The following is a 61,343-nucleotide window of genomic DNA, read 5'->3' on the forward strand; positions in this document are numbered from 1 at the left end:
AGTTGGTTTTACCTTTTGCAATTAAGTTCTTATATTGTTTTAAATTGACCCACTTAAAATTTCCAGAGGGCAAAGGTCGACACATGGCCCAACCGTAGAGGTTATTGACATCTAAGTACATAATGTATTTACTATCTAATTTGGGGTAAAAATCTTTCCTATATTTATTGTTTGCTTTGCTGTAACGATTAGCTATATACCTTATTCCCCCTCTCAGTCCCTTTTCTATAAAATATACATATCAATATCAGATATCAATTCAGATTTATTTCAGTCTTTTTTAACATTGCATCTCAAGCTAAACCAGGACTAATAAAATAATGACAAGGGTCAATTTTATAATATTCCAAACACAGTTTTCTAAAAATTTTCAAAAGCATCAGCTAAAAGTAATACGTCAGCTTTTAAATATAGATCATGGTATTCTCCCATTGTTTTTTATTTCAGATTTGTTCAAAATGTTTTAGCATGCTAATGTTCTTTGTCAGATATGTGTGTTGTGTTTAAAATAAAATAAAATTCTTCTTTAGGAGGTCATTTTGTTTCTTTGATTTTTTTTAATGAATCCATGTAATCATATGGATAAACACTTTTTGTTTTTAATAATTCAATGTTATGGTTACTAAATTTTTGAGATGTGTACTTAAATTCTTAAATATTTTTTTATTAAGTTATCCAATGATTGAGACATAAATTGAAATATATCTATAAAAATCGAATCACCTACAATAAATGCTATGTATCTTTCCATATTGTTAGGAATAACATTAATTCCTTTTTTAAAATTTTCCTATTTGTTGCGTAATAAAATGATCGTAATAACCTCTTAAATTATGACAAAATAACAGGAATTTTGTGTGTTAGTCTAAAACAAATATTACATTTTGAATGAGCACTTCCTCTATTTTTTCTGTTATATGACATTGATCTCGTACTTGAATTTCAATTTTCTTATATTATTTTCCACAAATATAGCAAGAGGTTTGTTTTCTAAATAAAGCTTCATCTTTTTTAGACATATTCAAATCTTTTTTAAAGTTTTCATTATGTATTTTCTTACAATATTCCTCTTCCTCAAGGATTTTACCAACAAACTTATAAACTGCATTAGGACCTTTGTAAACTTGTGCTGGTTTAGTATATTTATCGTCATAACAACAAACAATCTTATAACCGTTACCGCAGTCTACATGTTTTTTATCTGGATGAGTCCATGACTCTTTAGAAGATGGTAAAATAATACATATTTTTTCTAGTTATTGATTAAAAATCAGCATAATTTACAAAAAGTGTCATTAATTGTTTGTGATAATTTTTAAAATGTACTATACTTCCCTTTGGTGGCATTTTTATAGCTTGAACACCATTAATAGCTAAACAATTTGGAATACAGATCAGCTCACGCGGAAAACCCATTCTACTCAATCTTCGGAGGATGGCCAAAACGAGTACCAAGGCTCCGACTCGAAGTTTCTTCGAGTCAGCCATTTTCCGTCAAGGAATTTCGCTGTCTGACTCCGAGGATTTATGCGAAGTCACACGAAGGAAGTCCTCGAAGTGACTCACGATAAAACCCCAATTAGCGGAATACACAGATACATTTGTATATTGGTTTCTTTTGTTTCCGAGTTGCTTGACGGAATTCTTTCGAGTGACTCCGAGACGAATAATTAATTACCTATATAAATTTAAATGAGCCTTTGAGTAACTCCGAGGACAGATTTCAGATTACTCTGAACAGGGTGGTTATATTTTACATAGTGATACGCGAAATAACACAATATTTGTAAATAAAAATAATACTGAAGTATTTTGTATCTTACTTTAAGATAAACCAAATTTTTCTGTTTACTTATGATATTTTATTACTTTTTTAGTGGATACGGCAGTAGTATTTTTATATCCTATTTATAATTCCTTCCAAATGAATAAAAGAAAGACCACTTTCATGATGAAAATTAATCATTTCTCCTATAATTTTCATTAATTGATAAAAGTCACTTTTCTTTCACGGTCATTATCTCAACGTTTATCTAGTATCATAATATTATAGTTTATAATTTAGTCCATTATTTCTAAATGCACTGTCAGAAACTATTTCAATACTATATTTAACAAATCACTAGATTCTTTCTTTAACGGCATTTGTCTGAAATTCTGTTTACTTTTAATTTACGTTTCTAGCGGGCGTAATTTTAAAGTTTATCTAGTTATAAAGTATTCATAATGTAGTCCATTTTATGACTTTATTTCCAAATTAAATTCGCAAAGTCAAATATTATTTCTATACCATCATGCAACAAAGCAGTTTCCTTTAACGGCGCTCATTTGGAAATTTGTTTAATTATATATGATTGATAATTTATTCCGTTCTACATAAATTTACTTCTAAGTCTAATTCGCATGTATTTCAATATCATACTAAACAATTTACTTTTAGTTGGTGTTATTTGAAAGTTTATCTAGTTATAAATTATTTTTAATTAAGTGCATAAATTATAAATAATTTCACGATTTTTTCCTAAATTTAATTCGCAAAGTCAGAAGTTATTTAAATATCAAAATTTAACAAATCACTTTCCTTTGACGGCGGTGATTTCAAAGTTTGTTTAATTTCGTATGATTAATAATTTAGTTTATTATATTAAATAAATATACTTCTTTATCTAATTCGCATGGTCAGAAACTATTTCAATATCAAAATTCACAACAGTTTCATACATTCAAATAAAAAAGACAGAAAAAAGCTACTTATGTAAAAACAATCCGTAAGGAAATACTGCCTCGAAGTTTCGTCAAATCATCTCGCGGCACTCGAAATGACCGATTTATTTTTTATTTCAGACTTGGAGTCGCGCGGAGTTGCCATAAAATACCGGAAATCATTAAAGTGTTACCTGTATATTTCGACTCGGAGTTCTGTCAAGTAATTTCTCGGAGTGACTCGACAGAATTCCGCTAAAGTAACAAAACTATAACAGTTGGTATTCCGAGTCAGAATTAGGGCGTGAGCTGATCTGTATGTTCATTTAATATTCTTTGATGAGAAATAATCCGTAAACATTATTTTCAGAAATGGAATTTATTTGCATGTTTTGTTTTGTTACACATTAATCTACTAAAGTCATTTATCCAGTCACAATGTGTTATTTCGTCATTATTATATAACAACATGTCACAATGTTCTTTGTATTGATTTTTTGATAAGTATAATGGATAAACATTATTATATTCATAACCAAATACATTAAATGAAATATCATTCTGTGTTTCTATTTTAGGTATTTGATTTATTGTAACAGGAAATTTTATTCATTTATAATTGAGTTTTTCTATATGCTTTTTGTAATTTGAAATTCCTTGAGGGTATTTATGCCCCCGAAGGGAGGCGTATTAGTTTTCAACTGTCCGTCTGTTCGTTCGTTAGTTCCTTCGTCACGACGTTAACTTTTTGCATGAAGGCACTTTACCTGTGAACCACTGCATCCAGGACCTTTAAACTTCGCATGCTGATATTACTTATTGAGTACACTACTCCTACTGACTTTGGGGTCACCAGGTCAAAGGTCAAGGTCACAGGAACCAACGTTAACTTTTTGCATGAAGGCACTTTATATGCGAATCTCTTCACCCAGGACCTTCAAGCTGCACATGCTGATAGTACGTGCTGAGTACACCACTCCAACTGATTTTGGGGTCACAAGGTCAAAGGTCAAGGTCACAGGGGCCAATGTTAACTTTTTGTATGAAGGCACTTTACTCGCGAACCACTTCGCCCAGGACCTTAAAAATTTACATGCTGATAGTATTTTATAAGTACACCAACCCTACTGACTTTGGGGTCACCAGGTCAAAGGTCAAGCTTACAGTGGCCAACGTAAACCTTTTGCATGAAGGCACTTTACATGCGAACCACTTCACCCAGGACCTTCAAATTTCACATGCTGAAGGTACTTATTGAGTACACCACCCCGACTGACTTTGGGGTCACCAGATCAAAGGTGCTGCGGGGGCATTTGTCACCATTAGTGACAGCTCTTGTTTTTTAACAGAAAATTTGTAAACTAAATGACACCATCTAAAACATTCATTATCATAATTCATTATATTTATCAATCCTTTCATTGAATTCTGTAATGTTTATTATTTCAAATTCACTTATGATAATTAAAGCCTTTCATTGAAAACAAGCTGATTTATATATTGTATCTGTTTGACTAATTTTTGCAAAAGTTATTTTTAAAACAACATTTATTTTTATACCTTTTATGTTAGAACGTTCAGATTTAAGTATTTCGTAAGAGTCTTTTATGATTAAATATAGCTGAAGTTTTGGATCTTGTCTATATGTAATTTAGATTTCAAATTTCTTAATTATATTGATTTAAAGACATCTAAATTTCTTTCGCAAGCATCTATATATTATATTTAGAAACAAATCGTTCAGCAAAAAATATAAAAAATTAAAATAAAAAATTAAAAGGATGTTAAATATTTAAATTTATATCTTTTTTCATTATTTTTTGATATTCCACTTTGTACTCGTTTTTTCCTTTACAGCACATTTTCATTAACCCAAAATTAATATCATGGCCTTGAAATGCTGCGTAAGTGCTTCTATAAGTTTTTCCATCACTAGTAACACAATCGGTTGCAATAACTTTTAAGTATTGTTTCGATGATTGTTTGGTCTAGAGCAATCACATCGTCTTTTAGTATCTGAGGGAATATTACTTTTATCTTTTGTTATTAAACAACTACAATCCCATTCAAATAAATCTATATTCTTTTCTTAAAGGTAAGGATCTATAACATTTTGCAATTTATCACTCACATGTTTGTTTTTATATTCCTCGCTAACTATTTGAACAAGTTTTGATTTTATAACGTTTCTTCTTTTTAGTACTTTTTATATGAATTTTTGTCTTCATTATCATTTATCCTAAATTGCTAGATAATTCTAAAGTGCTAGATAATTTTGACATAATCATTTTATCTACCTTTCTATTTACCATTTATATAATATATTTATAGAAAAAATCTTTAAAAACACATGTAAAAATAAATATATTTAATACAACTCTTCTTCTTTAATATTTCTATATCCGTTAAGTTTAAATTCCTTTATACGCATTTCAAGAGGTATTGAATAGCTTTTTTTTCTTTCTGCATTTCTAACAGTATTGTAAACATATCTTCAATAACCTTTTCGCATCTTCTTTATTTACTTTTCCGATCCGTGTTTTGTTATTAGTTGTTTTATTTTATGTTGATGTAATTTTAAAATAGTTTTCTTGTCTTCAACTTTTACTTTATTAATAAGTATAGTAATTACTGTCGGAAAAGCGCCAGCAGCTACTTCAAATATAGGAATAGCAGGAAAAGTGCTAATGCAACCGAGCAACCAAAATACCTGCTGTAATTTGTAGTCCTGTATTTTCTCTTCCACATAATTGATAACTTTTTCTGTAAGCAGCAGCAAGTTTAGTCAAGTGAATAACAAATTGATCTATTGTTTCTATTCCGTTAGAAATTAGATTTTCACTCATTTATATAATATATTTAAAAAGAATCTTCCAGTTCACTAAATGGTAGCCAGCTATAAAATGTTTCACTATAACCTTTCCACTTTACTAAATCTTGTTTTTTCTTACCGTCCCGTCTAATAACTTTTTCTATTCTAAACACCACTTGCTTAATAGGTAAAAGTTCTTGCTTATAAAATGAACCCTGAATTATTTCATTATTCAATTCTTTAATAGTATAGGTTCTGGGATATATATTATGAATTTTATCAATTATAAATATTTCCTCTGTCCAGTTTGGTGTATATCCTTTTTCAAAATATCGTTTAAGTTTGCTTAAGCGAACCCGATCACCAATTTTAAATTTTGGTTTACTCTTTGGTATCTTTAAATTACCATATAAATTAAAGTAAACAGTACCTTTATTTAAGGTCTTACTGCCTTCAGTCGGTGTCATTTTTATAGTAGAATGTTTTCTTTTGTTATATTTGTCAACCATATCCTGCAAATTGTCTAAATAAGTGTAAGTATTATTAACTGTAAAATATTTCCACATTATTCGTTTAAGTGTCCTATTAAATCGATTACTACAGCTTTTCCGTCATTAAATTATGATACATTTAATCTTATTTTTATTCAAAAATGATTCAAACTTTTTATTATAAAATTCCTTTTCTTCATTTATCCATAAATTTGTAGGTGTTCTATCTTCAGAAATTATTTCATCAAATGCTTCAGTAGCAGATTCTCCAGTTGTATTCTTTAATGGAATAACACAAGCATATTTGCTGATTATATCAGTAACGGTTAATAAGTACTTCACACCTTTATTTTATTTAGAAAAAGCTTGCATATCAACTTAATCAGCAGACCAAGTGTCATCAATATCATTTACTATCACTCTTCGTTTAAAAAAATGTGTTTAATTGGTTGATATAATTCTTCTTTTACATCACTGTCGTAGCAAGGTGGCAAGAGTTATGGTCTATATATACTGCGCTTAGTCCATTAACAGGAGGTCCATTATCCTCAAGATTTCCTGGCCTGCAATAATTGTAACCTGGAAGTGTAAAAAATTTCTTAGGTAATAAAGGTAACATTGCTTTATGAATACCAACTGCTTCCCCAGGCTGAGCGTGAAGCTCATAAGGAGCTGAAGCTCCGGTACGTTTCACAAAGTATGTTTTTATATTACGGCAGGATGCACACTGAGCTCTTAACATAAATCTACCGTTTTTTTGTTGTAATATATTGAGGATTTATACTATCAGTAAATTTCCTTTCTTTTACACAATAAATCTGTTTTTGACTCATTTATATAATATGTATTTAAAACTGTTTGTATTCTTTTTTCATCGAGTAAGCTAAAGGTTTCATAGTAATTTGTTAAATGTGTGTATGTGTGTGTGTTTTTTTTTTTGCCAGCAGTGTTCAGTTTAAGTTAAAGGTAAGGTTCAAAATGAGGTTAAACTTTTTTCGCTCCATCATAATATAAACTATTTTCATGAGTTTCAAATCTAAACTGTGGACTCTAGAGTGTTTACAAGATTGTCTTTTATCTGGCCTTCTAACCTAGTTTTTGATCCCACACAACCTAGTTTCAAACATTATCTATAAAAGTAAAGAAAAATATTCTGACCATGTTTTATAAAGACTGGGTCACTAATTCGGCCTCTAGGGTGTTAACATGTTTTTCGTTTTATTTGACCGGGTGACTTAGTTTCTGACCCAGATTTTAACTTGACCTAGATGCCATCAAGACAATTTTTCGGACAGATTCTTCAAACTTAATCATGGATTGTTTACAAGATTTTCTTTTGATCTTGCCTACTGACCTCGTTTTTACGCCTCATGTCCTAGTTTCAAATTTGACCTATAGATCATTTTAATTAACATTCTGACTAAATTTCATAAAGGTTGAAATATAACTGTGGCCTCTAGAATGTAAACAAGCTTTTCCTTTAATTTGACCAGGTGACCTAGTTTTTGACCCCTCATGACAAAGATTCAAAACTGACCTAGAGTTCATCAAGCCAAACGTTCTGGCCAATTTGCATGAGTTTCAAACTTAAACTGTGGACTTAAACTGTGGACTTTAGAGTGTTAACAATTCTTCGTTTGATCTGACCTACTGACCTAGTTTTTGACCACATCTGACCCAGTTGACCTAGAGATTATCAAGAAAAATATTATGATTTGGTCATAAATGTGCCCTCTAGAAAGTTAACAAGGCAAACGTTTACGGACGACACACGACGACGTAAGCCGGACAATGACCGGTCACAATAATAACAATTATAAGCAATAATACTATGAAATGTTCAGATGATAACAATGCTACATTGTATTCCATCAGATTTCCTCAATCCTAAAAATTTTGCAACCGTTTGGCATGGGATAATTGCGAAATGTCAAGACTCTTAAAATTCCAGCAAAGGAGCAAAATAACATTGCAGATCTGCTGTCACTGATCACAAATACAAAACAATTAAAAACATCTCAAGGACACACCACAGGAAGGAGAAGGAGAGTATTAACCTCCACTCCAAAGAAACGCTAAAATCAGTAACTAGTAATGAACTGTGCAATAAATGCACAAACAATATGAATGTAGAGCTACCAGTTCTAAAGAATATGTTTTACTTTTTTGAAAGGTCATGAATAACCTCAAATACTGCTACAAGTGTATACTAGGATGCCAGCGTATTTGTCTATAGTGTTAAGCTATTAAACATGTAAATAAAACATATCTAACAGAAAGTCTACATAAAGTCAAACCTGTGAACAAAGACCACTCTTCGGAACAAGCAAAAGTTTGTTCACAGGTGGTCTTTATTCGGGGGGAGGGTCACATCTCAGTTAGCCATTATCATGCTGATAAAAAGTATTTTTACAGCTTCTTGCTTTCTTTATGTTCTATGTATTAATTCGGCCGGTGCAAACTCTCAATCAAGCAGTAATTATTATGTTTGCTATAATGCGAAAGTCATGACACTTCGGCGGATTTCAAATATTTTCATGCCGGAACGGTCCAGATTAGTCGTTATTGGGGAGCAAATATGACCCTTGGGAATGAATAAGACCGGTGGCTGATCGCGGTTGCCAGGTGGTCGCTATTCACGGCCTTTTTATGAGCATTGTTCTACGGGGGTGAACAGAGACCGGTCGTTTTCGACAGGTTGTCGCTATTCAAGGGTGGTCGCTAGCACAAGTTTAACTGTAAATAAATAAACATGAAATGCAATAGCAATTCACTATCAAATGCAGATTAGCGTGTGCATCCATTAACTCTTAATATTGTATTTGTATACACAGTTTCTTTACATATTTGTTTTCATGTTTTTCAGTAGACTACTTTATATACTTGTCTGGGTAAAACGTATTGCTATTGTTTCTAAGTATTTCTTTTGGAAATGGCCTACGAAGTACATATTACATGTGTATATTTTGAATTATATAGCAATTTTTTAGCTTGATGTAATACTACTGTACTCCCTTGAAACAAACCGGATGAAATGAATTAACCGAACTATAAATTTTGAAAGATTGGTGCCGTTTCCAGACTTTTACTCAAAAGTTTTGAACCTGGGTTCACCAAATCATGACTGTGGCGATGGACTTTAACGTTTCAACAATTAACTGCTAACTTCATTCTTTTAAATGTATTTCACTGCTATTTGTTTCATACATTAAATAATGCAAGCGTATTATTTGTAACTCAGAAAAAAAACAACAGTTGATTTGAGCTACAAGTAATTTCACCATCGGCATATACAGTCATATCTAAAGGTTATTTTTTTTTCTTTTTAAATGAACGTTTTATAACTATGGTTAAAAAACATGTTCAATTCAGATTTCAAGACGATTCCAGTTTCTAAACTTCAAATACAACGGGCCCTTAAAAATAGTCCCTTGTCGATTTTATCCTGTCAAAAATTACCCTTCATGTCGGACTGAATAACACACTGGTCGGATCGTTCGCCTGTCAAACGAGGTGCGGGTCCAGAGGGGGGTGGGGGGTGTAGGGGAGAGGGGTCCGGACCCCCTCTGGAAAATCCTTTGAAAACGAAAGAAGACCAGATGGAAAAAATATTTAAAAAAAAAAAAACAGATAAAATTAGGATCGCATTCAAAGTATATGCGGCGCTGTTACATACGACTCCGACATAATTCCTATTTATATTAATTATCTAAAAGAAACTAAGAATTTTACCTACGAGAAAACTTGATTTTATCATTTTTCCAAATTTAACAGGTTAGTCCATACGACACTGAAGATAAGGGGTATATTGTATATATAATTGCAGTGAAAAGGTGTTCTTAAATGCTCATAATTAGAATGACCCAGAATGCAGGAAATGAAGCGCTAAATTTCAAAATTTTCCGGGAGGGGGGTCGGACCCCTCTGAGAAAATTGGCTGGATCCGCGCATGGAGCGATCATAGGTTTGGTGATCACTCTATCTGTGATTAATACTTTTCAATGGGAGTGGGGGTTGTAAGTTACTGTGGAAAAAAGTGCTAATAAAAATAAGATGTTGACGAAAAACAAAAACAAACAACAAAACATCTTTATTCCCGCCCAATTCTGACTTTTAAGTTTGTTGAAATATGCACATTTTAACGGCATGAAATTAACGCCAGATGCTCAGATTGTACGGACATGAAGTAAATAAAGTCTTGCAATTATGTAAAGGATAACCATTAATTGTGTTGAGTTTACACCATTTCTCAACAATCTTCCAATTATGTAGGCAGTCTGCTTACACAACCTGTCTTTACAACTTCTAACCAATAGGCACTGTCCGTAAGAAATAGACAACTTTTCCCTTCGTGGAGCGCTGTCGCAAGTCGAGCTCGAACAAACATCTCAGGATTCCGAGAAAAGTTGTATTCAACTAGTTTTTCGTCCTAAACAAAATACGGAAAAACTTAATAATGCAACTAATGTCTGTCCCATCCCATGATCGGTTAACATCAACTTAGATTCACGGTGACAAAACTGGTGCAGCTATCGGTAAAGTAAGTAGTGTTAATTAAACTACAAAAAAGTCACCCTCGAGAATTTCAAAGATTTTTCTCTAAGTTCTCGAATTGCTAAATGAATGCCACATATATTTTTCCAACGGCAGCTCACTGTGGCGCATTCTCTCAAAAGGAGGAGAACATGAAAGTTCACGTGAATTACTTGGGGAGCAACTCAAAATGGATTTAAAAATAAATAATTGTCGTTTTGTACTGAAATACCCTAAAAGATCGACAGGTTGAACAGTTAGTATATTCAAAACGAATTTCAAATGCAAGGAAAACAAATTTACTCACATGCAACTTGCAAATTCCAAGTTAACTAAGCAGTGTGCATGCTGTATCCCGAAGTCCGATTTACAAATTAATCACTTTCCCATTTAATTTTCCACTGTCCAATCGGAATACAACTTCATTTTTGTTCTATGTCGAACAACAACACCCAGTCAGTGGCACTCTAGATAATATTCAGACACCAGTTACACCATACATATGAAATAATGCGTTAAACAAAAAGTATTCCAGGGCGCCGCCATATTGTTTATGTACAAGAAGCGACGCGACGTCATTTAGCATTACGTTCTGAGGAGAAAAATACGAAAATAAAGATATCAACTTCAATTTTTTTTTTTTGGAAAAATGAAAAAAGTGCCTAGAGATATGGACCTGCACTATATAAAAACATATTTTAGGGCATCATAACGCTAATCATAACTTTAAAAATGATGTTAACCAGATTGGTGGGACAGAATTTAGACGCTAAATGAAGGCTGCAACTAAATGTTACAAACAAAAAATTGTCGAAACTTGCTTGAAAACGCGGGATATTATTTTCAGAAAAATTAAAATATTCTATGCTCAGGAAAACGAGCAGTAAAATGTTTGATAAGAAGCGTCTTTTTTCATTACTCTTTTTGTGTGTAAGACACATTCGGGTATACATGTGTTACAATAAAATTCGGAAAGAAATTGGAAAATTGCTTACATAATTTAAACACGTTTAAACTGAAATGTATGTTGTTGTAATCTTGTTTGTGATTAACCTTTTCCCTTAAATACAAACATTCTATTCCAATGAACACAGTCTGCGTGTGAAAAAGTGGGTAGGGGAAAACCTTTAGCTCATTTAACATAAAGATAAATTGAAGTGATAATTTTAGTTTGAAAAAAAAAAAACATCTTACTAAAGGCATTATTTGTTCACACTACTTTTACAGTTATTTCATAGAACGATTCTGTGCATGATTTTGGCATTCAGTAAACATTCCGTGAATAGTCGGAGTACATATTCAAAAATTACATCACCGTGTAGATTTAAACGGGCTTGTTATATCAAATAAAAAAATGACGCACCGGAACTAAATTAATCGCCTAAAATAGGCAGTCACAGTTTTTTCGAGACTAAGCTAAACTGTCAGTTTTCGACGCTATTAGCGTACAATTGTGCATTTGACCATTTCAATAATTGCACATCAGGCGGAGATCAGTTTTTGCTATTATTCAAATATGCTATTAGGGATGCAACTTGTTTTTGAAATTTCCGCCCATTACACATTTTTGATCTTAAGCTCTTTTAATAGAATTGCTCGGAGCTGACTATCAGTGAATAGAATAATTGAGCGCACTGTCTTACAGACAGGTCTAGTTACTGGCGTAATTTGTGTTTTACGGATCCATCATAGACTACAGATATTGTAACTCAAGGAATTTCTTAGATTTTGTCGAATTTCTTTGTTGAATTTCAGTGATTTTGTTGATTCTAACTTTTACTTTTACAAAATCTTTTTTTTTTTGGAATATATCTCAAATGCGAATGATCTTGATCAGCTTAAAGTTAACATAAAAATATCATATTAGATAAACATGAATTGTTTTACTAGAAAACCTGTCAGATTTGTCCTGTACGCCAAACAAACATTCATTTTTATAATTAATATGCATTTAATTCTTTAAACTTTTCAAACTATGGTAATACTAGACTAAGTATATACATAACATTTAAATGGGAGTCATTTAGTTTGTTTAATAAACTAAGCATATTATGATCTATAGAGGTCAAATCTCACAGGTCACTGCGGAGAGATGCAATACTCCTGCAGGGTAGTTTAGGTAGTTTATATTATTTTGTTTGATTGCATCATTGAACTAAAAAATGTTGTTGCTTTTTCTTCCGTGATATATTAAAGTTAATTAATAAGTGTAGTACAGAAATACTTTCTGTATTACTATTGAAATGTTTTAATGAAGAAAAATCATATTGACCAAAAATGAAATATCCTGTGGGAATTATAACTATTGCATTGTATTGGTATGAAGAAGTAAATAACATTTTCAGAGACTTTCTCTTATGATTTAATGCTGTCTTGCAGCGATAAGTTTGAACTGGAAGCAAGTTGAGAAATTGTTCAAAAATGACATGCCATAGATACTGGGGTCATGTCCATGGTATAGTTACAAGCAAGAATTGCTGAGTTGTTAGTTACTTGATACCTGGTACATGTTGAGTTTCTCTGGCATAAAAGGTAGCAGCCATTACTGAAGTATATGTGTAAAATAAAAGTAACTGTACTTTAAGCAATATTTTCTGGACTCAATATATACTGTGTTGTCAGAACAAAACATAACTGTTATTCTCAATAAGGAAAAAGGAATGGCATGTTCCCAGTAAAACTGATTCAGACTGGTTCATGGAAACCTCGTCTTATTTGTTCGAAGACAAAACATCAGTTGGAAAATGTAGTGTTTAAAAAGTACATATCGTTACAGTTTAAAATCAAGTAGATATATTCAAAAATATTTCTAAGACTAAGGCTTAAAATATATTTTTGTAAGCAACACGTTGGAGTAGGGAGTAGGCCTAATACTTACATAAAATTGAAAGAAATACAAATATGTCAATAGATGTATATTCGTTAAATGCATACGAAATGTAGCAGAAATTATTTTTTGACTTATGATAAATGATTGCAAAATAAAATCACTTGAAGTAAACTTGTAAACAGGAACGCAAAGATCAATATTTGCAGTTAGGTGCAGTATAATTGTTCATTTACTATATAATAGGCACTTGTTAAAATTACACTATTACTAAGATAGGATATGTAATAGAAAATTTGCATTTGTTGGAATAAGTCCATTTTGTGTTATAGTGGTCAAATAGAGTGGTCAAGGTTGATATGTAAACGCATGGTTGATTTCAATTATACAGGGTCGACTATAAGTTTAATTACGATTTGATGTTTTTCTGTGCAGTTTTTATTGAAAATTATCTTAAACTCTCAAATAAAACATATGTTCTGCTAAACTATATATTAAATGTATATCAAATGTGTTATTACTTAATCCTAGATCATTACTAAATTAAATAAATACTCAAAAAGGTTTTTAAAAAATTAACCCTTGCTAATTTAATCTTGTTATTTTTTCTTTTAATGATCGAATCTCAAAGAGTTATTCATTGCATGTGCATTGGAGACATATTAAACTACAAGATTTAATTAATTTTTTGCCCTTGTGCGCCTACTCTTTGAAATATTGAGGACCAAATACTCAGAAATCATACGATGTCCTTTCTGTACGGACAGTATTTTCTGAGTAAAGACAAAGTAACACAATGAAAATAATGATAAATATATTTCTTATCGGCTATTTTTTCTTTTTTGTCGACTACAACAATGCAACTTCACTTAACATCTGAACATTCTTTTCCTCTGTTTTTTTTTTCTGACAAAGTTTGACAAAAGTCAATAAAAACAACCTGTTCTATAATGACTAATTAAGGTAAATAAAAATAATGATGACAAATTTCTTTCAGCTCATCAGCTCATGTAATTGCAATAACGTAAACCAAAAAAAAAAAAAAAAAAAAAAAGTTTAAAACTGTGTGCAACCTTGTGCTGAGCGCTCTGCGGCAAATATTATTTTATGTGGCATAAAACAATTTTGCTCTCAAACCTTTTCATAATAAGTTCTTATCCTGCATTAAATGCTACAACGCCAGTGTGCATTAGAAATATAAATGTTTCCGCAAAATATACACAAATATTGCGGTAAAAATTGTGTGCGCAGTTAGCGGCGCAATGATAATCCTTGAAAAAAGATTAAAAAGATGCAAAGCTAATCATCTTTTCGTTGTATATTCATTTTACAGCGTCCGAGATCACGCAACTATGTATGTAAGACTTAGGACCCCAAGGCAGGGCCTCTTTTCTCCCCAGGGTAATAATTTGAAAAATGTTTGTAGAGGATCACTAGGCAAGACATACCAAAAATCAAAGGCCTAGTTAAGGCAAGTAGAGTTTAAAGTTTTTTTCTTATACAATTCTATGTAAAACTTGGGATCCCCTTGGTCGACCTTTTTTCAACTCAGGGGAATAATTTGAATAATCCTGGTAGAGCACCACTAGACTACTAAATATCAAAAGCCTAGGCCTTGCAGTTTCAGACAAGAATATTATAATTTAGAAGTTGTTTCTTTTTCATATACAGTGGAACCTGTCTAATCTGAAACTCTCTAACCCGAAAACTCTCTAAACCGAACAAATTATTTAGTCTCATTTTTTTTCTTATACATTCTCTTTTGTAAAAATAGCCCTATAATCCGAAACCCTTTTACTCCGAAAACAGAACAAACATTTGAGAATTTTATATCTAATTACATTGACATTTACCCTTCTAATCCGAACCTTAGTCATTTTTTCTGATGTAAATCTTACTCACTTTTGACATTTTGAGTCTGTTAACATTTTTAGCTACAATGTTTTCCTCTATATAAAAACGTGTCAACAAAATACGCCCCAATACTCGAATTTCAAAGTCATGTCAGATTTTTGCTTTGTATATGCATGTAATCAGCACAGTTGTGAAAGAAGCAAGTACAAGTAATTAGTTGGAACAGAAATTTGTAAGAGTAGACATACGTGCAACAGGTATTGCCAATGTAAATTAATAGACCCTAATAAATATATTTATCCTATACCTTCCTCACATATTTTCTTTGCGATTTGTCCATTTAAAGCTACAAATTGATTCACTGCAAGTGGTACAAAATCGGATCGTAACAATATTGAACTAGCAAAATATTCTCCTTTTAGGCGAGTGTTTTTTTTTTTATATATATTTCGTTTTACAGGAGCGCCGGTACTAACTTCCCAGAAATTGAAATAAAAATTAAGGTCAAATTCCTGGATTTTATTTTATTTCTTCCGCCGATTCATCCGGCTCTGGCCAAAATGAAATAAAATAGACCACAAATGAAATCGCCGGACACGCAGAATAGTATTTCATGCGAGTATTTCTTGACACTATCGTGTAATTTCGTGTAATTTTTGTTGGCGTTTCATCAAAAGTTTAGCGCTGTGCGACCTAATGAAGCGCCTAAATGATACTGATTTATCAAGGGAAGTTACTCTTTTACCGGTGTCTATGTAAACAAAATGCGAGATCTAGACTGTTTTCTATATAAAAGTTAACAAAATACAGTGAATGATTCAGGTAATTGGCGATTTTTTTCGGAGATGAATTTACACATCAAAAAGAAGAAAACTATTACATTAGCGGGGGGAATGGGGCCGATTTTTGCCCTATATTTTGATAAAGAAAACGCTGATTGTTCGGGGTTTTTTTGAGAAGAAAAACAAGGTCTGAGCTTGTCAAAGTCACATTGATGAAGATGTGACTACGACTCTTTCATATGTGATATTCTCGATCAAGAGATAGACAGAAATAATTGGCACACTTGCATTCTTGTGTTGGCTCGACATGCTGAAGTCAGAATAATTCGATGTTCGATTGTTTGATATTTGTGACGAGCAATCTTAATGTAAAAACTTTGAAGGACCAAAATAATGGAAGTTCAATGAAAGTACATAGTCATGTAAAGTTATTGGTTTTATATGGCGTGTAAACACGTTGGTCGTGTACAGAACATACAAAGGTTTGAAACACCAGAAAATTTGAAATTTTGGATATTATTCAAAAATGTTAAGATAGATGAATGAGGAATTAAATCCCCTTTCCATACATGTAAGTTATATTTTAATGTATGGCCAATTCGTGAAATAATCAGCATTTAAACCTGTAGCATGAAAAGCGCCGATAGCGATGGAAATTTCATCGAAAGTTGTTTCAGCTATTTTGATCATTCGAGGTTTTGACGCGAGTGAGGATATTGCCCATATGAAAAGATATCTCAATATTTCCTAGGATCGCGTCAAAATAGACCAGACATGCTGTTATAAGCAGTTCAGGAACATGGACTTGTTAGTATTTATTTTAGCGATTTGAAATTCGCGTGCAAACGGAAGTTGAAAAATATGGTATGCTGCCTCGAACACTTTTCTATCTCTTCTTTTAAAAACTTCAGTGATTTCTTTCGTCCCTTATTGTTTTGTTCACAAGTGAGACTCCCAAAATGAATTTTGCCCCACTTTTTTACCTTTATACACAGACTACACACATATGACAAGTCCAAAACTGACTGCAAGAAGTAAATTGCATACAAGCTTTCTACAATATTTTTTTTTTCTGGGATGTATTGTTTCTTTTCTACACACAATTTTTTTAATACTCGAGGTCAGAATTGTACAAAACCACAATCTTCTTCATTCAAGTATTCTTTTCTCAAAAGGGTCATTTTCATGTGTGCAATATGCTTATCTAGGTAGTCCTAAGTGTTGAAAATAAGAATACCATCGGATGTTTGAAAATATTTTAAAATATCCAAAATGAAAGTGAACAATAAACTACTAGCATTTTGCATTAGGCTATTTTCTGATATAATATCTATCTTCCAATTAAAACCCCTCCTGGAACCCCAGACATTTCATACTTCAGAAATGCTTATTACTGTAGGTCTGTAGACAAATTTTATATTTTATACGAATTCTTCAACTATTGCTTATAATTAAAAGCCCAAAACTATGTTGTTCATGCTATCATCATAAAGAATATTTAGAGACTTTACTCTCAAAAGAATACTAAAGTTTTGAGGAGAGGCTTGTCTTTCGAAAGAAAACTTCGGTTGTGAACTGTGTTTAAACACTTGAATGAATTGATGGTTGATGGGCCTTTTTGTTTTCATTTTAGAAGAGACCCCTCACACTTTACACAGGCTTTGGGCTGTCCTATAAGAGACTGGTAGCATGATTGGCAATGCCTTACTGGCACTTTCAAATTTCTAAAATGCTTCATTTATCATAGTGAGAATGCTAACCTTGTATTTCATGCAAGTATTTGAAGTAATTTAACTTTATACGCTGTGTATCCCCAGAAAAAGTCATATTGCTAAAATACACACAGCTATTGTTAAAAGCAAGTGAAAAGTTTAGATCAAGCAAGCACACCGAACAACCAGAAATGCTACTCACCTACATTGTACTTAAAGTAGGTTGTTTAGTCTCTGTAATAAATGGACACTGAAATTCGCTTTGCAGGTAACCACCTTGATTTCTGATTAAAATGTGGTATTTTTTTTCTAACAGAAACAGATTTGTTAACCAGTATGAATTTCAGTGACCAGAAAAGAAGGTTTCTCACTAGGAACCATTAAAATACTGTTACTCTTACTGTCAAACTATTAAGGTAGTAATAATTTAACATGTTAAGTTGCAAGAAGTTACTGCTTTGGTACATATAATTACATTATAAGATGCATTTTTTTGTAAAACAATGAGTACAAACAACTTTAAAAAATGTTCCGTAAATAAAAAAGATAGAAACAAATTTCTATTTCATTTTTATTTTTTATCGACTCCTCAATTTTCCAGCTTTTATTTTTATTTTCATTTCCTCCTCGTACTGCTCTTTTTTTTTTTAAAAAAAAAAAAAAGAACAATCCTGTAAAACAAAAAATAAAAACCTATCTTCTTGGAATGTAGGACTGGTGAAAAAAATGTTTATAAGTGATATTGAGAAGTTGAATTAACATAAAATTTACATTACACTAAAACAATCTACATGTTGCTTATAGTTTAATTATTCTCTAATAGTCTGTTCACAAAAAGATGAATCTATACATTATGTCTAACAAATTGCATAATTTTACGTTCTAAAATAGAAACCTTCCTAATCCGAAAACCCCTCTAATTCGAACTTACTTTCTGGTCCGAGCATGTTCGGATTAGATAGGTTCCACTGTATAGGTATGTGTAAAACAAGGCAATGCTACATACCAAATCCCAAAGGCCTAGGTCTTGTGGCTTCAGACAATAATATCTTTTAAGTGTTTGTTATATATAAGTCTGTGTAAAAGTTAAGAGCCCCAGGGCGGGGCCTCATTTTTATCCCGGGATTATAATTTGAACAAATTTCAAAGAGCATCATTAAAATGATGTCACATGCCAAATATTTAGTCTGTACCCCTTGTGGTTTTGGACAAAAAGACTCTCTTTTTTCTCATTTCGGTTGCCATGGCAACCTGAATTCTGTGTGGAATTCAATTGTTTGAAGAAACATCCAAGCCAAGAGTGTCATCAACTTCCACCAAACGGTTTCAGAGGAGATGATGTTTAAAACAAAGTGTGGACGGACGACATAGGCGGACGGACGGACGGACGTTGGACACCGGACAGTGAGCTTTCATAATAGCTCACCCCGAGCACTTTGTGCTAAGGTGAAAAAAAAAAGAACACTAAAACACATTTCAAAGTTTATGTTATAAACGATGCTATTTATAAGATAATTATTGAAGTGAAAAGTTATACTGTTGACTGCTTGACCGGCATACAGATATTTTAATACAAATGCCTACGAATCCCGCTGAGGAGGGTTGACATTTTTTATGCTGGAATACAGGAGGATGACATATTACAGTTCTGGTGCGTCTTAAGCTGATACTATGAGCTAAACATAAATCAATTATAAACATCAATCAGTTATCTATATAAATGTTGAAAGTATCCAATGAATAATAAAAAAATCTTAAGTGATTGTTCTTCAATGACATAAGAATAATATGATATTACAATAGTACCAACTCGTGTTAAACAGAGTAGCACAAATAGACATGCACCACTTTTTAAAGTTTATTCATTATGTCCCGCTTTCTTAATGAATGTAGAAATAGTAAGGGAGTCAAAGCCGTACTGTTGATCCAACAAATCTTGGAGCTTGGTCATCTGTCTGCGGGCATCCCTGTGTTTGGAATAGAATTGTAGTTTTCTGCAAAAAAAAACAAAAAAAAAACTAGAAAGTAGCAGTATGAGCTAAACCATTGCCGATGTGATTGTTATTCTTAAACTGAGTCGTATTGTAAACAGTCCTCCACCGTTGGACACCAGAGGGACTATGAGACTGTCCATCTGTCCGCCCGTACGAGCTAACATTTGCATACCTGTATGAAAAGTAGGTAACTGTACTTTTTCTTTGATGTCATTCATTCCGTAAGATTTTACGCGACTATTTTAAGTGGCTAGAAGAACAATACAGAACACAAAACAATAGCCAATTAATACCGATATGTAAAAAACGTCCGTCCGTCTAGATCCTTCCTATAACTATTCAAGCTAGGTTCATAAAACCTGGTTTGAAAATAGAGGGTAGTATGTAGATTATGCACATACATGTCACATGCTTGTAAGATAAATGTCATAGTCACTATTGATGGACAGGTAAAACGTGTTTTGCTCAATAACTTTTATATTCATTGATGGATTATCTTTGTGCTACACAAAAACGTTCTCCATGATGAAACAATGTGTATACGCATGATCTATGCTTGTCGGTTAAAGGTCGAGATCACTGTTCAAGGTCAAGAAAAAAAATGTCTGCACCATTACTTTTAATTGCATTGAAGGGAAGGACTTTTTAGTACTTACACAGAAATGTTCCCAATGATTAGGCTGTGTGTCACGCAAGAGGCCCATGGTAGACGCCTAAAAGTCAAGGTCACTTTTGAAGGTCAAGCATTTTTCACTGGGTACTTATTCACCCTTACATTGAAATCAATGGTCACATTTTTCACAGATCTTTTGAAATATTGGTTCTCGAGTTATCTTCCATTTTAATTTTAGAAAACGCACTTCAAACTAAAGAGCATTTAGTGATACAATATGCTCCGTCTTTGAGCTCAAGCATAAACGTGAATGGCAAGAAAAGCATCGTTTTTTTTTCCTGTGTTAGGCTGGTTTAATAAGCAGTTCCTATACCCAAGTATCGTTGATAATTTTTCGGAGGAAGTCATTAAAGTTGAACGTATGTATGTTTACAATGTATGATCAAGATCTATTAACATGTCAGTCTTTTAAGCTTTAACCTACGAGCATCTCAAAGCCTAGATCAAGTTAATATATAGAATCATTGGTCCTAACTTCAATTAATATAAATATATTCACTATGGTACTTTTCTCTTTTACGAAATATTTTGTGACGGATTTTTCGGCGTGTAACAAGTATTTACAATAAAGCATAGGCATCTAATGAAATATATATATATATATATATATATATATATATATATATATGATTGAAAATGCGTATATCGTTCAGACCATACAAAGTATATGTACTGTTAACTGTACATTAGTGTAGCATAATATACTTCCGCGTTTTAATCACTTTTAAATATAATACAGATTATGAACAATATGCTTCAGTAAGGTTTAAATAATAATAACAAACATACTCAAGATCTTGGTATTTAAAGCATAGATGTTTATTAAGAATATTTGTATTCTAAATAAGAGCACATTAAACACAGGCATCTGAATCCTTTACAAATTAGTTATTTCGTTTTAAAAATTTAAAAGGCTCACTTTATTTGAAAACCACATCATATTTCTTTTCTAACAAAGTAGTTTTCTTAGAACGAATTATAATAACTACCTTTCTGGACATTGCCCATTTTCCGAACAAAGCTATTAAAAGCATTCTCAGAGTTAATGCTGCCTTTGTAATTGCAAGCGTAAATCTTTTTGAAAGTATTTCTAGCAATAAATCCAAAGTCTACAATGATTCCAAGTTTTTTAAATTCAGTGATAATTCTCCATGTCGGCGTCGATGGTTTGTATCTGGTATCGGTGATAACATGCATGCAGATAACGACCGTTCGTCCGCACAACTCAGCTGAAATATTTATTTTAAAACAAAACAAGTAATTTAGCATTTTGTTTAGTGTCTATTGTAGTTTGCTCATAACACAAGTTGTATACATGTATATTGATTTATTACTGTCATCTGGAATGCTCCATTTTAATACATACATGTACATACATATCTGTAGATTGTGGAATGATTACTAAATACATTTATCTAAATCAAAATATGCAAATCAATATATGTACCTGTATGCAGATGTTTTAATACCGAGCGAATATCCTCTTCTGCTCTCCCTGTTTGTCGTCTGCACAACAAAGCTACTGGATAATTTTCTACACATTCTTCAGATGTGTTGACAAACATCGTTTTGATTCTACTGTCAACAAATAGTCGAAAAGCGTCTGTGAACTGATTTGTGATATTCACATTTTCTGTATCAAGTAGGTAGATTTTATTCTGTAAAATGTAAATCATGTGAAATATAAATCTTAGATTTCTGAGACATAGTCATCATTATCGCTTGATTATATTTGAATAATTGTGTTGACACCAAATTTTGTCATGTCAAAATTTACAAAATGCATTAAGTTACTTCTAACAACCACAATCGCCACAGAAAGATGACAGTGTTGATAATAATAAAAGGTATTATCCGGAACTTACAACCCGCATGTTGTCAGCTACAGACAAACTACTGAATAGAAACTTGTATCTGCCAGTTATGACATTATAAGTTTGCAACTTTTGTGCTGTTGAATACAGATATCATGAAGTAAAAATGTCACAGGTTACAGTTACGAGATACTTATGTCTATGATTTATACAAGGTTCGTTAACCTTATGGCAAATATCACTAGTTTCAAAACGCATTAATTTTACAATATAACTGGACACAGTTTCGATTAGAAATCAAGCGCAGCGGTTCTAACTTGATGGCAATCACAACTGTTAGTATTTACACGCATAATTAACGTTGATTTAGCAATATAACTAGGAACATTTTCGGTTAGAAATCAAGAGCAGCGGTTCTAACTTTATGGCAATCAGTATTAAAACGTTGATCTTGCAATATAGGTAAAGGTAAAGGTCTTGTTCATTATAGTGTTAACCCTATTGAAAGGGCCAGCCAATTTGGCTTATGAGACATCTTTATTGTGCGTACCAATTACCTCCCAACTCCTTCCACTATGCCAGGCGCCAGGCGGGTAGAAGTCGGTAACCATTAATTTAACTAGCTCGCGGCTCACGAACCGGCCTTTTCGGAATGAGTCCCATGACAAACATCCCCCGGACGAACGCTCTCCATGGGGCTCAAACCTTCGACCTCCCGATTCTGAGGCGGACGCCTTAACCACTGGGCCACGGTGACCGGTTAATATATGAAAAAAACAGTTTCGGTTTGAATATATGTAGAAACAGTTTCTGTTTGAAATTAAGAGCGGCGGTTCTAATTTCAGTGTAAATTTAGGGAAAACTGAAACTTTTGATCAAATTGGTACTGTTTGTTTAGAAGTTTATTAAGGTAACTGCTTTAATCTGTGCTGTAGTAGATCTATAAACAGTGTAAACTTATTTGCTATTTTTAGAACAGTAAGTTACCTAGGATCTCTGTTATTTTTGTCACAAACTGACATACGAGCCTCATTGTATCTGTAGCTTAAATGCAGGTATTGCATCATCTTTTTTGTAAATTTTTGAGTTATTGAGGTTAATATCTCATTTTACGCATAAAGTACCTCTCATGTTTTTCTGTATTTCATAACTTAAATTTCCATGTAAATTTTATTAAATTCTGTTCAGTAATAAGAGTTGATATTTTATTAACTTCAGTAATTCATGTTTTTATTCCAAAACCACTATCACGGGCCTTAAATTGTCAAATTTTAATCCGCGCCAAAGTAGTCAGATTTCCCGGCTATAACGTGATTCCCGTGGAAATGCAAATAGTCCGAGTACATGCATATGTCGTGAGTCCCACGAAATTTAATATTTGACGGGACATTACCCTACAAAAGACTTGACTAGATATACCTAGTGCACACCACTTTCGACATTAGACGAATTTACGTCAAATTAATTTTTTTTTTGGTAGAAATTTATGCTAGATCGAGGTAAGAAATTTATTTGTTAGATTTTTGTATATTTTTTTTGAATTAGGATTTTTATTTAGTATACCTTTGTTCGTTCTACAGGATTTTGCAACATTTACTTTTTGGCATCATATTAGCTAGTTTCGGTATGTCAGGATTATTTATTAAATTTTTCAGGCTTTTGTAAATTTTTTCGAAGGAGGAATCTAAAATGTTTCGTTTGTATCAGCTGTAAGATTTGTACTGAAATTTGTGTAACATGATAATTGTAAACTTCTCTTTGTCATAAACATATGTGAAACATTTCGTTGTTAACTATGGAACACCGATACTGCATTGCATTGTAATGTATAAATCTATGTGGCATGTCTAGTACCGTGTATGTAATATGTTATTGTAATTTGAAATTACTGTGTGCTAGTCTATAGCATATCAAAACAGTGTCCGTTTTGTTGAATAGAAATTGGTATTATATGCATGCTAGTTTTTGTAAAGCGTTTATTTCGCATTGCATTGTGTTAATTTGTAGTTGTAAATAATAGCTGTAGTTTATCATTTCCTTATCTATATTTTTTATCATAAACTTTTCATATCTTTTCAATACTTTAACTTTAGACTTTTAAGTAATTAATTTTAGAAATAATGGAAGTAATAAGAGACGTAATTTAATCGCGTGATGTATGAACTTTGTAGCACATATATTTTGTCTTAGTACCATATATTATCTATGGGAGTCTACGGAGGTATGGTGTACCCAACGGAGCAATTTATGCCCTTACTTATTTGTTTTGCTATGGTGCTTACTATTTGTTATATATTTTAACTTCTTCCACCAGATGTTTTTTACCAGGTGATGTCAAGATGCAGAAGTACAATACCCGAGGTTATTTGATCTTCACTCGCGCGGGTGTGATTTTCCCAACGCAGATTTTTCGTCCTGTGGTTGAAACTGCCTCGGTTGCCTAGTGGTAGAGCGTCCGCTTCGAGTGCGGAAGGTCGTGGGTTCGATCCCCGGCCGCGTCATACCAAAGACGCAAAAAAGTACTAGTAGCTTCCTCGCTTGGCGGATAGTGCTAGGACTGGTCAGCCCGGTGTTAGTATAATGTGACTGAGTGGGGTATCATGCCACGTGTCTACGGCGTGATATTCCAGTGAGGCAGCACTATAAAGTTGGGCATTGTGCTCACTGCTACAAGTAGTCACCGACGTTTATATGACTGAAAAATTGTTGAAAAAGACGTTAAACCCGAACACACACACACTCGTCCTGTGGTTGTGCCTTAACTCGCAAAGACGATGACTTTTGTGATCCACTGAAGTCAGGTCAGGAATGCAATCACCGACCATCATAGAAAACCAAAACAGAGTCAACGTTTCACAGTTTAGAGGGACATGACTTGAAAAATGTTGTTTAGTTCTGTTCTACTTAAAGTTCAAAGTTAACGGAAACATCTGTGTCACGGAACTGTCAGTGTTAGGACTTTATACTTGTTAAAAAGAGATACTGAGCACAGATATTTTTTCTTTCTTTCTTACAATAGTTTTTTTTTCACTTTTCATTTATTCATTGTAAATAATCATTTTCTGTAAATAAATTTGTAAATATTGTAATGGGTGTTGATTTGTTCTGATAGTTATTGTCCCCGGTACGTTCATCCTGTAACAAATGGTGTCAGAAGTGGGGTGGTCGACCAGACACAGTAGCTATTCGAACATTATTAACACTCATTAAACTGCAGCAATAATTTGTAAAGATTCCTCTTGTTTTGTTCTATTTTTGTTACACATATAATAGTGTTATTCATTGTTTTCAGAGTGACGACTAACCTCAGATAAGACAGGACAGATCCATAGCTTCAGCCAACCAGTTTTAGTGGTCACACACTGATAGACAGATGCATGCGACACTTAGATTCTGGGGTGAGTTCGTTCCTATTTTTTTTTGGGTCACTCTATGATTAAGCCACCATATATCTGTACGGAGAGTGACCGCCCTTGACAAGGAGAGTTATTCTACTCTTACTCAGTCTTGTGAGTTGACCTACTTCTCCCAGTGATCCTATTATGTTCTAGTGTACTGTATACATACTAGATACAGTAAATTAATTTGTGTGTGTTAGAAAGCTTGTGTGCATATATATTAACATAACTGTTATGTTTTAAAGCTACACAGTTGTGTTATACCTACACTTCATCACAGGATAATGAATTTTTGTTTTATTTGTTACACTAAAGTGATAACACTAGTTACAGTTGATTATTACTTGATAAGGCTAGAATATTGTTACAGCCTACTGTCACAGTACATTGCATAGTGTATTCTTATTTTAGTGAGGACGTTTTGTATAGTATATACGTAGAGTATAGTATTTTGTTTTGGCTTCAGTGGTAACTGTAGAGCCTTAGTGTTAACTAGTGTAGTCTAGTATTCCCTCAAGATTGTTTAACTAGTGTTTCAGGTTGTTATAGTAGCTGTTGTACTGTAGTGTTGTAGAGTGTTAATATAGTTTAATTATTCAAACATGTGTAGTGTAGTGCAGTTAACGAAGGTAAGGCAGGAGTTAGGTTATGAAGGAGAGGAGTTACGTAACTTTGTTAAGGAAGAGCAGGGTAGGGAATGTGAGGAAAGACATGGTAGATTAGAAACAGAGAAAGAAAGATAGATAGATAGATCGATAGATCGATCGATCGATCGATCGATCGATATATAGATAGATAGATAGATAGGACACAGAGAAATTACGAGTATAAGCTGAGAAATATAGGTTAGAATTAGAAACCAGGTTGCAGAAAGAAAACATAGAATATGAACGACAAAGTAGTTTAAAGGCAGAAAAGGACAAATTAGAGTTAGAAGCTAGACTACAGAAGGAAAAGATAGAGTATGAACGTGAGTTAGACTTACATAAGTTATACGAACGTAAGTTAGAACAGGATAAGTTAGAGTATGAAAAGGAGACGTTAGGAAGTTAGAAACAGAGAAGGAGGAAGCAGAAAGTAGGAAATTAGAGACCGAGCATCAGTTTAAGAGAGTCTTAGAAATGATGAGTAAGAAAAAGGTAACGGTTAAGATGTCTCCCTTTGATGAGAAAATTGATTCCATGGATGCGTACTTGAATGTGTACGAAACGTACGCTGTTGCGCAGGATTAGGATAAAGGGATATGATCACTAAACTTAGCTTTCCTTCTGAAAGGGTTTTGATAGGCTTCCATTAGAAGAGGATGGATATGATAAACTGAAAGCCGCTTTGTTACGTCAGTTCAAACTCACTGACGATGGCTATAAGAAAATGTTTAGAACTGAAAGGCTCCGTGATATCTTTGTGATTTTAGCTAGAATAAGTAGAGATTTAGATGGTTGGCTTAGGTTAAGTAAGGTAGAGAAAACTTACGAAGGGTTGTTAGATTTTATGTTTAGGGATCAATTCTTAGATGTATGTAAGAGAAAACTGTATCTGAATTGAGTAGTAAGAGGTTAGTTAAAGCTAGGGATGTAGCAGAATATGCGGATTTGTTTGCAAAGACTCTTTGAGGTTCCAAGTATGTCGTGAATTGAACCAATAAGGACCGAAGCCATAAAACATATGAAATACCTCAGAGACAGTTTCCTAGTAATCGTAATGCAGACAATAGTAATAGATGTAGTAGTAATGGTGCAAATAGAGGTAGAGGTTATCGACCTTTTGGTCTACTCAAGTGTACAAATTGTGGTCGTGCAGGGCATAGCTCATATTACTGTAGAAGTGGAAAGTACGGTAATAGTGCTAATGCAGCAGCAGAAGTAGAGGTAGAGCAGGAAAGTAGTAAATGGGAGAATTGAGACAGTAAGGAAAATAGAAATAGAGGTAGAGGTCGTGACCGAATTAGGAGTAGAGATAGAGGAAGAAATAGAGATATAGATAAGAGTAAGTCTAGCAGGTCCGAGAGTGGAAAAAGTATTATAGAACTCAGGGATGTTGAGGAGCTAGGTATGCTTAGTGTAAGTTCATGTCCTACAAAACCCGATACTTGTAATGGCAGGAATATAATCGCTATGCGAGGTACAGGTTGTACATGTGTTATAGTGAAACGTGACTTAATTGAAGCTAGTCAGTTTGTAGAGAAAACCCGTAGATGTAAGTACATAGATGGGAGTGAAAACAGGCTAGATGTAGCTAGAGTAAATATCGATTGTCCGTATTTCAAAGGTACAGTAGATGCGTTGGTTGTAGATAATCCTACCATCGATGTTATAATTGGTAATGTAGATGGAGCTGTAGAACCGAAGTTTAATAGCTTAGCATCAGCAGTAGAAACTAGGGCCCAAGCCAAGTTAAAGAAGCAAGTAAAGCTGAAAGTTCCGTCTGTGACTTTAGATATATCTAGAGAGGAATTCTTAGAAAAGAACTTTTCATTTGTGTAGGAGAAAGGCTAAGACAGATACGATTAAGCAGTGTAGAGGTAGGGGCTCAATTAGGTTTGAGATTAGGAATAAATTGTTATATAGAGAGTATACCGCCCAGAATTTAGACAAAGGTAGACAGGTAGTTGTATCTAAAAGTCTTAGAGAAACTATGCTGCAAGATGCACATGATTCCTTACTGTCAGGTCATTTAGGAGTAAGGAAATCTAGTGATAGGGTATTAGGTGAATTTTACTGGCCAGGAGTAATGGCAGAGGTTAGGAGGTATTGTCAGTCATGTAGTATATGTCAACCTAATATAGCTAAGAGTAAGCAAAGTTCCGTTAGGAAAAATGCCTTTGATTGATACTCCGTTTAAGAGAGTTGCTGTCGACATTGTTGGTCCGATCGAACCTATACTCAAAAGTAAATAAAGTGTGCACGCAGGGTTTCATCACGTAATGTAGATTACGGTGTCCGAAACAATTTGTTTTGTCTCAAAGTCTCAATGTTTGGTACCAAATTTTAGTGAAGTTCATTGCCAATTTGACTGGTTTCGATTATTTTCAAAATATTTACATTTATAGGAATGTTTTGCTATTCAAAGCCAACAGGACTGGTGTCAGAAACGGAAGTTGTAAATCTCTTTCTTGCTTGTCAGATAATAAAAAAAAACTGTTTCTCAAACATTATTTTGTTTAAATATCGTGTGTGACAACCTTTACTATTTATTCAAGCATTGATATTTCAGCGCTAAGGTCTTGCGTAATAGTATAATAACGTAACAAGCAATTTTTTTCTTTGAGTAGCAGTTGTCATCCAAAATCTACTGGATCTATGGTGTACAGCAATTCGACAGGTTTGCTGAAATGGCTAGTGCAAAACAATTATGGCATCACTTTGTCAACCAAACGTTGTGCTGACGTAAAAAACGTTGTGACCTCATTGAAACATTGTTAATGCTGAATTTCTTGGCATTTTATTACTGCACAAATTTGAAATCTAATGTGTTTTTCATTTCACCAAAGGTATAAGAAAACTGACAAAAACACTTTTTATGGACATTTACATTTCCTAATACATGAGAGAGCCATATTTTAACCAGTTGACTCATTCAGTAGTGTCTTATTTTCGTTTACTGATGATTTTGATGTTATTAATTATATTATACGTGCGAGCGGATGAATTTTCTTTCTCAAGATGAAAAAGGTGATTCAATCAAATTGATGTAGAAACATGAATTTGTCAAACAGAAAGACAACTTATGAGTAAAATATTTGCATGATTTAAACTGACAACTGTTGACTATAGATTGAAGGGTTCGGCAGTTGGCAATCATACAACACATTTGTATTTAGGCAAAGATGTTTCAAATTCTTATAGAGTCATTCCATTTATAAGTATAACTTTTAGATATTTTAATGGAAATGAATATGCACTCCTGTTTACCTGTTTACACTACAATTGTGCCCATATACAAAAGCCGTATGAAACATATTGCTCTTAAGTATATCTTTTATGAATAAATTTTTGATTGTCAAGCACTTCTTTTCAAATTTATATTTAACGTTTATATATATGTAACGAAGGTCACATAAATGGTTATGTTATATAACGTATACATTTATGTTAAAATTATTATCCATGCTGTTTTGAACAAATACCAAACGTATGTTTTCTAGGTCTGAACTAGACAGTACCTGACATCTCGGACTCACTTTAATATACACTTCAGACATGCAAAATTTATTATCCGTCTGGAATAGGTTAAAGAGATTCAGAAAGAAATATGTGTTTAATGCATTACTATATTATCAATTATTTAAAACATGAGCATGTAGATGTTTAACGTATAACATGTACTAATTAAAAGAAAGAACCATCTTACGACTTTATTTTTCAAATCTATCTCGTACAGAGAGATATGCTGAGGTGATTATAAACAGCCTTCTCACACCGAGAGAATACAGCTTTATGATATTAAATCATAGTTATCATGACATGAACGTTGCATTAAAATTATACAGAGATGATAATTACACTCAATGTCAAATGGAAGATAATATATAGTTACCGTGCGTAGACAATTCCTGCTGCAACATCTGCTTGCGCAGTAACAGCACCACCATACGATCCAACGAACAAAAGACCTCATATTTGATATTACACACCAGCACATTTTGCAAACTGTATAGACAGTCATAAGTGTATGAAATTAAAAAAAAATGTAAGAGTAACACGATTGTTCCATGTATAATGTTCGTTTAATGTTTATTTTAGATTGTGTACACCGATATGATACACCTCAGACAATTTAACCTTACCTCAAATATAACGAATGAAACGTTACGAAGAGTATGAATGACATGTTAACACTCATTTCAAACGCGCTATTGGATGATTACATTTTTGTATACGCCCTCTACAATGTAAAATGACATTCAAATAATATGATTGATCCTGACGTTAAAACTTGCTTTAAAATATGCACAGGCCTTAAATCATTTTCCGAAATTAAAGACATAATGAAAAACGAGCTTTACTTTGCATGTAAGATCTCCGCTTTTCAAAGTTTCGGGTGAAAAAAAGGACTACTTTTGACATTCAACATGGGAAACGAGTGTTCAAGAGGTAAGGAAATAATATTGAAATTAATTATAATTACCTAATCAAAAGTGACAGTACTGCATCTCAAGTAAATGTTTGTTCCGTATGTCTCTTATATCATAATAAAGTATGTACATGTATAAGAAATAGCACTTCAGATAACGGAAAACAGCGAAGTGTCATCGCCTAATACTCCATGGCAGATCTGATGTTAATAAAATATGTTTCTCCTCGCAGTCATAAAAGGTTTATTCCGGTACGTTAATATTCACTACACTAATATAAATATCATATACATTGTAGCTGATAGCTGTTGTGGTTGATTATTACAGCATCGAGTTTTTTAAAACGACGACGTCGACGTAATCGACGACGTAATCGAATTATCAAAAGTTGTTTAATTTTTTTGTCACTATGTTCAAGAGAACAATTTCTCTTTTTTGACATTTCAGACCAATGGCGCATTCCTCATTCCAAACTTGCATGGACACCTCAGGTATTAGTTTTGTCAGTTTTTCTGCATATTTAAACTTTTTCGAGAAACAATACTTAAGACAAGAAAACGCTTTGTCAGATATCCAACTGTTTAACTTATATCCGTACTGGCCACGAAACAATTCTAATGATGATAGAAATTATCACTGCGGGAAATGGTTCCGTATACGGGAGTGTACGCATTCCGTATACTCCTAATATACGGGCGTATACGGAAACATTTTTCCTGCATATGGAACATTCCATCCCGTATTCCTTAATTGGACATTCATGTTTTTTTCACATGGATCCGTTCATTCATACTTAGCATAAATACGTTTCAACAGTTTATGTCAGTATTCAAAGTTAGGGATTGTCAAGGTCCAAAAGTATGTTTAAGGCGTAGGTTTTGATCATACTTTCAGGAAAGATACCTTTTATATGATATTCGTATATTAGACATATACGGGACCGTATACTCCCGTATATGCACAAATTTTAAGTTAGCGAGTTTAACGAGTCGTGATCATCATTGATATTCATATGCTTTACAACGTCCCGACATTTCCCGGAATAAGTCAAATAATACAATGTTTTAAATTGATAGCATACACCTTATGATATTCAGCTTCAACTCCTTTAGATTGTAACTACCATATCAAATCATAGTACCATTAATATTTTAAACTAAATTGCTTTTTGTGATATTCAAATCCTAATATCTGTCAAAGTTCTGTACTGTTTTAGAAATATATTCCTTAGCGAAAATTAAAGTTAAAATTATACGTTGTTTACATCGTCAATTTATCGGTATGTCATATGTTGATAATCTTAAAATTATAACTAACATATACGTTCCAACCTTCACTTCTCTGATCACATTATTTTGCGGTTAGGAGAATTCTTCATTGGCACGCTTGTATAAAAACCGCGTAAAGGATAAAAAAGTTGCTGTCATCAGACCGAATTTCGGCGAATTTCACCCTCTCACATACTTGTCTGACAAAGACAAATGACACTTTGGACTGTACTAAGTTATTTACTGTTAAGATCTTCCTTTTCCGTTTTGTTCAACTATTTCCTTGAATTGAATTTTTGTTTTAAATATCATTCTGACAGCAAAAACAGCAAACAGAAAATTCTTTTATTCAGAAAGCCAATTAAATCTTAAAAGTAAAGATAACTACAAAACAAACACAAAACAAATTTTATTCCCCTGCGGTTATCCGTCATATCGTCATTTTTGGGGACCGGCAGCATGTTTATTCCTCTCTTTGACTTATCATCCTTTAATTCACAGATATGACATCATTAGGTTATGCTTAGGTAGAAAGTTATTAGTATTCTAACATAAGAAGAATTTGTATTCCATATACCAATACTTCACTTCCTCGTTTCTACTATAGTAAAGAGACAATGTACTAAGACAAGTACATGTTTTCTCCCGCTTCAATTTTTACACGTTTCAAATAGAAAAACTAACATAATAACTCAAAAAAATATTCATTCTTGCCTCAAATAAAGCCAAGCTTTCGTTATATCTTTCCAGCCTTAACAGATTACAAGGAAACACCTTTCTTCGGCCTCTTGGATTGAACTTGAAATCGTTACAAAAAGATAATAAACTTAAATATTCATTGCAATATCGTGTTTCTGTTTTGAATTCGTGAGGTATCTACAACTGATGCTGAATTGAGGCTTTTAGGTACGAGGTCGAAAGTTCATAAAAAGTAGTCATTTGTTTAATTTTAGTTCAAGACCACTCTCAGCAATGAAATTAATAGGATACCAATTCATGGTACTACTAAACCATGCATTCTGTTGGCTGCTCCAGTGTCGGCTGGAAAATCGTCATTAGTCAATACATTTTTCAGTGCTGAGTTGAACAGATTGATACGGAAGGCAGACAGTGGAGCAGATACACGAAGTGTTACAACCGATGTAAATATCATTGACACAATTATCTTGCTGAAAAAAAATAAGTGAAAACTTAAATTTCTGACCTTTATTTCTGTGTCTTTTCAAGAAATTACCTATAAATGTTCCTTCTTTATAGAAACGGCTTACCCTGAAAGCACTGATTTTTACGTAATTTTCAGCAATTTCATTTTTAGATTAGAGAGTAAAATAACGCATAGATTAATTTAGGTTTGCAACATTCGATATGCTGATTTAATATATATTTGGCTAGTAAACTTACGTGGTCAGAGGCGGTACCTATGACTAAAGATGAATGCAAGTAATATTTACACATAAACCTTCCGAGATTCTCTACCTTTATATTTAAATTCATGCGTTATGATAGTGTAGCAGAGCGGGGAAGATATCGATTATGCGATACCATGGGAATTCTGGCTGATGACCTCACAGGCCTTCATGAAACGGATGTGTCCCTTTTGTTGAGAGGACATATAAAGGCAGGCTATAAGGTAATAGATAAAACAAAAAGAATCGTACTTTAAGCAATGAGTTATAGTATCTGCTAAATAATATTTTGACATTGTGCAGTCCTTGTGCTAAATGAAACTTGATTTCTTTCAACACACCGGTCAATGCTAATATACAGATGCATCACATTCAGCATCATATATCCTTTATGTTGTTTTTGGTTTAATCTTAAATTGTTGGCAAGCTTAATTACATAAAAGGCGGTACCTATGACTAAAGATCAATGTTAGTAATATTTATTCATTTTACTGATACATTAATATAAACACTCCAAATGATTTAAAAATGAAAGCGCCGCCTATGAAATATTGTTTTTAATAACATCATTCTCTAGATATGAAAGAAAATGCAACGCATTTGTTGTAAGGCATTATTGAAATCAGGCTATAAATAAACAAAATAAGTAAACTTATCGATATTGAAATAATAAATAAAAACTGTGAAAATATCCTTTTGGTTAGTAGCAATGGTCGGAAGGAATCTAATAAATAATCACAGTAATGTAGCCATTTGTATTTCTTACACAAGTTGAATAAAAACAATAAAAAGATAGGCTCTGACAATTGAGTCCGCGCATGAGAGGTAGTGAAATGTGCAACATGGATAATGTTACAAAACTGTATATGTGGTTTAGATATTTGATAGGTATTATACATGTATATGTATCTCATTTGTAATACAAAGTCACAACCTTTCTCTCTAAGTTCATGAATCTATACTTTAATATTCTGTTTCTCATCAGCTCTAATGATAAAGTACGTAAGATTAGTTAAGCAAATTATATCTTAATGGTATCATTCGCATCATTTTGGCGAATATTTCAAATCACTTAAATAATATAAATATTGTAAACATTTTTCAACTGGATCAGAAACAATATCCGTTTGACCGAAAAGACCAATAAAAGGTTTCGGAACTAGTTAAAAAAGCAAAATCTGTTTTAAAAATGTTATGTTCCAGTTCAAAGAGGATTCGCCTATATCAGAAGAAGATGAGCATTATATCAAAGATCCAAGTGATCTGGAGAAATCACATTGCTTGGCTATTGTTATCCCGTGTACTCAAGTAGAAAATATATCGACTGCCTATAAGGATAAGATTGTAAAAGCAATTCGGGCTGCCCGAAGAGAAAGTAAGTTATTGCTGGCATTATGGTTCTCGCATGAACTCGAATAAGATGTTGTATTGAAAGATAAGTGTTTAGCTTTTAAATTAAAATATCAGCATCAGAGAAAAACTACAGTTTGACACAATCTGTAATTAGAGTCAACTAAACAAGGACAACAGTTGTTCCATTACTAGTATTTTACTATCATTTGTTCTGTTTTCAATGTAAATCCAGTAAACATAATTTATGGATGATCTTGTTTTAATTTTTACTCATTTTAATCTTTTACTAGTATATTTTCATGTACATGTATGTATGTGTATGTATGTGTTCTTTATGTTTTTGTAAAGCACTTTTGAACGTACATATTTTGTATGAAAAGAGTGCTATATATATAACAAAAGTAATAACTAAATTAAATGTAAATTAAATTTTCTTCTTTAGCCTGAATACGACAATATCGTCGGTGTTTAACTTTCCAACACAACGCCTCAAACAAAATAAATTTACAAATGACGCCGTCACCCAGTATCACGGTGTATACCCATATCGAGTCCCTCTGTGGAAAATGAGAAAACGGACCCCTCTCTGTTCGCGCACAGGACACTCTCTGTGCTAAACAATGAACTCCAACGTCATTCAGCTCGGAAAATATAAATGCTTCGTCCTAAACACATTTTTGAGCATAAAAACATATGGTCCGCGGAATGACGTAGCTATATACTATTGCTTTTTATCGTTACATCGTTACATTTGTTTTATCAGTTGACACAAGTCCAAACAAAGATGTAATGTAGACGGAGGGTACTGGCTTGGATGAACATCGTGCGATGTTGATGAAACTGAAATACGATTTTCTTAAATATAGCAAATACTGGTACCTTAGATGTGAAGTCGTTGATCACATCTTACTTGTAAACACACTTTTTGTGGATATTTTCGTCATGTTTCCGTAAAAACGCCCTACTTTCGATTTCGTTGATGCACGGGATCCCTCTCAGTCGGTGCAATTTTGCCTCACAGGATCTGTCTTGACTCTCTGCACCCGGCACGAAATTTTCTATCGGCACCGGCACCCTCAACTTCAGTGTTAGGATTTTGAGATGGTATTCTTATTGCAACATCTGTTTCTAAGGGTATAGATCATGGTGTTTTTACTTCTCTTAATATGCTTTTAAATTAAAAAGAAATCAGTAGTTTTACATAACATTCATATTTAAATTTTATTATCAATATTACTGTTACCTGCTGAAGAGCATAAGTGCCAGGTGTATGTCATTTATTTAATCGAAATTTCTAGTTACTAACACGATACTTCGAGTTGTTATGTTGAAAGTTACTATGCTGAGATTTCGAGTTACTATCTCGAAATTGCGAGTTACTTATCCTGAAATTTCGAGTTACTAACTAATTGTGTATGTTGATGTATAGGTCCTGGAGAAGATTAGGTACCTAGTGTCGTCATTGTGTAGCCCTACAGGGTCATATAGCAGCGTTTGTTCATAGAAAATATCTCTATTTAAACAATGTTTCTTCATTTATTGATTTTGTTGGGTGTAACGTCGCACCGACACAGGCGACATTTCAGCTTTTATGTTGGATGAAGACCTCAGGTGTCAAAACCATGCTTAAGTCTTGTAGGTTTCCGACCAAGTTTGAGCCCTTATGCCAATAAAAAACACACATACCTAAATGAAAGTGTAATTAAGAGTCTAACCAAGATTTGGTACCTTGACATACCTTGATTTTGAGGAGAGGTCATAGAAGGTGACCGGGCAATATTCACAATTACAATATTTCACTATTTTGACCATGTCTGGAAGGTTTTCGACGTAGATCGAGCCCCTAACACATGAATATATATTATACATGTAAATGACGGTATATATCCTGGATACAGTTTGAATTCCGGAGTAGATTTAGATGCTATAATAGGTCATACATTGATGTATTGTAGTTTATGTTCAAGTCCCTACATGTTCGGTACAATGTATGGCTGTGTATATAGACGATTCCACTTTTAAGAGTCGTCCATTACATTTTTTGCCTTTGACTGACTGACGGACGTTCAAATTTTGCAAAAAAAAACTCAAAACTTTGAGTTAAAAATAATAATAATGATAAACAATCGCACCTGGCACTAATGCTCTTCCGTATATGTCTTAGTGATACACAAATAAATTTTTAACCCGAATTTGTATAATTTGATTTGATACAAAGAGGGCCATACATGCATAGCTAGTCTGGAAAGGTTCATCGGCATTGACGCCTGACTTTCATATCGGATGTGTGGCGTAATTGAATATGTGTCGTGGCATTAACTTTTTTATTAAGTTCAGAATTGTCAGTCTTATTCAGACTATTGAAAAAATAAAGTATAGTGCAGTTACATTACATTGTATGTGTATGTAATAAAATGGTTATCATCTTTGCATCGAAAAATATGCGCTCGATCGTTCTTTAGCGGAAGAATATTGCGCTCCTAAAGTCGTACTATCTATTTCCGCTGCAAAACTTTGCATAGCTAATAACCTATAATTATTGTTTGGCTTACGAACACCATTTTATAACTCTACTATCGAAGTTAAATTAAGAGGGCACCTATACCGATAGAAAAATAATTGTGTCCGAGAGGGTTCCCGTGCCGTGTGTAGAGAGTCAAGAGGGATCCTGTGAGGCAAAACTGAGCGTACTGAGAGGGATCCCGTGCATTAACGAAATCGAAAGAAGAGAGTTTTAAGGAAATTTGATGAACATATTAACATATTGTGTATTTTCAAATAAGATAGGATCAACGGCTTCACATCTAAGGTACTAGGTATTTGCTATATTCAAGGAAAGTCGTATATAAATTCCATAAACATCGCACGATGTTCATCCAAGCCAGTACCTCCGGCTATATTCCATCTTCGTTTGGACTTGTGTCAACAGTTGAAACAAGGAAACAATAAAAAGCAATGGTATATAGCCACGCCATTCCTTGGGCCATATGTTTTTATGCACAAAAATGTGTTCAGGACGAAAAAGTTAATTTTCCGAGCTGCCTGACGTTGGAGTTCATTGTATAACACAAAGAGCGTCCTTTGTGCGAACAGGTCCGTTTCCTCATTTTCTACAGAGAGGGATCCGATATGGGTATACACCGTGAATAGTTAATGTTCATGTAAATTCCTAACATTATTGACGTTAGAGGTTGCATGGTAACTTAAATAAACTTTAAAAGCGAGTATATATAATAATTTACATATCTTTCTTATTTCTAGATATCCCTGGTGTGATCGTTTTGACAATGATTGATAGGCTTTGTACGCATGTGATGGAAAGTGTAGATAAGGTCTTCACCTGTAGTCACATTAAAGATGTTGTCAAGATGGCAAAAGAGACATTTGGTGTTCCGGAAATGTATATCTTTCCCCTGATGAATTACTCGTCACAGTTGATAAAGGATGACTGCACTGATATCATAGCTTTGTTAACTTTGAAAAAGATTTTGGAGTTCACGTCGGACCACATTGAGGGACCAGAACAACAGTGAACCCGATTGCTATTGTGCTTTTTTGAACAATAACGGTTGTTAAAGGGTAGCGGGTTAAATATTTTAAATGTATGACAAAGCATCTTATATACTACAAAGAATATCCTACTATAAAGTTTATGTGTTTTGCAGCAGCACAGTATATTTCGATCAGCGCCAGAAATATTAGTATTGACCGACAATTACCTGTACCCAAGGTTGCGAATCACATCATACTGCACTGCTTAGCAGGCGATGGCTGTTTTACTTAACAAACTATAAGTGTTGGCCGTGTTTTAATGATTTTGCCATCAAAGCGATCGATTGCTTTTGATCACTTTGTAAACAACTCTGTATTCTGCACAACTCAGTTCAGCTGCAATCTAGGATTTTAACTGACGTTTTAAGTGACCATCAGGACCATTTTATGCGCTACTATTTGTTACACTGAATAGCGGTTTGTTTCCAAGTTGAATTTTAGCAATAAATATATACAGCGTTCAATATGCTCTATTTTTAATTTAAACTTATTATTTTGTGTGACATGAACGATCATAACTTCGGGTTAGCATTTTCGAAGTCCATTTCACTAGCCTAGTATTCCTATGTAGTATTTTTCTAGTTATTGTTCATTCTGGCCTGTGAGAATTCAGTGATTTATACTTTATATAGAAATATAGATATAAAATTGAAAAAAAAAAACAACAACAAAGAATTAAATCAAGGTTATTGCATTCATTTCTTGACTGAATCATGTTCATATAGCATAACGGACATATGCCTATTTCAACGTTTCTTTGTCATAATCATAACATACTGTTTACTACATGTTTTATTTTCATTCACTACTCTTTATAGATGATTTAAATTCGTTCATGTATGGCCTAGGTATAATAAAGGATAATATAAATGTAACAGTAGTTTTAAAATAATCAGGTAAAAATATATGAAGTTTACTATAATTGTTGTTAATTTTATTTATTTGTTGACTTTCCAGCTTTTTATGTCTTGGGAAGAACTTAAATGAACTGCAAGTTATTATTCCATAACGGGTTGATATTAATGAGGCCGGAGACTTGTATAAAAGATACAGCCTAAGGAGTTCTATGTATAGTTTATAACTTCATGGTGGTGGTAAAAGATTATTTAAAGAGCCTGTAACAATAACAAGAAAATCTGTAAAAGATCCTTTAGAAGCAATTGAGAATAACGATATAACAATTATTACCAGAATCCTGTATCAAAGTATTCACTTTACAATTGACTAAATTAATTACAAAACTTATATATATACATGTATATAAAGATTTTACTTCAATCGGACTGGTTCTGAAATCAGTCCGTTTACTTAGAATAGTTAGAGAATGCATGCCCAAGTGATATAGTTTGGCAGGAATTAGATATTTCGCGGGCTTAGAAAGATTATATGGAGTGAGGCACGTGAAATTTAGTGACCTCTCACTCACGATTTCTTCCTTTCATATCGCGCACCATCCCTAATAACAATAACACAGTTATGCAAATGTCACAAACTGACATACGGGCCTCATTGTATCTGTAGTTTGAATGCAGGTATTGCATAATCGTTTTGTAAATTTTTGATTATTGAGGTAAATGTCTGATTTTACGCATAAAATGCCTCTAATGTTCTTCTGTATTTCTTAACTTAAATTTCCATGTAAATTTTATTAAATTCGGTTCAGTAATAAGAAAGTTGATATTTTATAAACTTCAGTAATTTATGATTTTATCCACAAAACCACTATAACGGGCCTTAAATTGTTTTATTCAAATCCGCGCCAAAGTAGTCAGATTTCCCGGCTATATCCTGAATCCCGTGGAAATACAAAAAGTCAGAGTACACGCATTAGTCGTGAGTCCTATGAAATTTAGTATTTGGCGGGACATTACCCTACAAATAGACTGGGCTAGATATGCCTAGCGCACACAACATTTCGACATTTGACGAATCTATGTCAAATTGATTTTTCTTGGTAATAATTTATGCTCGACCGAGGTAAGAAGTTTATTTGTTAGATTTCTGTATGAGTTTTGAATTACGACTTTTATTTAGTAAAGTTTTGGTCATTCTACAGAATTCTGTAATAGATTTACTTTTCGGCATGTGATTTTGGCTAGTTTCGGTATGTCAGGATAATTTATTAAATTTTTCAGACTTCGTAAATTATTTCGAAAGAGGAGTCTAAAATGTTTCGTTTCTATAAGCTGTAAGATTTGTACTGGAATTTGTGTAACATGATAATTGGAAAGTTTTTAAAAAAAAAAAAAATATGTCAAACATTTCGTTGTTATGGAACGCCGACACTGCATTGCATTGTAATGTTAAATCTACGTGGCAAGTCTAGTACCATGTATGTAATATGTTATTGTAATTTGAAATTATTGTGTGCCAGTCTATAGCACATCTAAACGGTATCCGTTTTGTGGTATTGCATTTGATGTTATATTCGTGCTAGCTTTTGAATAACGTTCTTTTTTTCGCATTGCATTGTGCTAATTTGTAGTTGTAAATACTAGCTGCAGTTTATCATTTCCGTATCTATAATTTTGCATCATAAACTTTTCCATACTTTTACTTTAGACTTTTAAGTAATTAATTTTAGTAATAATGGAAGTAATCAGTGACGTATGAACTTAGTAGCACATATATTTTGTATAAGTAGCACGTATTATTTATGGGAGCCTAAGGAGGTTTGGTGTACCCAAAGGAACAGTTTTATGCCCTGACTTATTTTTTTTGCTATGGTGCTTACCATATGTTATATATTTTAGCTTCTTCCACAAGACGACTTTTACCTGGTGACGATGTCACGACCCGGAAGTACAATACCCGCGGTTCACTTGTCTTCACCCGCTTGGATGTGATTTTCCCAGAGCAGAGCTTTCGTCCCATGGTTGTGCAGTAAACTGCAAAGACGATGACTTTTGTGATCCACTGAAGTCAGCTTAGGGATCTAATCACCTACCATCATAGGGAGCCAAAACGGAGTCAACGTATTTACGGTTTAAAAGGACTTTACTTGAAGATATGTTGTATTTTTGTGCTACTTTACGTTCGAAATTAACGGAAACAACTGTGCCACGTCACGTTAAAACGGAATTGTCAGTGTTAGAACTTTATATCTAGAGATACTGAGCTCAGATTTTCTTTCTTTCTTTCTTATAATAAGATTTTGTTTTCAGTTTTCATTTATACATTGTTAGTAATCATTTTATGTAAATAAATTTGTAAATATTGTAAAGGGTGTTGATTTGTTCTGATAGTTATTGTCCCCGGTACGTCCATCCTGTCACAGCAAATACAACAGTTAGACAGACAAATGCATATGACATCGCAGATAAATAACAAAGACAACACAATAGTGGTGGATACATTGTATAACAAATACAATGTCGTAATATAACGAGGGCTACACACAAAATCAGTCTCACTCCATAGTACGGATTAAATTCGTATTTTTCTATCTACGTATTCTTAAAATCATTGATGAAAAAGAATCCGGAAGATTTTCTCAAAAGGTCCAAAATATTGAAATCCTTTGTGTATAAACTTTGAAACATTTCTCTCTGATATATAAATGCAGACCCCAGACCCCAAGCGCCCTAACTAAATGAAAAAGAATACTAAGTCCAGTTTTAAATTATACAATTTCTCATAATATGCTATCATACATTTCATTTTCACCTCCTAAACCAAAGTTCTCATTTTGAAATTTAAAGAAAGGTTGTCGTGGTAATGTCTATGTTCCATTCTAACAATATAATTATTATATGACGCATTTAGTACACTGATATATTATAAAATGAATTGAAACATACGGAAAAGTATCAATTATCGCCATGAGATGAGATTAATATGGACTATCATATACATCAACATAAGATATAATTTTGTTAGACTTGTTAGCATTCAGTTGAAGCTCCCTACTCTATATTGGATCCCTAAATAACCCCTTGTCAAGCTTGATTCATTGCTTATTAAACGTTATGTACTACAAAAAGTATTTCTCTTCCTTTGACTTCTTGTGTAACTGCAAAGGACCACGTGCATAGGAATTGCTCTAATTTATATGAGAACTCTGGTGTTAATCTGTTTTGTTCCATTAAGGATTCCAATAAAAACCTAAAATTCCATTAACACCGCAAATGTTCGACTTCTAAGAAATCTAGCAAATATACCGTGTAGAGTTGCGTTTAAGCGTGTGAAGCGTAGCGGTATCTGTTTGGTTAAGTAGTTATTTTAAAAGTTTTACAATAAACATATCATATAGACAAGTAATTGGTATTTCTAAGGAGATTTACTGCACAACACAAATTGCTGATGTTATGTATACTGTTAAAAAATGTGTATTGTTCTTACGAATATATATTATTCTAACTATATATGTAGTGTCAGTATATTATAACATTTACTTTATAGAGTATTATATGCCTACATCAATTCTGTCAAAAGAACGGCTTCTATTTCAAAAGCAAATAACAGCTGGCAGAAAAAATCCGTAGCATATCTAACTTTTGACCTCATCAGCTTAACGGCAAAATCGGTAACAAAGGGCATATACTGCGATTTGACGCTTTCCACCAAAGCCTTACGGGGTTACGCTCCTTTACCAGTCAGTTTATTAGAAAACGGATTAGGGAATACCTTTTTTTGTGACATTAGGTTATACCTAGGAAACCTCCCTAATCAGAACCCCTCTAATCCGAAAACCTCTCTAAACTGAACAAATTATTTGGTCCCATTTTTTCTTATTCATTCTCTATTGCAAAATACCCTTGTTATCCGAAACCTCTCTACTCCGAAAACCGAACAGACTTTTGTGATTTTTATATCTAATTACATTAAAATCTACCCTTCTAATCCGAACCTTAGTCAATGTATCTGATGTAAATCTTGCTCACTTTTGACATTTTTTGAGAATGTTTACAGTTTTAACTATTACTCTTTATAAAGGTTTCAACAGCAATAGGTCCCAACACTGATAATCAAAAGTCATGTATAGATTTTTGCTTTGTAGGTGCTTGCAATAAGCACAGGTGTCAAAGAAGCAAGTACAAGTACTTTGTTTGAACAGAAATTTGTAAGAATAGACATATATGCAAGTACTGCCAATATAATAGATTCTTATTAATCTGTACCTTCCTCGCATATTTTTGTGCAATTTGTTCATTTAAAGCAGCAAATTTATTCACTGAAAGTGGCACTAAATCTGATCATTAGTATTCATTACAATAACCGGACAAGTAAAATATTCTCCTATTAGCTACTTTTGGGAATGTAAGAGTGGGGGAAATTTGTTTACAAGTGACATTGAGTCAGTTCACAAAGGGATGAATCTACACATTATTTTTAACAATTAGCATAATTTTTCGTTCTAAAATAGAAACGTCTCTAATCCGAAAACCCCTCCAATCCGAACTTTTTTTCTGGTCCGAACATGTTCGGATTAGACAGGTTCCACTATACCTTTTTAATCGTTCAGTGAACAAGTAAAAGTGATAACAACTGGAAATAAACTTTATAAAAAACATTATGTTCGCCTAAACCTAAATGGATAATCATAATTCAAACTCATATGTAAAATTTTATTACTCTTACAATAAATAGCAATGTCTTCTGCACTACAGCTGATATTTGAAAAGGGGAAAAAGTTGGACGGGACACAATATCTACAGCTTTTATTTCGAATTCATTTTCAGTTCAACAAGTTTTTTTTCTCCAAAAAGTTGTTTTATACCAAGTCGAAATTTCTTTTATCGTCTTATTGTTCAGATTTTCGTTATTTTCACAAAACAAAGAAGCTGATTCTTTGTACTCCAAGTCAATAATATATGATATTTAAAAGGGAACTTAAATTGATCAAAATGCATTTGTTGGTTATTCTGCAGGACGCTTCTTTTATTGAATCACGCCCCTGGCAATTTGAGCATGTATATGGCTCTTTATAGGGGGCAATAAAACCGTACACCACAAAAAAATAATTTTATATTTTTAACTTTCCCTCTGATTGCAAAGACGGTCAGGTAATATTTACAGCGTCATTGTATGCTTTCTTTATAAGGCTATTCGAAATTTAAAACCCACTGCATGAACTTAAGGGAACATATCGCTAAAAACGATAAAAAAATATCTTCATTAAAAAGGTGCCATCAATAAACACAGTAACTGTAACAGTAATGTTCAGGTTAACTTGCAATACTCGTAAAATTATTTTCATTATATTCTCCGGTGATCCATTCCCAAATGTGGTCCTTAATATTAGTAGCACTGGTGTCATGTTGTATTGTATGTATGCCCCTGAAATTTTACGTGATTTTGCATTTTCCATTTATTTTACCATTTCGGTAGAGTATCAAGATCATGTTGTTATTTATTGCAATAAGTTGAGTTGTGTTATTAATAGTAAAATAGACACCTGTATCATCAGCAAAAATTCAGACCTACGATTTTACATTATCATGTAAGTCATCAATATATTTTTGAAGAAAGAAGGACAAACGCCTGGGGCACAGGTTGAAAACGTAAAAAGATTTCTCACCTTCAAGAACAACAAGCTGAGTTCTGCCTATTAAAAATGCTTATCCAGTAAAGAGTGAAGCCTTTGATGTCATGCTTTGGAAGTTTGTAAAGTAGTTAAGTGTGACATATTTTTCAAAAGCCATCCTAAAATCTAGAAGAATAAGGTTTAACTTCTGGCCTGCAACAATCGTTATGGCTTAGACTAGTTCATCAACTAATTGAAAGAGTTGCCCTTCCCATGAGCGACGCTCCGATCCATGTTGCAGTTTATATAGAAAGTCGTACCTAATAAATACGGAGGAAATATTAGATGAATAATATGTTTTGTCAGATTGCAAATAATACAAGTTAATTTTATAGGAATATAGTTGGTATCTGAGGTCCTTTCTTGTATAAATGGGCGGGACTTCGTTTTGTCCAATCTGAATGCAAAGTACCAGAGTCAAGATAATTTGGGATAAGAATAATGAGGATAGATGCTATTTGACAACGGAGTTCTTTGAGGACGATTTGTTTGATGTAATCAAAACCAACAGCTCTGTTTAAGATTTGCCCACAGTATGAGTGAGATTACACAAATGTCTGAGCCGGAGGAATAACTTCTTTTGAAATGGAAGGGGAGTTAAGAATCGCATTGGTTCTTGTTTAGGACTTAAATTTAGTCATAAAACTATAAAAAATAAAAACAAACAAGACAATCTGTAATAAGAAACAAGGTCAGTGGTTTTGGTCTGAACATTTTGTTTCACATGATAATTTCTAGACAGTTTTCTATGACTTTGAAATGCAAACACTTTATTGATACTTTTCCGATTAATTTTAAAAGTAAGAGAAAATATTAGGCTAACAGTATTATGTACCATTCGAAAGTTTGTCAAATTCAAAATAAGCATCCAAAGAAGGTTTTGTAGTTAGTATAAGGATGACAGATGCCTAACGGATGCTGCAATGACATGATAACTTTATCCTAAAAGCATTAGCACGACTATTTTGTATATTCGTGCTGCGCTTTTTAAGTTGTATTTTAAAAAGTTCCCGAAAAATTCATAATTCAGTTTTACTTATATAGTACAGCTAATATCAAGTACCCTTAAATCGTAATCTATCGTTGCATGGTCAAGAATACTCAAAATGCTCTGTCGCAATTTTTAAATTATTACTTTAACTATGTGATTATAGGCGCCAAATAGCTAATACCTTCAGTAAAAAGTATATTTCCTTACAGCTTATTTATGATAAATGCATGTCTTTCAAGTGATGCATATTGAATTAGACATTAATTCTCTATATTAGTGTCAGTTGTCAATTTCATGTGTATTCACGTATGAAATATATCTTGTTTTCCGGGTCTATATTGTCTGAAACTGGACAATCGAACATCAATATTGGTGAGCATATATTAGAATCAGAGAAAATATTACTCTGATTCTAATATATGCTCATCAATATTGATATTATATAAATATTGGATCAGCCATGTCCTGGGTATCTTTTTCAAAATTATATAACCATTTTTGGCTGGTTTTTGAACGTTTAGATTGTTTATTGTATAATGTATTGAAATGACACCACTTAAATGAAGATTCTTTGTCTATTATAACCTTTTTTTTATGTTACGTCCTTACGGTTACGAAGACAACAGTTTTCATTAAATTAACTAACATTTAAATGTATGTTTTCTTTGTTTTGTTTCTTTTCACACTAATGCATAAAATATGTCTTTGCCTATTTGATTGCTGATATTGTAGCATATTCAATAAATCTGATCCGATCGTGGTTTCATTTTGGTACTTGAAGCGTGGTCATTATCCCTTGTACACGTGTAACTCGTGCTATAATTTATGTTGTACAAAATTGACAGCACGTATTTATAGAAATTAGATGTTATTACATGTTGAAGCCGAATACAAACACATATTAAAATTTCACAACTTTTATTGTGCCCTCCATGAGTGGTGGGGGCATAAAGAATTGGTATTGTCCGTGCGTCCGCTCATGCGTCCGTGCGTGCGTCCGTCCGTCCGAAGTTCGTGACGCGCCTAGCTCAAAAAGTGTTTGGTATAAATTGATGAAACCTTGTATGAGTCTTTATTAAGATATGAACTCGCGCACCCCCTACTTTTTGACTGCCTCTGTCCTTTATTTTCAGAGTTATAGCCCTGAAATATTAAAAAAATGCACATTTTCACCTTGTGACGCACCTAGCTCAAACGTATATGATAAATACTTGCATGAGTCTTTATCATGATATAAAGTTGCACACGTTTTATTTTTTGGCTGGCTCCAACACCTATTTTTTAAGTTATGGCCCCTAAATAGTAAAAAATGTCATTTTCGCCTAATAATGTGCCTAGCTAAAAAAGTATTTTACCTAAATTCATGAAACCTTGCTTGAGTCTTTATTATGATGTGACCTTGCACACTTGGCATTCTTCTTGAGAATCTTAGCGCTTATTACATAATTATGGCCATGGAAATAGCCAAAATAGTGATTTTTTTTGTTTGTGATGCTCATAGCCCAAAAAGTATATGGCCTAGAACAATGAATCATATTCATAAAATGTTTGTTAAGGCTATACCCCCTTATGACCGCAAACATTTGAATAATTGCCCCTTATTTGTGACAAATGTACCAGTGCGGGCACATCCTGTGCCCTACAGACACATTCTAGTTAAATTAAAGATCTATGTTTAAAAGTCAGTATTGACTTTTATTCTTCTTGAAACGCAGTAAAACAAAAATGTCAAACACTTATATCGGTATAGGAGAGTTATTACAAAAAATGGTATTGCAAAATTACAAGAAACAGGCTTCGGCTCTAGGTTTCCTTGTTTTACAGCACCACGAAAACGTTGAAACGGCACCTGTATTGGCGTGTTGTAACGTAAAATTCAAATCGTCCTTCTATCACTTGACAATCTGGTCATTTTCTTTATCTTTTAACAGTACATGAACTTAAATTGACATTTGATACAGTTATATAGCGCTGAGAACCGAATCTGTGTATAACCAAATAAAAAATACCCGAAATTGAACTTCATGAGATAAGATCGCGCTTGGTTTAGCTGCCAGACTGCAACATTAATACCCTTATTTATTTTACATATTTCATAAATATATACACAACAAAAATTTTCTTTGATGATAATTTTCCAAATGCATTGATAGGGAGTTCTTACAGTTCTTGAGTATATGTATCAAATATCTGTATTAGTTCATAAGAATATGAATATAACTATTTGGTCATAATAGTACATTTTAGAAGTAAGTGTGTAACAGTACTAATGAGGGACATGTCGTGAGAGTATTGATAAGTTATGGCGATACACTTTTTGAATGGCTTGCCGGTTAAAGTACAGTTTATTGCCCGACATACGAAGGACCGCTAATATTGGTTTTAGGTAATGACCGGTAAACAATCCAAAATGTTTTATTAGTATATTGAATCAGAAACATTTTTGTCTTTAGTCCAACAATATTAATTGTGGAATTATGTGACTGCGTACAAGGCAGACAGGGATAATGTTTTGTTTTGTTTTGGGCTAAACGCCGTTTTTAACAGTCTTTTCTGTTACGTAACGGTGGTCAGTTAACCAGTACAACAATGTTCCGCGCAAGTAACTGAAAACTTCACCACATGAATCAGAAATGGAGGACAAATTATTTCAGGTACAATGTTTTTTATCTAACCGTCACGGAAAACATACGCCTGTCTGTAGATCTGCGTTTGCTCTATTGCATTAAGCGGACGGGCAGACAGGAATGTAAATATGGAGGAAATACAAAAGCATGAGGTGCTGCCAGTTCCATTTTTCATTTCTAAAACAAACTCTAAAATACGAGTAAGAAATCAGTGGCGACGTTATGAAAAAGGGTCGTTCATTTTAGCACTTCCTACAAATAAAAGAACTGATCCTGCAAGCCCCTAATGGAAACACATTACATGGAAGCAATTATATGAGTATTAAAGGCTAAACATGCGGAAGCTGAGACAAGAGTCCGTCTCCATGCTGTGCATTTAAACCGTCAAACTATAACATTGTTGTAGTGTCTGCCACAGATATTGATTATTTTGATCTTCCTATGTCACATGCAGAAAACAAATGCAACAGTTTGGATGCAAACTAGAACAGAACAAAAAAGAAAATACATTTATGTCACCATAGTGTGATCATTAATATCTGATCACTGGCAATGACACAGCGTCATAATCTGTAAACAAATCTGATTGTTTTTACAAGAACAACTGTCTGATGAAATACTGAAGATCTGTGAATATATTTTTTTAATACGTTTATTCAAAATCTTATTAGTGATGGCAGTGCTCGAAATGTTATGTTTGGCACGTCTACAAGTCCTGAACACATGCCCATGTGCTCACATGCCAGGACCAGCGATGCAAGCACATATCACATCACATCTCGTTATCAAGCTCTGCTATTGAATCAAGCAACAATTCTATAATTTTGTTTGACCTTCTGTCCCAACCGACATTGGATAGAAAGTGGCAAATGACACACTTAAAGAAGTATCTGTAGGTTTTTATACAGGCAAAGAAGGAAAATTTTAACTAGCGGAGAGAATTTTCTTAAACTTTGCATGATCATAGAGTATCATATTAGAAACAAATGTATGCAAAAAAACTGGGGGTCCCGCTGCTACTTTTTGAGTTATCTGCACCTGAATGCGAGAATTTTGCTCTTTTATGTCATTTTCAAGGGTAGATAACTCAAAATCTAGCATACGGATACCTTATTTCATTTCACATTATTTTTTGTTATTACATTTCCGGTCATTATGCAAAGATTTTAACTATTCTATCAACATATTTTGTTCTGTCTTTCAATGAGTAATCATACTGCACTTTTCTTGAAGAAAGGGCATAATTTGAAGAATTCTATTTGTTTGCGTTAGCGACTATAGAATAAAATCCGTCACATATAATTTCTGTAAATTTTGTACCGTTACAGAAAGAAAAGTAAACACTAATTGGAAACCAAAAATAGTGTAACTAACCATTACCTTGAGTTATTTGCCCTTGAAAATGATCTAAAAGAGCAAAAAACTCATACTCAGGGGCAGATAATTCAAAACATAGCACGGGACCCCCATTTTTTCTCATAAATCAGTTTCTCATAGGATGCCCAATGATTATGCAAAGTTTAAGAAAATTTTCTTCGCTAGTTAAAATTTTCCTTCTTTGCCTATATAAAAACCCACAGATACGTCTTTAGGCCCGTTCTTATTACATGTGACACCTTAATCCTCAAGTTTTCAAATCAACCTTTGGGTGTAAGAAATTCAGAGGTAATTGTTAAATGACCGGGCTGTTGTGTTCAAAGTATTACCAGCTTTTGAACTCGAGGTAGTAAAATAACAGATGAACTTTATTTCAAAATAGTTATATGATGACAAATTATTGATTTAGCTTCTGTGTTGTTGTAACCTGGCTTCGCAATGATATCCAACATGACTTATTTAGTAACCGATTTATTTTGGCGAAATATATAATAGTATTTTTTTTAGATATCTTTATTACCCATAAGTAGACAAACATTAACAATAAAAGCACTTTATCTTTGAAAAGTGTTATTTGTTCTATAATGTAATGCCTAGGCTTATAATATTCTATTTGGTATTTTTTTAGGATAATTAAGATAAAAACTTTACATTTTATAGTCTGACAAAACTTTTTCAGTAGCTTAAAGCTTGTTGAACTTGTACACATCAGTGAATTCTTTTCTACGTATCCTTAAGTGATCAGGAAGTTAGATAATGTGTCTGCTGTGTTTTCTGTTAATCCTATATAAACTCAATATACTCTGTGACCGTGGGAACAGCCCAGGTGACAGGCTAGGGACATATGGTCCCACTCTCCATAAGCATTGTTAAAAGCTTGTTTGGAATACATTTATAATTAAGAAATGTTGTTAACAATGCAGTAAATAGAACTGTGTTAAAAGGCTAAATGAACATTGATTATAAATATTTTTGAAATTCGACTGAACATTCATAAGTAAGTGACATTGCTCTCATAAGAAATAAAAATGTTAGAACTGTCATAATGGTGTTGTGTTTAAAAAAACTTCAGGTGCACCACCATGCCTCTATACTACGTTACAACGCACGTTTATGGCGCCGCAGACAGGATGTCGAACTTCTACAATGGGTTGTCGCGAGATCATATGCAAGGACTAGCACTACAATGACACGCGGAGAATGATGTGATGCCGCTAACAGTAAGACCTGTATTTTCACACATAGTGCTTATAAAATACAAGCTTTTTTGGTTTTAAAAACAAGAAATTATACTTGTTCATCATTTGGAGTTTGAGATGAAATTGAAAAAGAATGTACTTGGGTACTTTTCATATTCATTTGAGATTCGTAAAAAATCATTATGAAATTTTATTAACATAATATGATTATTTAGTTAAAAATGCGCAAAAATAGTAAAAGGATTTACGAAACGCAAGGAAACCACCATGCCTCTATACTACGTTACAAATCAAGTTATAACTATGCCATTAGTGTAAAAATGTACTGCAAAATTCTGGTTAATTCTGAAATGATATTAACATATTTGCATTCAAAAATATCTTAATTTGGCAGCCATTTTGTCTTCCGCCATTTAACTTATAAAATTATTTCCCAGAAGGTCAACATGTTTTTCTTGAACTCGGCATATCTGAATTATGCTAATACAGTGCAAGAGACCAAATACTAGTAAAATGCTTGCACTCTTATCATTTTTCGAAATCTGAACTAGACTAAACAAGTAAGTATAATGACCAGTTCGTGCACATTCTAATCCAACAAAATCTTTTCACATCCGAGCAGGAATCCTTCGAACAGCAGAAGCTTGATGTCTTCAAACTTCTTTTCTATGAAAAGGTAGAAAAACATGAAGGGAATAAAAAAAAAACGACGGTAACACATGCATTTTCAATGTATATATTTGTTCTATACTGGTCTGTGCTTTATGTATAAAAGGCTTAAGTTCGCCATCTAGTGTAGGCTATAAGGCTGAAAATATGGCCGAATTGTGCACTTTTTAGAAGAGTTTGGATCTTTATCTGATACAATACTATTATCTATAACGAAACATTTTAGATGTAGAACCCACCTCTACCAAGCCTTTTATGGTAAATAATAAGCGTCAGAGTTATGCCCCTTGAAATCATTTTAAAAAGGTATTAGTATACAACACCCACCATATACTTTTTATGAAATACAAATGTCCCATCATTTTATGCGAAATGTATGTCGGAGGAAATTATTAATCAGTCTGGGTGCTAAGAAACGAAATAGATGAGCATATATGAGAGTTACGGCCCTTTACTTTGTAAAATTATAGAAAAATCGGACAACACTTATAATGGTACATTTAAAGTTTCATTTTTGAATAGTTTTGTTCAGCTATCTTTCCAAAAATGCTGTTGTAAGTAGTAAAAGACATGCTAATTAGTTGTGAAACCCTATTTTTATGCCCCCGTTCTAAGAAGGAGGAGTATATTGTTTTTCAGAAGTCGGCCGTTCTGTCTGTCGGTCTTTTAATATGTTGACCAATCAATTTCCGGATGATAACTCAAGAACGCTTAAACCTAGGATCATGAAATTTGATAGGGAAGTTGTTCATAACCGGCAAATTGATTTTTATTGATTTTGAGGTCAGTAGGTCAAAGGTCAAGGTCACAGTGACCGGGAACATTTAAACAGTTTCTGGACGATAATTTGGAAACGCTTGGTCCTAGAATCTTGAAACTTAACAAAACGATTGATCATGACCAGCAAATGACTTCTATTGATTTTGAGGTCAGTAGGTCAAAGGTCAAGGTCACATTGACGAAGAACAGGTCTACAGTTTCCAGATGATAACTCAAGAATGCTTGGGCATAGGATTATGAAAGTTGTTAAGGAGACTGGTCATGACCAGCAAATGACCTCTATCGATTTTGAGATCAATAGGTCAAAGGTCAAGATCACAGTGACCTGGAACATTTAAACAGTTTCTGGACGATTACTTGTAAATGCTTTGACCTATAATCACAAAACTTAATAGAAAGGTTGATCATGACCAGCAAATGCCCCCTACTGATTTTGAGGTCAGTAGGTCAAAGGTCAAGGTCACATTGACAAAGAACAGGTATACCGTTTCCAGATGATATCTCAAGGATGTTTGGGCCTAGGATCTGAAAGTTGATAAGGAGGTTGGTCATGACCAGCAGATGATCTCTGTCGATTTTGAGATCAGCAGGTCAAGATCACAATGATTCAGAACAGTCAAACAGTTTCTTGAAGATAACTTCAGAACCCTTAGTTCTAGAATCACAAAACTGTATCGGGTGGTTGATCATGACAAACAAATGACTACTATTAAATTTAAGACAAGTAGGTCAAAGGTGTAGGTCACAGCGATCCGGAACAGTTGAACCGATTCTGAATGACTTGAGAACGTTTAGGCCTAGAATCACGAAACTTGATAGGGTGATTGATAATGACCAGCAGATGACCCCTGTTGATTTTGAGATCAGTAGATCAAAAGTAAAATGTCACATTGACCTAGAACAGTAAAATATTTTGTCAAATAACAAGAGAATGCTTTGGTCTAAAATCAAATTTGATCTACAGGTCAATTATGACTGGTAAATGAGCCTTAATTTTGATTTGAAGTCAGTATGTCAAACTTTCAATGCACAATGTCCCAATAGTTTCGGTCTCTATACATTGTCATTAGGCTGTCAATGTCTGAGACATAATATCAGATTCTTGCCTTCAGCACCATTATTTCAGTTTTCTTTCCTTCAGAAATATCCAACAATTTGTCCTCAGGGTCAAGAACAAGTTTAAACCTTCAGATCAAGGTCAGATGTGAATAAAGGGCAATCAATTATATAAACATAATTATTAGCCATAAGCTTGTCATCATTACAAAAGCTTTAAGATGTTCCCTTAATGTAAGCTTTTCGTTTGCAGGACATGATTTTAATAAGATTTAGCCATTAAACAAAGTAATATTATACACGTGATATTTGAAATTCAAGTTAATCAGGAGTCAAAGGCAAAAATAATCCTGTAGTATCCGCAAACGCAAAGTCTAAAATGTCCTGTTATAAAAGAAGATGTCAAAACATTTGTCACCATGCATGCAAATATTGAGCTAAATTTAAAAACAAGTGTCAATGAGAATCTTCAAAAGGAGTTGTCAGGTGATTAGTGGGGAGTTATGGCCCTTGCATTTATTCACATTTTCATGTTCTTTATATGTTATCGTCACTTATAACCGGTCACCGTGGCCCGATGGTTAAGGCGTTCGCCTCGGGATCGGGAGGTCGAAGGTTCGAGCCCCATAGGGAGCAGTCGTCCGGGGAATGTTTGTCCGAAAAGGCCGGTTCGTGAGCCGCGAGCTAGTTAAATGAATGGTTACGGACTTCTATCCGCATGGCGCCTGGTATAGTGGAAGGAGTTGGGAGGTAATAGGTACGCACAATAAAGGTGTCTCATAAACCAAATTGGCTGGCCCTGTCAAAAGAGAAGACACTATGATAAACAAGACCTTTACCCTTACCTTATAGTTCAAACATCTTGTTCATCCAATGGCAAGCCAATGTAACAAACTTATATTCATATTATTTCATAACTGAAAAAAAAGTTCCACTTAATCTTGAAGTGGTACAAAATTAACGAGTATTCATTGTTCCGCCTACTATGGATTTCCCACATTCAGGGAGGCGGAGCAACTGCCAAAACAGGGACTGCATTCAAGAAACAGTATGTCTATATTAATATAATATCAAATTGTGTTGTTCTTTCTTCTTTTATCTTTATAATGCAAGCTGTACTTTTGTAGTTCAAGTTTTACCTTTCTGCGCCTTTCACTCTTTGTATTACCTCCACGATTTAAATACAGCATTGACCTGGAAGTGCACTATTGTTGCTATTTATATATATCCAAATTGTCCTATATTGTTCATTAAATTCAAATGTAAACCGGAGGTCAATTAACCTCTTATGATCTAAAATAAACCAGAGTGCCCAACGTTAAACCTGCATATCATATTTTCATTGGATAAGAATGTAATATTGTGTTCTATAAACTACTCGATAAGTGAGTCGTCTACTGTATCTATAATTAGATCTACGTCAGCCGCATGATTTTGTGTACAGACAATGTTGGCCAAACCTCCCAGGGAAATTCAAATTCAAATCTTAAACTGTTTTCTACGAAGTCACCTTTGCAAAATAAAACAGAAACCGATTTGAATAAGATATTGTAAAAAGTCACTATGTACAAATTTTCAAATTTAAAAAGATATCTTTCTACTGATTAAAGGTAATTTCAAAGAAGGGTTCCTTATGTGAGACGGAGATGTTGACAAAAAGGGGCATTTTAACTACAAGTCGGTTATAGATCCACTTATTGACATTCTAATGCATTCAGTTTTGCCTTCACTACGCTGCGCTCCGTTTTGGCAAACTTAATTGCATTAGAATGTCAATAAATGATCTATAACCTATACTTTTATATAAAAAAAACATGATTAAAACATGTGAAAAGCATTGCCGCGAAAATGTCATCTGATGTATACCTTTTCATTTAAAACTTGTCTTTTTTGTATTCAGCCCGTTAAACAATTTCATTTCGTCGATGATAACATCTGAAATTTGTCTTCAAATATTCTGCGATATACGTAATAATTTCAGTATGTCGTCAGGTGTAAATGCTGTCGTTGGTTTATCTATAGCTAATTTAAGATATTTCGTGATGTTGCATTGGCTTGAGCGCGGTTTATGCAACACGTTTCTTTGTGTCGTTCTGGCACACACGCCAACACACCATAATAAAATTTTGAAAGTGTGTGTGTTGTTTTGGTATGCGCCCAACGAGAGAATAAGACACTGATAAAGATACATAGAACGCAACAGAAAGATACTTTAAATTCGTATTTAACAGAGAGCTCGAGTAACAGAAAAACTTTCATACATTTGATGGATTCTAAAACTTTCTGTCTATTCGCAAAGAGCTATGCTAAGTTAGCCGGACAGGCCTGTATCTAAAAGGGATTTCAGTCTCTCTCTCTGTTCTGGGGGCCTTTTTTCACTCTATCCCTCTGGTCAGATCGCTCTGTGTAATAATAATAATAATAATAATATAACGTCATCCAGTTGCTCAAAGTTACTTATCAATTACTTATCAAAGTTTCCAGCTAGATGAAAAAATGATAACATTTTTAAAGAAATATTCTAGAAAGAAATTGGAAAAGGATGCCACAAACGCGACGGGTGGCAAATAACGCCACGGTGTAATCGGCTCTCCGGGGACACATCTAGCAAATTACTACCTTCGTATCTGTAAAAAATGGCAACGGTTTGATTTTTCTTTATAGGTTAGAATGTAATGAATGTCTCTGCTACTATTTTCAATGTAAAATGACAATGCATAGCATTTTTGTCAGCATGTCCAGCCTTTCACTTCTTGCGAGATAGCCTTTGTCTTGAAGGTCTGTCTATAGACAATAAATAACAAAAATATTGGGTTTTCCATAATGCAATGAAACCATGGTCACGTGACTGAAATACATGATAAAACAATAATATTGCGTAGGAAGACATCAGCAGGTACCTACATGCATTTTCATTCTACCCAGCAGGTTCTACACAGACATGGAACGATAAAACTTAACGTAGCTTTACATCATCCACAGACATTCTTCTTTACTATAAAGTATCAGTACAGCTTATATCTGGCATGAAAATTACATTTACTAGGCGGGAAAATAGCACTATATACTAACATGGACTACTTTCGGTGTGACCACAGAGGCAGAATCGGCGAATTACTACCTTCGTTCCTTATTTGAATACTTTCACAAGAACCTGGAGCCGCTTTTTTTAGTAGTAAATAGCTTCCTTGTGACAAAGTCGTCAAGCTCGCTTTGACGTTTTGCCTTATTTCATATGAACGTCTTATTGGCTATCATCTGCATTTTTTTAAAAGTATTTTTCAATATTTACAAACGAATACGGACATACTAGCAATGAATACAATTTGTCACGGTCCAATGGTTTTTGTCATAAGCTTCTGAACATTGTATGAGAAAATTGCAATGAAATTGTCAACTAAAAAAGTTTCAGATCAATCTACTTACGTATATATTGACATTATATCCACTTTTATACCAATTCCAATTGGCACAGCTCCAACCTTATCCTTTACATGAATTTTTACAAAGTAGGTCAATGTATACATGTTTTACATGCAGAATTGCTGAAATCAATAAAGTTCGACACACTCCAGTAATTTTGCAACAAACACCAAATAAATACATCTATCGCGTCAGCAGCTAAAAGACAAATATTTGTACAAAATATTTTTAGAATTAAACAAAAAATAAAAAAGTTATGACAAGTAAAATGAAAATCTCCACTAGTAAAGTTTCATAAAAATCGGCCTATATTTTGTTAAATACTTCATGCAGCGATGGGTTCTACATCAGAATTGTAATATTATGATATAATAGGCAAGAATAATACAAAACAAAAACTCTTCTAAAAAGTGCACAATCTTTCGGCTTATAGCCTACACTAATCATATATGCTTCGTTTTACCGACAGACAGGCAAGCAGCGTTTGACTTGAAAGTTCTCTGAACACAATCGATTTCTAAGACCATCTTCTGACAGACCAAACATGCTGTACATCAAAAGAGAGCGATGTAATACAGTAGGGTTTTCTTCTATTATATAATATTGACACAGTATTAAGGTATTAAGTTAGCCTTCTTTACCTCCAAGCAAATTCCGGGACGTATATATATATTCTGAATCCATAAAAGCCTTAATACATTTCACCGCATACATCAATACCTCACTGAAAACATCTCTTTAAAATGTACCTGATTTCTTTTCAAAATCCCAAAAGGTCACATTTTTTCTCTTCACTACGTACAAAGTTACACCAGCGCAGACTGGTTTAAGTTCTTGTTTTACTAACATTTTCATCGCAAAGTATACGAGGCAATATTTTTTTTGGTTGAAATTTGCATGACCAAAAAAGTAATATATGAAACTAATCAAGACTTATTTTTTTTTACTTTGCAGTGACAGTAGTATATATGTAGAACTGAAATAAATAAGAGAGCAGGCTTAATTCATCCTATAAAGGTCAAAGGGCAAATGTCATATAGGGCTCTTCAAACTGTTGTCTTTGCAGTAAAAAGTTTTTAATTCATTTAAATCATAATTTTTTCCTTAGTTTTATAAAAAAATCTTTTTTATTATACATCTTAAGACAAGTTCTCATAAACTAACAGTGAATGTTTTGGTTATTTTCCTATTGAATTATTTTTAACTCATTAAGGACGCAGATTGCATTTATGCGTTCATTTTAACTCTTATCGAGTACCGTATGTCGTATTTATCCGTCAAAAGATAACAGGCGTGTATGTCGAGGATCGTATAAATGCGCTATCTGCCTGATAGTACTGTATGCCGCGTGACGTGATTTTACGTTTGTAAGACTACTTACGATTGGACTGCTGTCAAAGACAACCAATGAAATATTTTACACTTAAGATTTATAAAACCCTGAAGCGATCGAAACAATCAAAATATTTATTATTTAAGCATGTATTTTCAATATACTCATCACTAAATATCGAAACTAGAAAGTTATTTCTAGGTATTGCCTGTTTTATCTTCTCATTCTATTATATTGCAGGGTCTTTCTTTCTGATTCAGTATTTTCAATTTTATTAAATAAAGCACAATTCTGTTCTTTTATAATGTCATTTGCTCTAAAGTTTAGCAATAAATGATATTTGAATAAATATAAAATAATCAAATAGTGGCTGTTTTTCTATGTCAAATCTTTCTTGAATATTGCAGTTTTCCATATTCGTGTTACTTCAGTAGGCCTGTGAAACAGTTTTGCAAATTAAAATAATAGTAAATTTAAAATTATTGAATAGATCATAAATTGTAGTATCATATGTGAAAATTTCAGTTTTATTCATTTGTTATAAACAGATGTTTGTCCTTAATATTGATCAAAGGATTCCTAGATCTTATCGATTATTGATTATCAGTGAAAATCCGCAGGCATACGAAGCAGATAAATTGATAAGTGGCTCAGGAATGTATCGGAAAATTGATGCCAGTAATTAAGCGGCGGTATGGCTGCAGGTATTAATGAGTTAAGCCAATATATGCACATTCCTTAAAAACCAGATAAAATGTAATAGTTTTTTTAACTTGGACTTCAAAAAAAGCTTGAAATTCCATATTATTCCTGTGCCAGTATATCAACAGCATGCAGAGTATACTATGGAAACCCTCAAGTCCATTCATAAAAACAAAGATTGTTTGGGGTCTTCTTTTGTGTAGAGCTATTTTGTTACTCCAAAGACATTTGTTGTTACTGCAGAGAAATATTTGACAAATATCTGTGATTTCACAATTTTTTATTGAACGTATTGAACAAGAACAAGATACAAACATAGTATCAACAGTAAAAATAATGAAATGAACTGTAGTGGAAAAAATTAACTATCACATATATATATATATATATCCACACAACACCTAGTGTATTTTCTGTTACCGCACAGACTATTAATGTTATTGCAAAGACATGGAGCAGTTTTCCAGCTATGTAAGATTTTACACTATGAAAGAGGATCAATAAAGTAACTATATTATTAACAGGAAAGTAGAGTTTAATGTTTTTCAAATTGCTGTACTCAATGCTCAGAAGAGACCACAACTAGCAAATACTTTAAATATGCGTTATTGCAAATACAAAGAATTATTCTCGCATAGACACATAATTATGATATATTTTTCTCTGAGTTATAATTCAATGGTATAGTTTTAATAAAACTAAAAATGGCAGGAATAAAATACAATCATCATATCCATTTTCGAAATGAACACCTGAAATAGAAATTATCTCTTTATTTGTACAAAACTAAATTGTTACTGCATGGACATTTTCTATCACTGTAAGAAAAAAAGAAGATATACAAAAATTGCTAGCTTAAATCTGCTGTTTGAAATGTCCACCTATTTGATGGAAAAGAAATGTTTTGAACTAAATGCTGTAAACGAGCAAAAGTCTAGTTGCGCTATCAAAAAATAATGTATGAATTTATGAAGATTAGAGGTTACTAATGCAGTAACGTAACAAAACATATGCGATACTTTTGAGATATCAAGTTAAACTTTAAGTAGAAACACCTTACTCCGAATTAGATCTTGTGTGAATAATTTGCGTCCATATATAGGAATTAAAAATTTATATGAAAGTCAACATGAAAGGTACTGTCAAATTCAATACAGTTTTGAGCAAGAGTTGATTACTAATTCATTGCAGTGAACTGATCTAAATGTGCGGTATAAATACAAGGATATCCTCCCTGGAAAACGACAATTTAAATAAAAAGCAACAAAGAAGTCTAAACAATGTCCAAGAAAAACAGCTGTTCTAAACAACTAGTGTTTTAACAATTTAGTCAGCAGTCATTTATTTAAGGAATTTGACACTTCTTCCCACATTTTCTCATCTACTTTTAAATGATTAGTTTTTGGAATAGGTGTTGTCTCTGGAATTATGGTAATGATTTGTTCATATTTGTACCATAAAATATCTTTCAATTTTTTTGGCCAGAAAAAACAGTTGGCTCGCTTTTTACCCACTTGATGCATACATGAAATTTCCATTTCTGTTTCATCAATATCTGTGACATAGCCAGGGTAAGGTCTACCATAAAAAATTACAAATACATATTTATTTAATAATTCCCTTATCCCTGGCACACTGAAACCTTTACCCTCAGTGCTTTTACTTTGATTCATTTGATTGTTATTTTCATCATTCATACTTGGTCTTTCATCTGAACTCTGTTCATCCGACTTAGAATATGAATTAAGTCCATACTCATTAGCTTCATCTGTATTCATTTTGTTAACTACTTCTGCATCTTTTCCATTAGATTCTTTTTCGTGAATCCTGCAAGGATCAACTTCGGTTTTGGATGTGGTTGAATCTTCTATTTTTTCACTGTTTTCTTGGCAGTCAGTGTTAACCTGATTATCTATTATTTTTTTTTGGGTTAATAACATCATTCAGACATTTGTCATCTTTCATTTTAGTAGGGCTTTCTACACTGTATTCCACCTTACCTTGCTGGCTCTGTTTTTTCACATCTTGAGTTCCGTTTCCGTCTTTAATTTCAGAAACACACTCAGATTGAAGTTTCTCGATATTATTCAAATTTGTTCCGGCTCTACTTTTGACTGATGAGTCATCCTTGGGTTCTGATACGTCATGTGTAGTGTTTGTACTTCTTAAACACCTTTTTGTGAAGGGCGCTACTGAGACAAAATGGTTGGGTACCCAATGCTTATTTGGAATATCCTCCCTATGATTTGTCCATAGAATATGTACAGCCTCTGAGACAGTTGGAGTAAGTGGCAGTATCAGTCGGTTCAGATCTCTTCGTACATTAGGGTTTCCTTTGTTGGGATACACAGAATAAATTGGACATTCAAGAATACTTGCCAGAGCGAATAATTGCCAAATCCCTATAAATGACT

The 61,343-nt window shown here is 33.3% G+C and overlaps 1 protein-coding gene across 1 annotated transcript; it reads left to right on the forward strand.

Annotated features, from left to right (window-relative positions):
• The first annotated feature begins 31,104 nt into the window (after positions 1 to 31,104).
• LOC123542756 (interferon-induced protein 44-like) lies at positions 31,105 to 38,926 on the forward strand. Its single transcript, XM_045328744.2, has 5 exons — positions 31,105 to 31,158; positions 32,889 to 33,077; positions 33,425 to 33,565; positions 34,545 to 34,716; positions 37,956 to 38,926. Exons 3-5 carry the CDS (start codon positions 33,428 to 33,430, stop codon positions 38,225 to 38,227), a joined length of 582 nt encoding a protein of 193 aa, XP_045184679.2. The 5' UTR covers positions 31,105 to 31,158; positions 32,889 to 33,077; positions 33,425 to 33,427; the 3' UTR covers positions 38,228 to 38,926.
• Positions 38,927 to 61,343: the final 22,417 nt, after the last annotated feature.

Source organism: Mercenaria mercenaria, unplaced genomic scaffold (assembly GCF_021730395.1).
Source record: "Mercenaria mercenaria strain notata unplaced genomic scaffold, MADL_Memer_1 contig_2184, whole genome shotgun sequence".
Taxonomy (NCBI): domain Eukaryota; kingdom Metazoa; phylum Mollusca; class Bivalvia; order Venerida; family Veneridae; genus Mercenaria; species Mercenaria mercenaria.

Coding starts and splice junctions, on each gene's coding strand:
- LOC123542756 (XM_045328744.2), top strand. CDS start 33,428: ATGCGTTATGATAGTGTAGCAGAGCGGGGAAGATATCGATTATGCGAT. Junction 33,566..34,544: donor ATATAAAGGCAGGCTATAAG/GTAATAGATAAA, acceptor GTTATGTTCCAG/TTCAAAGAGGATTCGCCTAT. Junction 34,717..37,955: donor TCGGGCTGCCCGAAGAGAAA/GTAAGTTATTGC, acceptor TCTTATTTCTAG/ATATCCCTGGTGTGATCGTT.